A 72,089-nucleotide genomic window follows, 5' to 3' on the forward strand; every position below is an offset into this window, starting at 1 on the left:
GCTCTCATACCAACAAGATTAATTAAACACTGCGTTGATAAGATTTAGATAGCTCATGCAGATGCTTCAAAATTGATAAAGATTGAAGAAGACCGTAAATTTCTAGCAGATCAGCAAGACCAGCGAAAAATGGCTATGACTAAAGTTAACAAAAACTTAGTCAAAAAGCAGGAAAGAACTTTAAAGAGATTTAACGAAGATGAAGAGAGAAGACGAAAAGCCCAGTTCTTAGAAACAACACCTAGTACCTCCAAAGGGACATCTTTAATGTATGAGCCTTATTTCGAAATTGGACTGTCTAGTGACACTTCCTGTTCCTCTGAAGATGAAGAATATCCAGTTTCAACTTTTGTAAAGAAGAGCTCCCGGTACCAGATCACTGACCATCATGCTAATGAGCCGAGCAGTGACAAACCTGTGAAGGCTGCTAAGCAAAACTTGTTTTCTAAGCATGTGATAAGCTCTTTAGACCGCAATAAAGTGTCGGATAGAGAAGCCTTGAGGTTGATGGTCCCAATCGCAGCAGCACTGGGCCAAGACCCTAGCTCGTTGCCATTATCACGCAGCACTATTCAACGCCAAAGAAAACAAGGGCGAAAATGTATATTTAAGGAAATAAAGCAATCTGTTTCTTTTGATGATCCAGTTATAGTTCATTGGGATGGTAAGATTCTTCCCGATATTTTGAGCAATGAAAAAGTAGATCGTTTGCCAGTATTAGTTTCTGCAGACGGTAAGGAAAATTGCTTGGAGTACCAAAACTTGTAAGTGGAACTGGTCATAACTCGGCTAATGCAGTATAAGACGTACTAACAGAATGGCATTTGGAGAAAAATATAGTCGGCATGTGTTTTGACACTACAGCCGTCAATACAGGGTTGAAAAATGGAACTTGTGTTTTGCTGAAACATAAAACTAGCAAAAATCTATTATGGCTAGCATGCAGGCATCATATTTTACAGATTGTTCTCAGTAAGGTATTTACTTTTTGTTTTGGACCATCCAGCTCTCCTGACATTCCCTTGTTTGTTGAATTTTTCTTTGAGCAACGATAATAGTGGATGAATTTTGTATAATTTGTTCTAATTATTATCGCTTTTAGATGGCTGTTTCGACTTATCAGTAAAATTGATAAATTTCTTTATTTTCTCAAATTTATTTCTCGGCATCGAATCTGTTATTGCTGTTAATTTGAATTCCTGCACCATGCCATTCTAAAAACCGGCAACTAGACTACGCCCAAGTAAAACAAAACTCCAGAAATCGACAAATGTCATTATTTTAGCAATTGAGTTCACTGCCGGACTCTTGCAGGGAATACATATTGGTCTGTTCCACAATCAATTTGATTAAAGCATCATCAGAAAAAGTTTTGAAATATTTAATCGGCTTATTTACTAAGTTAATGTTTTCATCTGACCCTTTCCAAGTAACGTTTTGAAAGTCGATTGGTCTTTTTCTCCATTTCAATTGGAAAACATCAACATTTTCAATAATAGTCATCCATATTTTCTGATCTTTCAGAAATTTCTTGGTTGGCAGTATTTTTTAATACATCGATTTCTAATTCTTCACCATTTTCTAAAAGCTTTTTCAAATACTTCTCCAAAAACTCTTCACCGACTTCATCACACTCAGAAGATTTGTTCCAGTCTACTTGTCTAAGTCTGTCTTCAAAATCTGCTGTATTTCTTCATTAAACAACCCTTTTCGTGCTTTACTCATTTTAATATTTGTATGACCTAAACGACCAAAGTTGCTTATAAGCAACTTGCACAAACAAAAAAATCTAGCGGTACAATAGAAACATATTTTCTAATTGTTTCACTTGTATTTTTTTCTTTCACTATTTGTTCATAAAACAGTATAAATAATTTTTTCAAATTTATCTTTTAAGTATTTTAATTATTTTTTTTAATATGCTTAAAAACTTTCGCACGACCGCCACGCTCAACTTCGCCTCGAATAATGAGTCATAACATGATTGATCATGACATAACCGTCTTGTTATTTTGGTATTCCCCGAATTCAAATTGATCAATAAGATGTGTATTTTAAAGAGGTGTTTGTGTATTTGACTTTTTAAACGATGTCAAACATAGAAGTTGCTTATAAGCAACTTTGGGGCTGAAAGGGTTAAATTTTATTTTATATTATTATAATGAATTAATTGATTTTTGATGTAAAATTCTCAATACTGCTAGTATTAATCACAGCTAAAATTTTCATTTGAAAACTTCTTTATTTATTTAAAAAAGAACTTTATCTCATTCTTTAAAGAAATCATATTTCTTTTAAGCTTGAATATGAGCTAATTAAATACAATAATAATAACCCACAATAAAAATCAATTACACCATTTTTTGCTTCATTTAAATTCTGGGTTATGCCACTGCTATTATGTATGTATGTATATCGAACACAGTTGTATATACGCATTGTTATCATAACATAATCATTTGTGAAATGGCGTTGAGCAGGCAAGTACGAGCTAAAGAAGCGCTTATATTATTTTATGGGAGGAAGAACAGGATTTTAACAATTTTTGCATAATGATGTTATTTCGAAGGTAATATAACTAATTGTATTTTTAATTACTATTTGAAACTAAACCCTTTAAACTCATATATGTATATATGTACATAAGTATATGTAAGTACACATATAAAGTGGATTCAGCAGGAATACGAAAACAAAATACGATATGAGATGTGCCATTTCAACAAGAGTCCGCCTTGGTGTGACCCTGCGTCATATAAATTTTCTGCAAATTAAGATATTAAACTAAATAATATTTTTTTTTTCGAAAAATATTTTATATTATTTTGAAAATGTACTTACTTATTATTTCGTACTTTACTTTACTTTTACACGGCCATGCTACTAAATTTAAAATTACCGAAATGAAACAGCCTCCGATATATGTACATATGTATATGATTTTTCATTGCAAAACCTAAAAATCTTTAAGGGGCTATACCAGTGTGACACTTTCAAAAAAAATAATTTTATTTTATTTGCATTTTCGATAGAATATTTTTCCGTAAATATCCTGTAAAATCGGGAAGGTTGTATCTTGAATAGTTTTTGGATGGCAGCGTTCTAAAGACCGACCGCTCGGAGGTGCAAACATATACAGCCGTGGTCACGCAAATAGCACACTCATAAAAGCTAACGAAATTTGTTTGACTAAAAACAAAAAAAAACTACAACCACCGCGAAAGACAACAATTACTGAAGATAGAGCCATAGTCTGGAAGAGCAAGGCCGACCCTTTTAAGTCTTCAAGACAAATAATAGAGGAAATTAATAAAGAATATGGATTAAATATATCGCGGAAGACTGTTGGAAGACGTTTAAATGATGCACAACTTTTTGGCTGCCCGAATCGAAAAAAAACCACTTCTGTCAAAGCGGCACATCCAAAATCGGATACGTTTCGCGAAAACACATAGATATAAAGACCATATTTTTGGGAAAAATGTGCTATGAACAGATGAAACGAAAATTAATAGTATGGGTCTGACAGGAAAAGTATTGTTCATCGTTATAAAGGTCAATCGTTGAATCCCATGTACACAAAGAAGACGATAAAATACACAGGCGGAAATATCATGATGTGATGTGCCTTTTCCTGGCACGGCATGAGCCCAATTATTTCTATTTAGGGGAAAAAGGATTGGTATCAATATTTAGACATATCAAGGAACGAAATGGAATCATTTGCTTTCAGCTGTATGCCCCTTTGCTGGACTTTTATGCAGGATAACGACCCTAAGCGCACAGCGAAAATCACAAAGGATTGGCTTAAGAAAAAATAAATGTTTTGGATTAGCCAGCGTTAAGCCCTGATAGAAAACTTATGGAATCATGTTAATTTTAAAATAGCTGCTAAAAATTTTACAAATTTTGAGGATTTATGCGAAGGCATTAAGGAAGCTTGGTACTCCATCCCAAAGAAGATATGCGAGAGGTTTATAAATAATGTATTATAGAATGCGAATGTGATGCTATAATTGAAAATTTGGAATATAGAACCAAGTATTAGAAACGTAAACATATTATGGCACCAAATCGTTAATTAAATTTCACTAATTTCACATGATTTTTGCAGTTTTGGTAAAATGTGCTATTTGAGTGACCAAGCCATTTCGGAGGGAGTTGAAGTTTTTCAATTGGTACTATTTTTTTTGCATTTCTATTTGCTACTTTTTACTTAATTAGATAAATTAATAAACAAGTAATACTTTAAGCCCTTTTTACTCTTTTGAAGATTTTTGTCAATTGTATAAGCGCTTATTGCTTCTTACGACTAAGTGTGCTATTTGCGTGGCCATGGCTGTATAAAAGAAACTTTAAACGCGTTTTTCTCGCAACGACATTTCTCAAAATTGCTATCATCATAACTCAACCAGAAATTGACTGAACGACTTCAAATTAAAACTGAGTATTTTTGAATACATTTACTATACAATGAACTACGATCTTTTTGATTGATTAAAAATTGTCAATTTCGCATAAAAAAGACAATTTTTTCCTAAAAAAAAAAGGTTTTTTTTTAATTACGCAATTTTGTTAATTTTTGATATTTTTCAAAGATCGTAGTTCATTGTATAGGAAATATCTTTAAGTTTAATAAGTCTTTCAAATTTTTTTGTTTCAGCTACTCATTCGGCCGGAATCATGCCAGCAGTTGCACTTTTTTTGGCACCTCCGAAGACAGCCCATATCTCCGTTATTTTTCAACATTTTTGTAAAAAAAAAAATTATCAAAATATTGCTAAAAATATACCTTATTACGTTCAAAGAAGTTCAAAATCGCGTACTTTCTCTTGAAAAAATTCACGAAAATCTCATAATTTTTCATGCGTCACACTGGTATAGCCCCTTAATGCACAGACATTTTGTTATCAAAATTCATTTATTTCGTCTTGTACTTTCTGTTTTTTATATAAACAAAATATTATATATAAATTCATGTAATAGAAGTAAAAATTATAAACTGCTAAAATAATTTGCAGGAGAGGAAAACCAATTAAGTTCAAAGTAAATGAAACTCTTACGAATGAAACGTAAAAAAATTTCAATAATCAAGGAATCTTGCATGTTCAATGTGTCCTCTCTTAATCCCAATTTTCTTCTTCTTCCAATGGACCAGGACCAGCCGAAGTGATGAAATTGTCATCGGACTGAAAAAAAAAAATTATATTACAGCATCTACATACACATATACTATATATTTAACACAAATGTGTACATAATTTCTCGAAGAAAATCAAATAACATCTTCCTAACATCACCTTTAGAATATCCGAGGATAAACAAAAAAAAGGAAAAACAACCTAAATATTTCGCCAACCTTGAAGCTCAATCTTGAGTAAGATCCCTGAATTCTTAAAAAAAAGCCCCAATTTAACCCAGTAGTGGTTGCACGGGTTACATACGTACATACGTATGTATATAAATATAATGAGAAAATAAATGAGTTTTTTGTTAATAATTTTAGTGAAATGGAATATATTAATTTTGTAACTAGAACTGTATATGCTGCACAATTCGGCAGAACTTGAAACAAGCACTTTTGCCACTCTTATTGAGGTGTTTCCAAAACATGCGTTCTAAACGCATTACTGCATCTCTTTAGGTGCCGAAAAAGGATGACATCTTGTTTATTTCTTCCGCACGGGAATAAAAAGAAATCATTCGGTGCTAAGTCAGGACCATATTATAGGTCGATGTTTTGCTCATTCAAAATTGCAGTTGTTTCAGTCGGTGTGCGAGAGCTCGCAATGCCATAGTGAAGAGTGATTCATGTTTGACGGTGCGGTTGAGTACCACTCAAAATTTACCGTTTTGCGTTATTTAACGGTTTAGTTGAGTCATCTCCAGTTTTTTTTCTAACAAAAAACAAAGAAGCATTTGCTACTACTTCGTACGCGAACAACTTTTGTTGTTTAGCTCATCTAGAAACACTCATGAAGCCAATTAATGTAACTTTTGAGAGTCTTGAGAGCCGAGGTGCATGCTGCTTGAATCCCCCCTGCCATCTCAAAATGCTTGACTTTCATCTGCTTTTTCAGGCAAGGAAACAATAAAGTCCGGAGGGCCACATCTGGGCTGTAGGGCAGCTGCGGAAGCGTTGGGATGTCGTTGGGATTCACAAGAAAGGCGGTGTGAGCCGAGCCTTTGTCGTGGCGAAACTTCCAATCGGTTGTGATGTCTTGTCTGGCCTGATTCACCCTACGTTTAGAGTCCATGGAAATGGATGGCGAATTTATTTTTTTCACGATAACGACCCCAAGCATATCGTGCTCATATATCACTTTTAAAATAATTTCTAGCTGATTATTAAATTTTTAGGATACTGGATGCTTAGGTTAACGTGTAACTTTTCTAGCTCTTATAAAGGGTGATTTTTTAAGAGCTTGATAACTTTTTAAAAAAAAAAAACGCATAAAATTTGCAAAATCTCATCGGTTCTTTATTTGAAACGTTAGATTGGTTCATGACATTTACTTTTTGAAGATAATTTCATTTAAATGTTGACCGCGGCTGCGTTTTAGGTGGTCCATTCGGAAAGTCCAATTTTGGGCAACTTTTTCGAGCATTTCGGCCGGAATAGCCCGAATTTCTTCGGAAATGTTGTCTTCCAAAGCTGGAATAGTTGCTGGCTTATTTCTGTAGACTTTAGACTTGACGTAGCCCCACAAAAAATAGTCTAAAGGCGTTAAATCGCATGATCTTGGTGGCCAACTTACGGGTCCATTTCTTGAGATGAATTGTTGTCCGAAGTTTTCCCTCAAAATGGCCATAGAATCGCGAGCTGTGTGGCATGTAGCGCCATCTTGTTGAAACCACATGTCAACCAAGTTCAGTTCTTCCATTTTTGGCAACAAAAAGTTTGTTAGCATCGAACGATAGCGATCGCCATTCACCGTAACGTTGCGTCCAACAGCATCTTTGAAAAAATACGGTCCAATGATTCCACCAGCGTACAAACCACACCAAACAGTGCATTTTTCGGGATGCATGGGCAGTTCTTGAACGGCTTCTGGTTGCTCTTCACCCCAAATGCGGCAATTTTGCTTATTTACGTAGCCATTCAACCAGAAATGAGCCTCATCGCTGAACAAAATTTGTCGATAAAAAAGAAAAGAACCGAACACTGATTTTGGTAATAAAATTCAATGATTTGCAAGCGTTGCTCGTTAGTAAGTCTATTCATGATGAAATGTCAAAGCATACTGAGCATCTTTCTCTTTGACACCATGTCTGAAATCCCACGTGATCTGTCAAATACTAATGCATGAAAATCCTAACCTCAAAAAAATCACCCGTTATATGAAATATGAATTTTAAAATGAATTTATATTTTTTTAATTTTACTTGCATTCAAATCTGAGTGATTTGTTTATATTTAAAATGATAATTGCGAGAATAGGAGATGATAATATAGTACGGAATGAGTTCAATATGTTTTGTCCGGCACTGAATGTATATCGCGAGTAAGTCTATGCATACAGCTGTGAACATAAAAAAAGTAGTACCTATGCCAGTTTTGTGGAAATCAGTAAAAGTTTCTTAAATATCAAAATGTTAGTGTAAAATATGGTAGTAATAATAATAAATGAATTACAAAGATTAAAATTTTAACAAATTTTGTTATAATGGGCGTGGCAAGCAAGTATAAATTTCAAATCCATGCATTTAATCATGTCTTCACGCCCATGAGCACCTCCCCGACAATTTTCAGACTGGTATTTGCAATAATTCAGTGTGCAGAGATAAATCTCCAGCGTAACTTTCGGAATGCTATGATCAGCGAGAGTCAAGCAGCACTCAAATCGATCTCGTCATATAGACATTGCTGGTAATGAAAAGGCGGATGAACTTTCCCGATCTGCAGTGGCTATTACCGCAGGCATAAGAACAACTACCTATATAATAATTCTATAGTCGATTGTGTCGATTCAAGGAGCTGGATCGCGAAGCAATCTGTAAAGACAGAAATAAAGCCCCGGGAGTCCAAACAGGGAGCACACACAACGATTTTTGACTTTATAAAGGGGCAGGGCCTATGTAAGCCTTTGTGGTAGAAGAGAAAAAAATTAGTGTAAATTAAATTAAACATACCTGCTGCACATTTTTTCGTACGTCGCGACCGCCGAATTTGCTTTGTGTATTGCTAAATCCACCACCGCCCACACCCGAGCATGATCGAAGAAATTCGGGCACTTCTTGTGAGGCGCCTTCCAGTATTTTCACCAAATCGCTTGCTATGGCCGAGTCCTGATCTGGATCAAAGAAGCTAGTTGCGCGTCCGTTATTACCGACGCGACCTGTACGCCCGATGCGATGGACATATTCATCGACGGAATTCGGAAGATCGTAGTTGATGACGTGTTTAACATTTTTTATATCTAACGCAAAGAATGCAACTTATAAAAGCCGAAAACAAAATCTGCTAATCAAAGCTTGCGTGCTTACCGAGACCACGAGCGGCGACTGAAGTTGCTATTAGGACTTTCATTTTCCCGGACTTGAAGTCAGCCAAAGCCATTTCTCGTTGACGCTGCAATCTGTCGCCATGAATTGAAGTCGTAGGAAACTCAGTTTCGGAGAGTAAAGAAGCTAGAAAATCTGCACCGCGCTTTGTCTCAACAAAGACAATGGTTCCATCGCTGCTTTCACTCAGTAATTCCTAATCAAATGAATAATCATAGTTCATTTTACAAAATACAAACAGTAATACAATTTACCATTAGTTTGGAACGTTTTTGAAACTTTTTAACTTCAAAAATCTCTTGTGTAACATCAGAGCATGCACCTCCTACCACACCAATGGTGATGAATATATAGTTTGATAAATAAGCACCAGCTAAACGTTGTATTTCCTCAGGGAATGTTGCAGAAAACATTAAATTCTGACGTTCATCCATGGGGCGCATTGTAGGATGATTCATAAGGGTATTAACATTGTCTTTAAAACCCATATCCATCATACGATCGGCTTCGTCCAGCACAACGTAACGGGTCTCTTCAAATGTAATAAAACCCTTTTCGACAAAGTCTAACAAACGACCAGGAGTGCATATCAAGATATGGCAGCCTTTGGCAATGTTTTCCCCTTGATATTTGCTTGAGGTGCCACCATAGACTATGCTGATTTTCAAATAAGAACCTAATGCAAACTTTCGAGCTTCGGAAAAAATCTGGATCGCCAGTTCACGAGTTGGAGAAACAATAACCGCCTGCGGTTTTCCAATTGACAAATCAAAACTCTCTCCTAAGATGCCATTAATGATAGGAAGCAAAAATGCAGCCTGTGATTAGAAATAAAAAAATATATGTGAAAACCAAATAAATTAATAAATATATTGGAGACATGCAGTCTTGAAGAGTTCTATTTCTGCACACTTTAAAAACAAATTATTCTAATCAGTTTTTAGTTTTTTCGAATAAAGTCATGGCAATAATTTCCTACGTTAGTGAATGCCTGTTTTGACTTCCACAACTTATAACAGTAAATTGGTGCCGTTTCATGCTAAATAGTTCATTAAATTTTGTTAAAGGTGATCCTAACTTTCTGAAAAAAAAAAATCAGCAAAGCTTCTGCACTTAACAACATGCATGCTGGAAGAGCTATCATCAGAAAAAGCACGGATCGTGGAGGCATTGTACGCAGTTCCACTAAGTATGTGTCACATTAGTGTATAATTTGCCTCGACAATGTCAAGCAATTTCGAAAAATTGTAAAGAAAGAACAAAGTATTAACGTTCTGAGTGCTGAAAAGCTATAACACTTACAGGGTCTGTCCGGAAAGTAATAGGACTGATTTTCTTTCGACTGGATTCAGTAGTGCGCGTTCCTAGCTAACGAACAAGCAGTTTCTGTGAGTGGAACAAGCCGAAAATGCAGCGTTCGTTAGATCAGAGGTACACGATTAAATTCAGTGTGAAACTCGGTAAATCTGCGACAGAGACGTTTGATACGATTAAGCAGGCTTACCCAGATGCTGCTATAGCAAGAAATGTTGTGTTTCGGTGGTACCAGGTCTTTTTGAAGGACCGGTAAGATGTCGCCGATGAAGACCGTTTTGAAAGACCTGCGACTTCGATAAACACCGACAATCTGACTCGTGAACTCAATCCGTTGACTAAATATTCGTTTAATTGCCCAGATGTTAAATTTATCAAAATCTATGGTTTATGACATTGTGACGGAGCACTCGAACAAGGTGTGCGCGAAGATGGTCCCAAAAAAGCTCACTGACGACCAGAAATTGCGGGAAGTGGGAGTGTGTTAAGAAAATTTGAACATGTGTGAAAGTGACCCCCAATTTTTTAATCAACGTAATCACGGGTAACGAGTTATGTAAATCCCGTTGGCAGCGCTCCATCGACACAGAAGGAGCCTATTTTGAAAATTTTTAAAGAATTGTAACGATTGGTTCAATACATTTTTTTTTTTAAATCGACTCAGTCTTATTACTTTCCTGACAAACTCTAAAACAAATCTAATAATTTTTTTTCATTTCCGCAGAATCGGAAATGTCCAGCCCATACTACGCAATCGGAACTTCAATAACTTTTTTAAAAATAACTATTGAAAAAATTATATTATTATTAATTTTTTGTACATAACTTACCCATTCCTCAATTTTTTCTATTTTAATAATAAAGAGTACTATTTCTCTGACCATGACTGCATATGCAAATTGTACAATTCCATTTACACTCACCGTTTTTCCCGATCCTGTTTGGGCACATGCCATTAAATCTCGACCATCCATTATTACCGGTATAGCGGTTTTCTGAATAGGCGTCGGCACAGTATAACCCGACTTTCGCACGTTATTCATGATTATGTCTCGCAAGCCTGCATTTTCAAACGTCAGTAAAGGTGGTGGAGCGTTTTCGCCCGAAACCTAAGCAGAGAAGAAAATGTTCAAATGTCATTAATACAAGTATATTTAGTACTCAAACAAATTAGTTTGCTTACCCTAACTGGAATGTTGTCATATTTGGAGAAATTTATTCCCGATGAAATTCCACTATTAAATATTTCATCTTCATTGTCGGTGGGTTCCGGAGGTATGTAGAACTCTCGTTGTTTCTGCTCGCCTTCATTCTCTCCCTTATTATTATTGTTGAAACCAGTATCGTTGTAATCTCTATCGCCATTGAAACCATTACGATCGCCACCAAAACCATTTCGTCCACGGCCGCCCCGTCCACCGAAACCACGACCGCCGCGACCACCACGAAAACCGCCTCCAACGCGATTTCCATTTTCTTTAAACACGAGTGTTAGGTATTTTTAAATATAAAGTAAAACTAATGTCCTAAGGACAATAAATAAAACAAAAAATCGATTCTAAAAAGCTTGTTGGCTTTAAATATATGAATTATCGAACTAAAATTTTGCTTCGAAGTTAGAATAACCACCATTGAAATTCAGCAATTATATCATCAGACGTACAAAAAGAAAACCACCGTTTTCTCATAGGCGCCAGCGAGTCAAATTGATTGAATCAACAGTTACAAAACCTTGGGTCTTTATAATAACTGTGCTCATTGTTCGTGAGTGGCAAGGGTCATTTGCGGAAAGTGTTGCCTTTTGCTTTTCATCCGAAAAAAAAAGCTCAGGCTCGTCAAAGGATTGTAGAAACTTATGGTGAACGTTGTATTAGTCAAGGAACGTGTCGAGAATAGTTCACAAATGGCGAATATGACGTGGAAGGCAAGGAACGTGCGCACACGTAAAAAGTTTGATCGGTTCGGCGTAGTGGACTATGAACTCTTGCAACCAGTGGAAACCATTACAGGAGTCCTCTATCGGACACAATTAATAGGTTTGAGTCGAGCATTGAAGGGAAAACGTCTGCAATACTCGGAAAAACTCGACAAGACAACGCTCGGCTAGATGTTGCCAAGGTCTTTCTTAAGAAGAAGCCAAAAATTGGATCGCGTCAAAAGAAAAAAAATTCAGAAGCAGTCACAAATATGGGAAAAAATTGTGGCTAGCCATGGAAAATATTCCGAATCATATATAATATACACATTCACTTAGTACATATTTATTAAGACTTCAAAATAGTTAAATAAAATAAATAAGGGAAAAATTTAATAGTGGACGCATATTATTGAACGCATATTCAACTCTACTTGCGACACAGATACGTGTATACTGCGATATTTCATTAGTTCCTAAGTAATGAAGAGGTACATATATATTGTTATAAACTAACAACCCAATTAATTTAAACTTTTGTTATTAATAACGACATAACAATAGCGGAAAAGAAAATTATGTTGGCAATAATAAGAAAGCTAGTCATCCTAAAATACCCATACAGATGCTGCAATGAATTTTATCCAACTGCAGCAAAAATACAACGACCTAAAGAGTCAACAGTTCAAAAAGTTGGGATGGACATTTTATATTCGGAAATCGCATATTGATACCAATAATGCTTTCATTTATTGACCGAATATTGATTGTTTAATTGTACGAATATGAGTCAGCAGCGATATCTAAAATCGATTGAACTCGTAAGAGATCAAGTTAAAGCTAGTGGTGGATTCACTTAAGATAAAATATGACCCAGACCGATGGTTTTAAACTACGCACGTACACCGAATGAATAAAGAGATCTACAAACACTTGTTTATGTTCGTGTGAATTTGGATATTACCGCGCAAATAGGTTGTCTGGCGATTTTTATCTATTGCGTCAATGGACTCATGGTGCGTTCTTCAAAGAGGATTTTTCAGCTTCGCGGACAGAAAGACACATCAACGAAACATTCTCCTAGCCGTGATTCCATTGGAAACACAAGCACACAAGCAAACTCGTTGTTCATTTTTGTCGTAAACAATCAGTTGACAGGGCAGCAGTGCGGGACATATTTGATCTTAAGTGTACATATTCAACATTGATAGACGCACGCACAATTACAGATGTGTGTATTACATATAAACATAAAAAATGCGCACTATGAGCATAAAGTTAAATTAATTCCACCCAATGCCCATGCTCCTTTATTCGTATAATCCCGGCAGATTCGAGTTCTATTAAAAAATTGAATGCAACCGCAGCAAGGCTTCTGTTTTTCAATAAACGACTCTTCATCACATTAAACGACACATTGCGAATAATCGCTTGCAATAGATTCATTTTGAGCTGCAAGCGTGCTATGTCAGCTTTTAGAAGAGTCTCCACGTCGTAGGCATAATATGCGGGCAGTAATGCAGTTGATGTATTTGTTTCACTATTTCGATTGCAAGCTTTTAACACACTCTGCCATTCAACTAGGTTATCCATGATAGTCGAAATCGACTCGATGTGCTCATATACAAATTGTTCGTAAGATGGCTGCTCTACAACTGTAAATTGTGTTTCGTGAACATTATTCAAATTACGGATATGTGTGACGTCCGCAGTCGATTCTAATGGCACTGGTAACTGACTGGGCAATGGCGATAAAGCCTGAAGTATTTCAGTATTGTTGGTTTGATAACTCACACGAAAATCACATGCTTGTGTTAATTTTAAGTTCTGCGGGGCTCGGCGCTTATGGCATCTTTTGCGTTTTTTTGGTAAAATTCCAAATTTATTATATTGTAGATCCACTTGCCGTTCACGTAGTACTTCCAACCAATTCCGGGGTTCATTTAAAGTGTCTAACTCCTCAGGTATTTGGACATGTAACAATGATCCTGATGGCAAAATTGTCTTATCTGTTTTTCTTTCAACAACCTTTTGGTGTAGTGATGATTGAATTATAGACGTTTGTTCAACTGATTCAAAAGCTTTAGAGACCCCAATCGCAGATGTTTGCACATCTTGATTTACTATCGAGACAATACCAGCTTCTGTGCTTTGTATATTACCACCACTGATGAGTTCGGTGCTGCCCTCATTTGCATAACTTTGAAAATGCGGTATATCCCTCCCTTCCAAAGCTATACCGTCTAAGGGCCGTAACGGCGTCGAAGAGATATCGCTGTTTCGAACAGTCCTTCTTATTAATGTTCGTCGAAATTCTTCTTCTCGTATTGATGGTAAAGTTCCAGTTCTAGAGGTTGATGGTTCTGCGCGTTGGGGCAATAAAGGGCCTGAAATAAGCTTATTTTTTTTAACACTTTTTAACTGATCCTCATCTGAGCGTGACAATATTCCTGCGGAGATTGTTGTCGGATACGGGGTGAGAAATGTAATGTCTGTCGATGATTCAGGCAAAATGTCACCGTGTTTCTGTTGACTGGCGCAATTTGCAAAAATTAAAAAAAAAGCATTCATTAAATCCAAAAAACTGAAATATACTGCAATTACAAGCATGATACATGATTGCAAGTGAAGTGAATGCTAGTTTTGCACAGCTTGATTAATAAAGGAGAAATTTAAACAACTGAAGTAAGGCATATTATCAAAATAACTAGTGTAGTAACCGTAATGGTGGGCATTTAAGGGAAAAATTGTTCTATCTAGAATATGTCTCGATAAACTGAGTGAAGGAAGAGAGATATTTCTCCCGAGTACACCAGATCTTTGATAAGAACAGAGCTTTGTTAAGTCAGAAAGTGATTATAAAGTCAAATACTACTGAAACTTCATTCCGTAAAACCATAGCTAAAACCCATTAATCATGCTTTAGTTATGTTATGTGTATTCAGTAATATTGATTTATATTTTAAATATTGTATGTTTGTACCCGCTATTTTCTGTGTATCGTGGCAAAAAATCTGAAATCTCCTCCGGTGTATTGAATTGCTCATTCAGAATTTGCATTGATAGGCCGCCCGAGTGTGATCGCACCAATTGTATTGAAGGTAAACCCGAAATCGATGACGCCGTCACATGTTGGCGTGCAACATTGATGCTTGTCGATGTCCCAGCACTACCCTCTTCTAGTTGCGAATGATCTTCAAAAAATGGTACAATTTGATGCATACCAGGCGATGCGGCGTTTGCCAGTATGTCTTCCAATGGGAAGAAATTATACGTCATTTTACGCATAATATTGACGAGTGTGAGATCTTTCGGAACAATTTTTAAACAATTTCGCATCGGTAAAGGTTTTCTTAATGCATATTCCCTCTCCGTTATATGTCCTCGAATCTTATTTGGAATAATATCAATTCTTGCAATTCCAGCACCTAGATTATTATAGTTAACGTTACAATTAGTTTTTCTACGTTTAAAAGGGGTCATAGAAGTAGTCGACATTGGGGTCTCTTGATCCTGTGAGGTAGATATTACATCTTTGAATAAGTCTGGTAAATCGGATAACTTAGATTGATTTATTGTTGCTAAATCGATGTTTTTGGACAGTTGAATTTTGTAGTGTGCTTTTCTTTTTTCGTCTATCACATGTGAAATGTCTACATTTTCATTTGGTGTAGTGTCAACTCTAACATTTTCAATCACATTTGAATTTTCTTGATCAATATCAAATTTTTCTTGTTGCGTTTCGCGATTATTGCCATTCCTTACCACCATCTCCTCTGTGGATGCATTATCTGAAGAAGTATTATTCGTAATCATTTCTGTAGACAAGCATACTTTATACGCTTCCAACAGATATTTAACAATGCAATAGAGTTCATCAATATTGTTTGTCGCTTGTATACGGCCGGGCACTTCGGGTAAGAATTCTTGAATAGTAGCTCTCATAAAGTTATTGGGCACAAAATTCTGTGCTGTCGATTGGAATTCAGGTGGTTGGGCTAGAAAATATCGGTACGAATCAACGCGTTGTATAAAACGATGTAAAAAAAAGCTTATAACGAATAAGATAACTCAATTCTTTCTTTGTGTATGCGAAAGTATCTATGTGTAGCATAAAAACTAAAAAAATTGTTCGGTCAATGAAACTTAATAATTACTGAGTCGCTAAAATAATATGATTGCAAATTTCTAACCTCATTTTAATCTAAAGTGTCGAACAAAACATAATGGACTGATGACTATTACCATTACAATTTTGGATATAAAAAAAATTACTTTTACATTAAGATAATTTATTTATTTAGTGAAATAATAAGCTTAGTTTATAGCGATAGGCGACGAAAATCTCGTTTGTTTATGACGTTGTCCATTTCATAATTTTACATTTTTTATATTTTTACAAAAAGTTATGTCGCGATTAAAATTCTACTTATTTCAAGGAATCTAAAACAAATAGGGGCCATGGTTGGAGAGAAATGTATCGTTTCATTAAAAAATAATAATAATTATTATTATAGACTATATAGAAATGGTGCATCTCAAAATGACATTTTTAACGAGTTTTACGTCAATAAATGAACATCATTATAATAAAATTTAAGAAAAGTGTATCTCTGAGAACTCATTAACACGGAGAAAGACCTCAAATTACAACATGGCATGATTCAAAATGTTAGATAACTAAAACAGTTTCCAGATAATTCGTCTTCAGCGTGGTTTATGAATTAAATATGCAAGTTTGATGCCATACTGAAGAGGCAGGTGGGTGCAGGTGGGGTGAAAAGTTATAAAGCAGCCAAAAAGTCGTTTATATAAAAAAATCGGCTAAGACGATTACAATTTACTCGGAAACACCTCAAGTGGTCAGTAAAACGATGGAAAGCAATACTTTTCTCTGATGACTCAAAATTTAATTTAAAATTCTCAGGCGAAATGATAAAAGTTCGCCGACCAAAAATACCCAATTTTTGACTTCTGCGTAGGAATCGAAGTGCTGCTCAGCCAATGCATGTCCCATCGATGAAAACAAATGGTAATCGGAAAGGACCAAGGCATGTGGGTAACAGCTCCCAGTCTGTCTACTTTGATTGTACCTTGAACCGATTTCGCTTTTTATTCAGGTGCATTGTAACAAAATTATTTTGCCGTGTCGTCTGGCCTATTCCGGTCGTTTTTCGATCAATGCATGTTCACTTGAGCACTTGTTGTATATAGCGATGTTGGGGGAGCGGCAGAATTATATTGAGTTTTCATTGAGTTACGGATAAAAATCTGGGTCCGTTCTGGTTACGACTGTCATGGAACTGCTTACCGAATCGGTTGGTTTTTGCCTCGGATCAGCCCATGGATTTCAGTACAGGGATGGGCATATTAGCCCTCAGTGGCATTTTGCCCGTGCGGGCACGAGTGCACATTTTGAGGGCTAGGTGAGGGGATCATCGCGGGCAAACATGAAGAGGGAAGTGAGAGCAACGTATTTTACCACTCCATATTTACAAATGAGAGCAAAGTATTTTCCCACACCATGTTTACAAATGAGAGCGCACGCATATATGGGAAGTTGCACTGTGGGTAATAACTGTAAAATTGGCTAACAATTTTAAGTTTCTTTGTAACTACTATAAATTTATAAAAAGTAAGACAAGTAACAAAAGGTATAATAAATATTTGATTTTAGTAATCATTTTTTTTTAATATGTCTTTCTACCAGCATTTAATTTTGTTTATTTGAAATAATAAATTGTATGTTTGGTTTAATCTCATTTGCTATAGCCATTGTACCAAAATTTAAATCAGGTAACCTACTTCTTATTTTAGATATAATTTTCGAAGCAAAAAGTTTCAAACCAGTTTATTTCTTTAGACTTCCTTATAAACAGTAATTTCAAGAATAACTTCAGTTTATGAGCCACTGTTTCTTCAAACACATATGACCAAATGAATCTTATGAGAGCGCAATGTAAATAATTACCCAACAACCCTTCTACTACCCGCCAATCGTAGAATTTCCAACGACTCGGTGTACGTATAAAAGCCCACAACTTGAGAAAAGTTTGCCCAATTGTAACTAAAATGAATTTTTACAACTGGCATCACCACCATTAACTGATCTATCACATGTACAGTGGTGTGAACAAAACAGGAACAACTATAGGTGTTGTGACGTTTTAAAATGTGCTGTTTTCTTATTAAATAAAATTGTTTTTAGATACAAGTATAACTTATATATTTTTTCCTAACAGTGATTAGAGTTTCTCAACATGCATAAGTAAATAAAAACAAATTTTAATGCGAAACTCTAAACCCTGCAAATTATGTTTACCTCTTTTTGTTCACACAACTGTACAATTCCGATATGAAGTTAACTTCCGCTCTTTAATTTGTGTACAATGTCAGTATTGCCGCAACCACTCTGCGATGAACATTAAGTTACGGAGGAATGTAATTGATTTTTTTCGCAACTTTACGCAATTTGATATGCCCTTCTCTCCCTAAACTGATTTTCCCCTCATCTAGCGCCGGTGCGCACTTTGCTAACTTTGCGGGCTAAAAATGTGCCCATCCCTGCACTAATCAGTCCGTTCTAACTGCCGGTAGAAAGAGCAAAAAACAGCTGTTATTGTCATTCGAAATATTTTGAAATAAAAGCTGTCTTTTTTTTAAATATTTTGAATATAACAGAAATAATGAATGCATTTTTTCATTTGTTAAGCCGATTTTCAGGTGAAATTAGATTCATTGCTTTAAAAAAAATTGTTTGTTTACATTTTTTTCCCTTTGTAGTGTCTAAATCAGCTTTGATAATGTAACAGATTTCCAATGCTGACAAGTAGATGGCGCAAAATCAGAGTCGCACAGAGAGATTTAGCGTGGTTCAGTTTCAAATCATTTCAATGAAGTGATTTGGAACTGTCATTTTTCTATGGCGAAATCTTGATAAATTTATAAAAATTAGTGGGATAATCCACTCAACAGCCGAAATCGTGTGATTAAGTGTCGGTCTGAACATGGTATTAGAGTCACCTAGAAAGTAGAAAATCATTATAACATACGAGTTCTGTTCAAAAAATGAGACGAATTTTCAAATTTCGCGGCATACGTACATTCGATTATCGATTTTTTATTGTGTTATATTGATACGCTCGTCTCCCAACACATGTTCACAGTAACCTCTGTCAAATATTAAAATACACACGTTCTTATAGACACAGTTATGTAGTTTATATTTTAATATTTGACAGATGTCGCTTGAAGTCTGTCGCTCTCTATGTTTTTTGGAAATTTTGGGCATGAGGCAGTGACAGCGAAGTTCATTCCAAAATTGTTGAATGAAGTGTTAAGTAACGTTTTGATATATGACCGCTATTTCTATTGCCTACAGTAGCTTAAAATATGCATCTCGACCAAAAAATATAATTAAATCGTGAACATTTTTGCGAGATTATTATTTACAATTTCGACGTGAATTAACTCAGCAACAATGCATCGATGAACTTAATTGAGTTTTTGTCGATGAACCTCTGTTAAGGGTCAGTGTTTTTCTATGGTATTATGATAAATTATTATGGTATTATATTATTATTATGAAGGTCGCCCAACCTCAGTAGTTGTCCCGAAAACTATTCATACTGTTCACAAACTGATATTGCTAGATCGTCATATGACCTATCGTGATAGAGGCAACTATGAGATTAGGGATTACGAGGGACATAATAGAAATTTTGAATTTTTTACCCTTGTCCGGATTACAGTGGAATCCGGATTAGGCCGTGTCCGGATTAGCGGGCCTCTACTGTATTATGAAAAATATGATGAGATGGTATGAAAGGCCTTTATGGGAGCCGGTGTTAAATTTGAACGATAGACGTGGCATCACCCACTTTTTGAAATCACATACATATAACGGGATCCGACCGACCAATTTCGACGTGCATTTTTCTCATATTTCTATGTCGCTGTGTGAAAATAGGCGAAATCGGGCCACAACCACGCCTAATCCCTATATAACACAATTTTAAATTCCATTTGACTCTTTTACCTTCCAGTACACAAATCAAGAAGTAATATAATGGAATAAAGTTTTTCATTAATAATTCCTTTCAAGTATCCCACCTTATGACTAAAATACCCCCAGTATCTGTTTTGGAATTAAAATCGACTGACTTGCTCCATATGACTGTTAATTGTATGTGAGCAGGGAACTTTTTTTGAAAGCGCGTAGTTCTAGTTTTATTCGTCGCATCGGGTCATGCTATACCTTTTTGGAAAGCTCATTTCACGCGCTAACAAAAATGCATCTCAAGCCGCCAATAAAATTTGTGTAGTTTATGGACCCGTACAGTTTCCATTTCCACCGCACAACGATGGTTTCAACGTTTTCGTTCTGGTGTAGAGGTGGTCGAACATGCGCCACGCTCCGGAAGGCCTGTCGTCGAAAATTACGATAAAATCGCTGAATTGGTCGAAAGAGACCGGCATAGTAATCACCAAACCGTTATAAACCATTTGAAGAAGCTTGGAGTCACTAAGAAGCTCGATGTATGGGTGCCACACGAATTTTTTCAATAAAAATACCGCAAGACTTTTTTGACAACCTAATATATAAAATTGCTTGGATTACGATCCTCTGTTTGACGTTTTTCATATTAAGGGATTTTCCTGGCTTTGATACTTGCAAGTTGCACCCAGTTGCAGTGCACCCGATTTTAGACCTTTCTTACTTGTTTGTACTAAAAGTACACAGATTACGTGGAAAAAACGGGTATAACCCTGAATGGTCAAAAATTTACATAGCGGCGGTAGAGTATTGGGCTCCGATTATACAGACATACTATGCTCCAACAGAATAAAGATATAAAAAAAAGAAAATTATTGCCTCAAGTCCGAAATTTTCGGCCGTCGGTCGTACGATTTACTTTTGTATTGTCGTATTCAACGTCTCTTGGCTTTAATTCCTATGACACCAAATTTTCTTGCCTTTGAATTTATCTAGTTGCTTTTAAACGTTTTGCAATGGCTTGAGTGACTCCGAAAGGTTTTCCTATGTTTGTTACCAATTTTCATAGCGTAATGCTTCCAGTTCATTTTTAAATCTTGTGAACCACTTTGGCCTAGTCGTTCAGCTCAAACATGTTCATCATAAATATCCACCAAAATACGATAACTTTCTTCAAATTCAAGTAATGTTATCTAATGACTATATTCAGGAATTAAATTTATTGTCATATAAGGCTTATAAGACAAATTTTCTTCGAAAATTCTCGGAGTGTTCCTTCAATGCCTGTAGAGAAGTTTTTGAAATTTCCCAAGCGGGATTTTTCTATGGACTGTTTTCTTTTATAGCTCACTCAATTAAACAGTCAAGCCATGCAGACGTCGTGGTTCACGCCGTTCCCATGACAACTGGTCTACGTAACCGGAACGTACCCGAATTTTTATTCGGAATACAACACTAAGCATTTTAAACTTTTCAAATTTTAAGTAATTTAATTTTTTCTCCAAATATTTTCTGCAGCTACATCCTCAACAACAACGACATCCTCTAGCTGACTTTAAACTTTTTGTATTCTCGTGTGATATTTTAATAAAAATAAATGGACATCTTAAACAGAATTAAGATTAGAGCTATATTAAATCTGATACATCTCATTTAAGTTATTTATTCTGATCTTAACATACAGCTATGGACAGAGATTTAGCGCACTTGCATTCATAATTTGAAATATTAATGTTATTTTTAATAGAGCGATATTTCCATAAATTTGATATTAGGAGTTCAATACTGCTTCTCACGCCTCTTTAAACGCGTAGGAAAATAACCGTTATCATTTCCATTCAGATGTTGAAGAAAGAACTAATTTCAACAAAAGTTTTAAAAACACCGTTATGGACATTCTAAGGACTGCATTAAGCTTAACGTTACTGAGTGATTGGTGTGCCGTTATCTGTCTTGTGGCGCCACTTAGACGCTGTGAATTATTAGCCAGAAAGTACTCAAAACAGTTTATTCATCGTGTCATGTTGTTTTGGTTTTTGTTGCGTTTGGTCCATTTTTTTCAGTTATTTGTTTAAGCTGGACAGAAAACCACACATAGTCAAGTGTAAAACTATAAAAGTTTAGTGTATTTATTTGCCGAAATAAAAAAATGGGCCGCGATTCAAAAATTTCGCTCGAAGTAAGAAAACTAATATTAAAATTATATTTGGAAAATAAAACTCTACGGGAAATTGGCACAATAGTGGGGAAACGACATTCAAGTGTTTATAACATTATAAAGTCGTGTACATATAATGGAGATCTAAATATAAAACATAGGTCCGGCAGCACTAAAGTTTTAACGCCCTGCGAAGAACGCAATGCCATCACTGCTGTCAAACGAAATCCTCGTATTTCAGCAGTAAAGATTAAAAATAATATAAACGTCGAATTTCAAAAAAAATATAAATCCTCAAACTGTGAGAAATGTGCTGCACAAAACTGCGCGACGTAAACCATTCATATCAAAAGCAAATAAGAAAAAAAGATTAAAATTTGCTAAAGAACATCTTGATAAACCAGAATCGTTTTGGGAGAATGTTGTATTCACTGACGAGTCAAAATTCAACATTTTTGGGTCGGACGGTGTAATAAAAGTATGGAGGCGTGCCAATGCAGAGATGCCGGAAAATAACTTAATACCTACAGTGAAACATGGTGGGGGGAACATCATGGTATGGGGGTGAATGGGTCAAAATTACAAAGTCTGACATTAATGTGCTAGTAAAAAGCATGCATCGCCGTTCACAAGCAATAATTAAAGCTAAAGGAGGGCCCACAAAGTATTAAAATTATATTATCTTTTTTGTATAAATCATATTTTAATTCCTTTTCGTTTTTGTACCAAAACTTTATTGACGTTAAATCAATGGAATTTATGTTTTTGTTGTTATATTTTGTTGTGTTTATAGAAAAAAGTTACTGATTTTAAAATAATTGCATTAAAATATATGTTCGTTCTGGGAATTGAAACAAAATTTATTATTTTTTTCAAATTTTAATGAAGATTAGGGGTTTATTAGAGAAAATGCCTTTGTGCCTAAACTTAATTGATTCACTGTATGTTTTTGTTAAATTTCGTCATAAATTCATTGGACAATGATTTAGCACACTTATAGTTTTTGGTCATTAATTCTGTTTGCTTTAACAAATAGGCGCTCTCAGTTGTGAAGTTGTAATTAATAATACTCTTAATTTGAAAAAAAAAGAATTATTTGGGACCTTTACAAAAACGGTACAAACCAAGTAAAAATTTCTAATATAGTAAGTAACAATAGAGTTATTTTACAAAGTATTAACCTTGGTGAATATAATATAAATTAATATCAAGCCTTATATATCTTTGAAAGTGCGCTAAATCCCTCAGGGGTGTTGTCGAATGTGATAGTTATCAGAATAAGAATTGAAACCGATCGAAAAAAGCAGTAGGTGTCATGAATTCAGACATTATTGGTTTGATATTCGAAACAGAATTTGTATCGGTTTTGGGTGTCACGGAAACCAATTTTATCGGTTTTGCTGTCAGAAACAAAGCAAGAGGATAGTCGCACAAGAAATCAAGTTATTTTATTGTTACGAATTGATTTATCTCTATTTCTATAGGAAAAAACATAAGAATAAAACATGAAATGTCTTAATTATTAAGTTTTGGGGAAAAAATGCGGATATTTAAAGAGGGAGCCTGCTTTAGAGGATTAAAAAATGTGTTTTTTGTGATGTTTTTTTGGGAGGGAATGAAGGAAATAATAGATTAAAGCGAAATTTCTAGGGTTTATAGTTATACAGTAGAACTCCAATTATCCGAACTCCGACTATCCGAATCGCCGATTATCCGAATCACAATGTAGGAGAGTGGATGGCTTGTGACACGTCTGACCCTGGTTTTCAAATTCTCAATGACGATGAAGTTGTTGTAAGTGTGAGAGAAGATGTTGAAGTGGAAGTAGAAGAAGAACTTTCTGCTGATGTTGAAGTCGACGCTGGACCATCAGCTAGTGAAGCATTTGCCGGCCTCGAGACTGCTTTGAAGTGGATGGAGCGTCAGCCCGAGTGTGACCACTTGCAACAGCTCACCGTCAAGCGAATGCGTGACCTGGCTGCCCGAAAACGGTTGAAGACCGCAAAACAGCTTACATTGACGGAGATGTTTAAAAAACTATGATTTTTATTTCTAAACTTGTACATAAGTACATTTTATTTATATTTAAAACATGTGACAATTTCATGTTTCTTTCATTTAATTTAATAAAAAAATAGTGCAATATCAAAACGTAGCTTTTATTCTCTCCAATGGCAATTTAAAAAAAAAAATTCCGATTATCCGAATGGGTCCCGGTCCCCATTAATTCGGATAATTGGAGTTCTACTGTATATTTAAGCATCACCCGAAAATTTTTTGGATACGAAATCTTTGATATTCTGCCTTAGGGAAGCAATTGCCCGATGCATCTCGCGTGTGCATTTGTCCGACGGCGGGCAGTATGCAGGTCGCAATTTCCATCGGAAACAAAAAAGTCAAAGAGATTCATATTTGTTAATAACTTATGTTAAAGTTGAACTAGGCAAATTTTTTTTTTTTTTTTAAATTGTAAAATTCTAAAAAATTTTAAAATTAAAAAAAAAAAGTGGTTTTTGACTAAAAAAATGTGTATTTTATGTTGTTTAAAAATATTTTCAAACTACGATTTTCTTAGTTTTATTAGTTTAAATAGAAGATGATTTAATGCCAAAGATAAAAAAAAACGTTTCCCCAATTTATACGTTCAGTTTTTTTCAATCCTGCCTGCCAATTAAGAAAAATCGTAAAAATGAAAAACCGAGTCAAAGTTTTCGCTTTCAGCCCAAGCGCTCATATACATAAATATGTACATATGTATCTGCCAGACCTTCGGACACTATTTCCCTTCTAGCTTCGACACTATTTCGAATTCCCATCTATAACTTTAGGGACATATTCTTAGATAATTTTTAAAGAGATTTAAGTAAAAAAAAAATCAATTCTTTGAAGCTTCTAAAGCAGTCTCCCCCTTAAAGAAGATTTCTTTAATTCGGAACTCATTAAAAACTTTAATAATACCATGTTCAGACCGAAAATTTAAAGGGATAAGATTACATTTAATTACATTCACTAATCAGCCAGTTCTCACTGCAGTTAGAAAGATCAAAAAACAGCTGTTATTGTCATTCAAGATTTCACATCGCTTAATATTTATCAAAAGAAAAGACTGTCATATAGTATTTTGAAATAAAAGCCGTATTTTTTTAAATATTTTCCATATAATAGAAATAATGGATGCATTTTTTCATTTGTTAACTCGATTTTCAGATGAAATTAGATTCATTGCTTTAAAAAAAAATTGTTTGTTTACATATTTTTCCCTTTGTAATGTCTAAATCAGCTGTGATAATATAATATGTAACAGATTGCCAATGCTGACAAGTAGATGGCGCATAATCAGAGTCGCACAGAGAGATTTAGCGATTTGGAACTGTCATTTTTGTATGGCGAAATCTTGATAAATTTATAAGATTAGTGGGATAAACCACTAAACAGCCGAAATAGTGTGATTAAGTGTCGGTCTGAACATGGTATAAAATTGCTTCCAAATGTATTAATTTGCAAGTTTTGTCACGTTAGGAAACAACTGGTTCGAATATTGGTTTTGCGTATGTTCGAAAAGACGAAAATCCAATCAGATTCTGTGACACCATTGATAATCAGAATTGGTTTGCAATTCTGACGGCTAAACAATTCTGTCTTGGATTCCACAACACCCCTGTCTGTTCATAGCTGTAAATATTGCGGACACGAAACGATAGTAACGAAACTAACCAGCCTAAGTTAATAACATACCAACTACGATTGTAACCCAGTTCGGTTCCATCGAAAAATAAATGATGGAATTTTGACGCAAAAAAAATTAATTTACATTTTTACCAACATCTGAAAGTATTTTCCCAGCATTGATTCTTCCAATTCGTGAAAGTATAAAATGTTCGGCTACAACCGAACTTACCCTTCTTTACTTATTTCCTATAATTTTATTCCAATCCAAGAGCTAAACACTGCTTACTAAATCGTAAACTCGATACTTCGTCGTCCAAAACTAAAAAAGTATGGGCAAATTGCTCGGCAATGCCACTAGCTTGGAAGTGTTCTGAACAGCAAATTTACAAATCCGAAGCTAAGCTACCAAGTTACTTAACCAAGAAATTTTGAAAATGGCGTCGCTAAGAATTTGCAACTAGCCTCGGCATGAACTCAGAAGGGTGGACTCGCCCCCCGCCTGGACCATGACGATGACAGGTGAAAGGAGACGGGGCCAATTCTGGTCCAATACACTAACCGTGCGTTGCAACCCGCTGTCGCAGCAACGGAAGGCCAGCAGCTTACTTCCTGCGTCAGCCAGCAAATTACTGAGAGGAAATAGAGTGTGACGTCAGCCACTGAGCAGATCTGCTAATTAAACACTAGCGATTCAATGTTCAATGTGCCAATGTTCACAAACAGAAGACACACACCTCCAATAGTTTGAAATATTATAATAATTTTATATAAGCGGTTACCGAAAATGCTCCTAAGAATTATACAACAAAACTTTAGGCTAACTAAACGTGCAAGCGATGTTTCGCCAAAAAGCATTCATATTTGGAGAGCGACTAGTACGTGGTGAAAGCACAACTTTTTGAAAGCTCTCAACCTCTCTCATATTCGCAAAAATGTTAAGCAAGCTTCTTAGTGCTTTCCTAAGGAAAACCTTTAATAAGGTAAATGTGTGCGTTTATTATTTATTATACTCTTGCAACTAGTACGGTTGTACTTATCACCTAAAACTAAACGTGTGAAACTCCCCGTATATGGGCGTGGCACCGCTCACTTTTTGGTTAAATCTCATATCTCGGGACTCGGCACGATTCCAATTACTTTAGCGGAGGGGTAAAAAAAAAAATCAAATTTCCGTATTAATGGGGTATGTACGGATAGGGGAGATCCTCCAGAGGAGGAATATCCAAAAATAATATAAAAATAACTAATATTTTTTTTTAATATTCACATTTAAAAATTCAAAAATTTGCTCTAAGAACACATGTTATTTCTCTTTGCTTTGTATATTTAAATATACACTCTAAGCATTGAAATAAGCTCACATTTCACATTTATTTTGTAATTTTTCAGCAAAATTTAGTAATTTAAAGATCACTTATCAAATTTATGGCTGAAAAGTTTAGAGTGTTTATATTTACGAGGAAAACCAGCTTTGCCACACCTTAAAAACCAAAAGTGAAGGGGTTTTCAGGGTTTCACAGCGTTTTCTTTGTTTGTACTTTCAAGTGATTTTTTTTCTTTACTAACTATAAAAAAAACTAAAAAAAAGATTTTTCAAGCTAAAATTGAATATATGAACACTTTTCCATATACAGTGTCGGACAAAACATATTGGACTGATGGCTATGAATGCTAAAAACATGTAGTATACCACAAAAATTACAATTTTGGATATCAAAAAAGTAATTATAAAGGCATATTGTTTATTTAGTGAAACAATGAAAACCCATACATTTTTTTTTTAATAATTTACATTTTATACGAAAGAAATTACAAGTACCCAATATTCACTGCGACAAAACATATTGGACTAATCGGGTTTTTTCGTCATAACGGTCGAAAATCCCGTTATTTTCTGACGATTTTGCATTCTCTCCGCAATTTGAACAACGACATCAAAAATCAGCATCATTTTAGTGTAACCAATTTTCTTCATATAAAAAGTTGTGACGTGATTAAAATTCTACTTATTTCGAGGAAATTAATAACAAAAAGTGACCATGGCTAGAAACAAACATTCAATTCTATTAAAACAATTAATTAATAAAGACTACATGAATGAATTATCACAAAAAGACATTTGTAACAAATTTTATATCAACAAATCCACAGTGACCTTTATTATAAAGAAAGTTAGGGACAGTGAAAATAGTTTCCTTATATGTCGGCAGCGAGCGGGGTTAAAGCTTTCAATGTGAAAGTTCAAGCCATACTGTACAAAGAAGAGCGTGTGCAGGTGGGCTAACAAGTTATGGGACAACTGAAAAGCGTTTTATATCAAGAAAAAATCGACAAAGAAGATTACAATTTACTCGGGAACACATCAACTGACCAGTGAAACAATGGAAAACAATACTTTTCTCTGATGAATCAAAATTTAATTTGAAAAGTTCAGACGGAATGATCGATTGATATACAAGAATATTTTTGAGAACGTGATGCTTCCCCATGCCAAGTGGTATGTGCCATTTTCATGGTTGTTCCAACACGACACGACCCAAAGCCGACGCCGATACCAGTGGCAAATCGGTTCGTTGCCAAAAATATTAATGTCCTAAAGTGGCAAGCTCAATCGCCGGATCTCAATCCTTTTGAGAATTCTTGGTATATAACAAATAGAAGGATAGACAGAGAAGGAGTGAATGGAGATAAAAACAAATTGTTCGAAGCTGAGAAACAAGCCTGGTTAAGCATTCCACAAGTAGTTATTTACAATATTATAGCTTCTATGCCAAATAGATGCAGTGAAGTATTAAAAAATTATGGTTATGCTATAAAATATTAAATAACAATCATTATTCCAATATGTTTTGTCGCACTGAATATTGAATATATTTAATTTTTTTTCGTATAAAATAGCAAGGAATCAAATAATTTCAACGGTTTTGTATGTTTTCATAAAATAAATAGTTATTCTTTAAATTTAAGTCATTTGTTCATATATAAAATGATAATTGCGAGAATAGGAGATGATAATGTAATTCGTTGATATGAGTCCAATATGTTTTGTCCGACACTGTACATACATACATATGTATGTATATGAATATATGAATGATATGTGATTTATATTTAATAAACACAGATAAGTAAAATCGTGAATAACCCTGGTCGAGCGAATACCCGGGGTGACTGAAGTACTTTCGCGTAGTACTCTTTTCTTTTTCTAAAAAAATATTTTGAGTTTTTGTTATAAAGTGGTTATATTTTTTGGTTATCATGCACTCATATTGAAACAAAATTTGAGTTTTCGTTATAAAATGGATAAATTTAAGGTATTATATCTGTCAGCGATTTCCATTTATTTTTGATGATACATTGTTTTGTATTTCATATGTATACATATGTATATCATACTAATATTATAAATGCGAATGTAAGTTTGTTTGTTACGCTTTCACGCAAAATGTACTTAACCGATCATCATGAAACTTTATACATATACTCCTTAAGGTACAGTGGTAGACATTCGTATAAGCGCACACATACGTTTTGGGTTTTTAATAAATAAAAGCTTTAATTGTTGCATTTAAATATTGAAAGTTATTCATTCTATTGTCTTAAATATTGTTAATTTAAAATTTTTATCAATTCAACAGTAATTAGTAAAAACTTAACATAATTTTAAAGAAATCTGGATTTTTAAGGAGACATTCGTTTAAGCGCACTCCACATCTTATGGAAAATAAAATAAAACTCGATACTTTAACTTAATCTTAGTACTTGGTATGGCCACCCCGGTTTTCAATAACAGCAAAAATGCGACTTGGCATAGACTCAACAAGATTTTTGAGCAAATCTCCGCTCAAATTAAGCCAACATTACTGAATTGAAGTTTTAAGCTCATTGACGTTGTTGTATTGACGGCCATTGCCGTAAACTTTCCCTGCCATTACTCCCCACAGATTTTCTATGGGGTTACAATCCGGACTGCATGCCGGCCAATCAAGTAAAGGCACTTCTTGGCTCTCCAACCACGCCTTTGTTTGCCGAGAAGTATGTATCGAGGCATTGTCCTGTTTGAATACATATTCGAATTCCGTTGCTTGCCTTACAAATGGAATGAGGTTTTGTTGGAGTAGATCTATGTAAGCTGTGGAGTTCATGCGGCATGTTATGGGTACCAGGTTAAGCCTAGAATCATAGCAAAATGCTCCCCAAACCATGACGCTCCCGCCTCCGAAATTTCGCTTCGATCGCACCACATTTTCTTTGGTTAGATTGTGCCAGTAACAACTGCAGCAATCTGGTCCGTCTAAATTGAAGTTTTTCTCATCCGAAAAAATAACCCTCTGCCACTCCTTTTTCCAGGACATGTATTTTTTGGCGAATCTTAACCGTTCTTGCTGTGCTGTGTTGTTAAACGTGGCTTGTTCTTCAATTTCGTCCATTTAACGTTCGGGGAAGTGTTGAGCACCCTGGCGATTTGACGAGGTGTTACGTCGATCTCTAATTTTGCTTTAATTTGGCTGCAATTTAGTTTATTTTTTGTTGCTTCATGGAGTATTTGCCCTTTTTGACGGAGTGTCAGTTTTTGGTTACCCTTTGTTGGCGGTTTTATTCCATACTTACTTCCTTTTTTTAAAAAATTACGGATTACGTTCTCAGACCTCCCTATTCTCCCTGCAATCGCACGATTTGATTACTTCTCTTCCTTTAACAATTTAACTGACACACGTTCTTCTTGCGTCAAATAAGATCCTTTAGGCATGATCTAAATTATCAATAAAATACACGTAAATACAAAATTTTACACTAAAAAACCCACTTTACCTTTTATTTATTATCTACCGTTTAATGAAAAGCAAAAAAAATTTACGCTGCAGCTCCTTTTTTGAAAAATATGTATTTTTCTAACATGCGCTTATACGAATATCCGCGTTACTACTGCGATGCTTCTTTTATTGTGATTGGCCTACTTAAACAAGTACCGTTACATGCCGACTTACTGGCGCCAGTCATTGCTATACAATATAGCATTACAATAATTGACATATCAAAATCTTTTTTTCGAAATAATCTGCTTTAAATATGTTTTTCGAAAAATTCCATTGTGCGCTTATACGAATGTCTACCACTGTATTAGAAGTAAAATAGGATACTTTATATTAAAAACAAAAAAATTTTAAGAAAGATAAAAAAATTGTTTGTCAAAAAATCGTCAAATTTAGCTACTTCAATGCCATCTAGCATAACAGTAATGAAGTCCAGCATCACCTTGCATGCAAAATGGAAAGTGTACAAAAATCCATCCTCGAGAAATGATTAAAGAAACAGTTCACAGTGATAAGGGTTACCCGTTATACAGACGTAGGGCGCCTGCTGTAGTAAACAAGTTAACATTCGTACTCGCAGTGGGGAAATAAAGAGCTTTAATTTTATTTTGTGTAAATTATTCAACACCCACATTAATGTTGAAGCTTGCAATTCTGTGTGTGCAATTAAATATATTTGGAAGTACATATATCAATAAAGGAAGCGATCAGACGATCTTCAATCTGCGTAATGAAGGTGCTGTACAGGCCCTCAATGATATACAAACTTATCAAGCAGGAAGATATGTCAGTAGCAATAAAGCAGCATGGCGGCTTCTTGGCTTTCCATTACAAGAAATATGTATATCCCACTGTTACACATCTTGCAGTACACTTAGAAAACGGACAGCGTGTCTTTTTTGATGAAAATACCTTTCAAGAAAGGATTTTATCTCCTGAACATGGCTGAAGATATTTTACATCAACTGCAGCAAGTACACACAGATATTACTTTCAATGAACATGTCTACAATAATCGAAAACAAGGTTTTTACGATGGTTGGAAAAAAATTAGATGATTTTGGAATGTCGAGCCGTCGACGAGACAATATGGATGATTTTGATAATTCAATTGTACGAGAGCTAGATTATGATTTCATAGCACTGTAACATCAGCGACAGAATTAGTCCCTCAATTACTTCCAGAGCAAAATCATGTTTTCAATCAAGTTTTACGTAAAATAGACTCCGGCAGTGGTGGACTCTTCTTTCTCGACGCACCAGGAGGAACTGGAAAAACGTTTTTGCTTAACTTATTATTAATGTCCGTCAGAAAAGACCAAAAAATAGCAGTTGCTGTAGCTTCGTCAGGTATTGCCGCGACGCTATTAAACGGCGGTCGTACGGCACATTACGTTTTAAAATTACCATTGAATTTGGCACAGGAAGATTCGCCCATCTGCAATTTTAGTAAAAATAGTTCACGAGGTAGGATGCTGCGAGAATGCAAGCTTTTAGCGTGGGATGAAAGTACCATGTCTCACAAGAAGGCTATAGAAACATTAAACCGGACTCTCCAGGACTTGCGAGATAGTACAGATATAATGGGAGGCATGGTAGTTTTATTGGCTGGTGATTCCGTCAAATCCTCCCAGTGATTCAGGGGACACCAGCAGATGAAATTCAAGCGTGCATTAAATCATCACGCTTATGGTCGATAGTTGAAAAACTCCGCCTGCATCTTCATTGTGACGTGGATTCAGGACTTTACGCAGAAATGTTGTTGAAAATTGGTGATGGTTGTTTAGATGTTGACGTTGAAGGCTATATATTACTATAAAGAGAATTTTCTAATTTAGTAGAAAGTGTTGTGGATCTCATTGCTAATGTTTTTCCGAAATTGCAACAAAATTTGTATAGTGATCAGTGGTTGTATGCAAGAGCAATATTAGCACCAAGAAATGAAATTGTTAATAGGATCAACACTGACATTTTAAACAAGGTTCAAGGAGAAATGAAGGAATATTTGTAAATGGATACAATTATAGATGCAGAACTAAGTACTTCATCTCCTGCGGAGTTTTTAAATTCACTTGAACTATCGGGTGTACCGTCACATAAACTTCAATGGAAACTAAATGTACCAGTAATGCTTATGCGAAATTTAGATGCTCCTCGGCTATGTAATGGAACAAAGCTGCGGATAACAAAATTGGAACAGAACATACTTAGGTATTCCCACTGACCTTCCATTCCAATTTAAAAGGGTTCAGTTTCCCGTCAAGCTTAGCTTTGCTCTTACTATAAACAAGGCACAAGGACAAACATTACAGGTAGCAGGAGTGCATTTAGAAAACCCATGCTCTCTCATGGTCAACTTTATGTAGCCTGTTCACGTGAATCTAATGCCCAGAATTTACACATATTTGCACCCGACGGGAAAACTTATAACTCTGTCTAATACTTTGTATTTTATTTTTTTTTAAATTGTTAGAATTCAGAATTATTTATTTTTGTTACGGTGAAATATATTTTAACATTTGTTGTTGCATTTCAATACGCATATTTTAAGGTGTTGAAACTTCATTGTCTGTAGTAATTTTTAAAAATTGTTGATCTCAGCCAAGCAATAAAATTTAGTTATTTTGACTCATTTCTATTATTACACCCTTACCCTTCATCTCTCATACTTATTTAATGGATCCACTGCGGGCGAAGCCGCGGGTAAAAAGCTAGTATTTTTATATTTAAGATTTGAGTTTTGGACACTCATATTGAAAAAAAAAATTCAGTTTTCGTACTGTACTTGACACTTCATTACGTAATATTATAATATAATATTACCTATAGATATGTATATATAATATTACTAATGCATGTACAGCCATGGTCACGCAAATAGCACACTTAGGCGTAAGAAGCAATAAGAGCTTATACAATTGACAAAAATCGTCAAAAGAGTAAAAAAAGCCTAAAATATTATTACTTGTTTATTAATTTATCTAATTAAGTAAAAAGTAGCAAATAGAAATGCACGAAAAAATAGTATCAATTAGAAAACTTCATCTCCCTCCCAAATGGCTTGGTCACTCAAATAGCACATTTTACTAAAACTGCAAAAATCATGTGAAATTAGTGAAATTTAATTAACGATTTGGTGCCATAATATGTTTAGGTTTCTAAAACTTGGTTCTATATTCCAAATTTTCAATTATAGCATCACATTCGCATTCCACATTATTTACAAACCTCTCGCATATCTTCTTTGGGATGGAGTACCAAGCTTCCTTAATACCTTCCCATAATTGTAAAATTTTAAGCAGCAATTTTAAAATTAACATGATTCCATAAGTTTCCTTTTGGATTAAGGTCAGTGCTTAACGCTGGCTAATCCAAAACATTTATTTTTTCTTTCTTAAGCCAATCCTTTGTGATTTTCGCTGTGCGCTTAGGATCGTTATCCTGCATAAAATTCCAGTGAAGGGGCATACAGCTGAAAGCAAATGATTCCATTTCGTTCCTTGATATGTCTAAATATTGATACCAGTCCTTTTTCCCTTAAATAGAAGTAATTGGGCTCATGCCATGCCAGGAAAAGGCATATCACATCATGATATTTCCGCCTGGGTATTTTATCGTCTTCTTTGTGTACCTGGGATTCAACGATTGACCTTTAGAACGATGAACAACACTTTTCCGGTTAAAACCATACTATTAATTTTCGTTTCATCTGTTCATAGCACATTTTTCCCAAAAATAAGGCTTTATCTCTATGTGTTTTCGCGAAACGTATCCGATTTTGGATGTGCCGCTTTGACAGAAGTGGTCTTTTTCGATTCGGGCAGCAAAAAGTTGTGCATCATTTATACTCTTCCAACAGTCTTCCGCGATATATTTAATCCATATTCTTTATTAATTTCCTGTATTATTTGTTTTGAAGACTTAAAAGGGTCGGCCTTGCTCTTCCAGACTATGGCTCTATGTTCAGTAATTGTTGTCTTTCGCGGTGGTTGTAGTTTTTTTTTTTTTTTAGTCAAACAAATTTCATTAGATTTTATGAGTTTAAGGCCATTATAAACCATTTCCCGGGAACAATTCAATAAAACAGCAATTTCTACAACAGTTTTCCCGAATTTCACCATATTGTGCATAATACGTCTTTTTTCAGGACTACAGTGCTTACCACGGCCTTTTCTACTTGAAATAAATCACTATATCGTAGACAACCTTAATTAATAATAAAAATTCAGTCTTTATAATTTTTTTGCAAACAAATCTTTACTTTTTGAAAAATGTGCTATTTGGATGACCAAGCCATTTCAGAGGGAGTTCAAGTTTTTCAATTAATGCTAATTATTCGTGAATTCCTATTTGCTTTATTCTACTTTACTTAAATAGATAAATTAGTAAACAAGTAATAATATTTTATGCTCTGTTTACTCTTTTAAAGACTTTTGTCAATTTTATAAGTGCTTATTCTTCTTACGACTAAGTGTGCTATTTGCGTGACCACGGCTGTATATAATATTACTTATTTGTTTAATAAATTTAAAACGAATTAGCGAAAAAGAGGAATTTCAGCGAATTACCTTATCATCACATGGCAGCGCTCCATTTCGTCGTAATTTTCGGTAAACAAATGAAGTTCAAACGAGTGTAAAATGTAATTTTTAAAATAAAGATTTTTTAGGTAAAAAAACATGTTTAAAATGTAAAATGTGGATTTATCTTAAAGAAATTTTTGAACTTTAAGGTCGAATATCTCGTACACTAAGCGTTTGCGGTACCTATAACCCTATATATTTTTAATCAGGAGGACTTCCTCTTTCCAATGGTACCTTCAAATCGCGGCGCCAAAGAAATCGGAATTGTGCCCGGGACTCGACCAAACGATTTCGACAAAATTTAGTACGTGGCATTCCTCCTACATTCTTATGTCACATTGTGAAAATTTAAATTGCTCTTGATTCGTTCAAGAAGCAATTAATATAACGGAATAAAAATTTACACGAATAATGTCTATAATTAATTATACTCTTGCAACCAGTTGCTACAGAGTATTATAGTTTTTTCACCTAGAGGTTGTACGTATCACCTAAAACTAATCGAGATACTTAGATATATGTATGTAGGTTTATATATATGTATGTATGTATATATAAATGACCAGGATGACGAGAATAGTTGAAATCTGGGTGACTGTGTGTCTGTCCTTCCGCCCGTTCAAGCTGTAACTTGAGTTAAAATTTAGATATCTTAATGAAACTTGGTGTGCGGGTTTCTCAGTACAAAAAAAAATTGTCGGGTTCGTAATCACTGCCAATGGCCAAGTAAGCATTAAATGAAGATATAAAATTGTAATTTGGTATAGGCCAGGGATGGGCACATTATTAGCCCGCAAAGTTAGCAAAGTGCGCCCGGGGCTAGATGAGGGGAATATCAGTTTTGCGAAAAAAATGAATTACATTCCTCCGTAACTTGATGTTCATCGCATAGTGGTTGCGGCAATACTGATGCTCTAAACAATATTTACAGAACATATTTTACTCATAACAGTATATCTCTCTGCCTAAAATAGATACAATTGGACGAAAACTATTACCACGATTTTGAAACACCCGGCTGACTTCTCTCCATATGATTGGAGATTGCGTTGTGAGATACCTTAATGAAAATCAGGGAATATTGTTAAGTATGTGGCATGATAATAGTTAAAGGATGAAATCGGGTCGATACCCCCAACACCCTTATTCCACATATGATTTTCGTTTTTCTGGCAAACCTTATGTCGAATTTGTCAGTTAGGGTAGGAGTATAAATATGTATATGTAAAGTTGCTTAGATTCCGATCCTCTGGTTGATGTTTTGCATCTTAAGGTATTTTCCTGGCGATGATTCTTTCAAGTTGCAAGAGTATAAAATGTTCGGTTACACCCGAACTTAGCCCTTTCCTACTTGTTTTAATTTAAAATTTTGCCAGCACCTGAAGCAATTTCGCTGGCTTTGATTCCTGCAAGTTGCATGAGTATAAAACATTGGGTGACCCTTGAATAACTTAGTTCTGAATATTACATAAATACTATGCTCGGACCGACATTGAAAACATTTTGAAAACACATTTGTATTTGTATGTTGTAGAATGAAAGTCGTTCGGACCGACAATGTGTGTTTTCGATAAGTTTTCACAGGCAACTATCAATATGGGGATTCTCTTGAAAGATGACACAAAATGCAAAAATCCTATACCGAGATATGCACGGCCAAGAGAGCACCCATTGCAGAATCTAGTGATATATGACGGCACGAAAATAAACATGGGTTTTGGTCTGACATATTTTACAGCCATTGCAAATAAATTTTTGCGTGTGTTTGTTGTGCCGTTGCACCAAAAAGAAAATTCTGCAATTGGTGCACAGTGCAAGGGTTTTGTAAGAACAAGAGAATCCCCTTAACAGTGAGCAGCTGTATTTGTATATGGAATGTAAACAAATATCAAGTGACAATTTAGGGCCGACAAAATATGTCTTCAAAAAAAATCGATAAAACTAGAGCAGGCACCGATTATAATGAGTGAAATGTAAGTTTTCAAGTAGTTTTTAGCAAAAACTGTGTTTTCGTTTGACAGATTTTACATGGACGAAAACACAAGTTTTCGTGCGAAAACCAGTTTTTCCCACGAAAACATGTTTTCAATGTCGGTCCGAACATAGTATAAGCTAAATTCCTAATTATGCTGAATCGAGTACTTATACTACTACTAAACATACAGTGTCGTACAAAACACATTGGACTGATGGCTATGAATGATAAAAACATGTGGTACTGGATATCAAAAAAGTACTTAAATATAAAGGCACAATGAAAATCCAGATAATTTTTTAATAGTTTACAAAAGAAATTACAAGTAGCCAATATTCACCGTGACAAAACATATTGAACTAGTCCGAGTTTTTCGTGATGAGGTCAATAATCCCGTTACTTTCTGACGATTTTACATTCTCTCCGCAATTCGACCGAGTTTCTTTACATAAAAAGTTGTGACGCGATTAAAATTCTACTGATTTCGAAGAAATTAGTAACAAAAAGTGACCATAACTAGAAACAAAAATTCGATTATATTAAAATAATTAATTAGTAATGCAGGTGCTCTCTAGTAATTAATTACTAACTTTACTTTGGCTAACAAGTTATAGGGCAGCTGAAAAGCCTTTTATATCAAAAAAAAATATCGACCAAGACGAGAACAATTTGCTCGGGAAAACATCAACTGGTCAGTGAAACGATGGAAAATAATACTTTTCTCTGATAAATCAAAATTGAATTTGAAATATTCAGACGGAATGAGAAGAGTTCGCCAAACAAAAAATAAGAGGTAAGATTGGGCTTGGCGTTAATCCTCTTCATCGAATCAATGGCAATTTGAATCGATTCATATCCAAGATCCACGTTCATGGTCGTTATGATTATGCTATAAAATATTAAATAGCAATCATTATTCGAATATGTTCTGTCGGACTGAATATTGAATATATTTAATTATTTTCATATAAAATTACATGCGAGTCAAATAATTTCTATGGTTTTTTTGTATGTTTTCATAAAATAAATCGTTATTCTTCAAATCTGAGTGATTTGTTTATATTTAAAATGATTATTGCGAGAATAGGAGATGATAATGTAATTCGTTGCTATGAGTCCAATATGTTTTGCCCGACACTGTATGTCATGATAAAGAATCTCAACCAACTAAACTAACCACATCCTTGCAAGCCCAATCTAACACCCTTTTCAACTATCTCCGTTCCCACGGAAGTCGGGTTTAAATACTATAACAGACCCAGATTTTTATTGGGCCAAGAACTGTCATAATCCGTTCCCACGAGTGTCGGGTTTAAATACGACGGACCCAGATTTTTATGCGGCCAAGAACTGTCAACTCAGCAACATTCCTGGAAATTGGTTCGGAAAAGTTTTCTACCGCTATAACAACCATCCTTTTTTCCATGGTCCGAACTCGTAGAAACAACACAACACAGAAGATGGAAGTAGAAAAATTATATTTGACTCAGCTTCAAGAACTAGGTAAAATTTTACAAACTCACATTCACATAGAAACGAATGTAAAGAGATCTGCTGCATATATAAAATATATTATTAATACGTAATCATACATTCTTATTTATTGCGTTCAATATAGAAATAATAGGTTTAATAAATTATATCTCCAACATTGGACGCTCAAAACCGAGCCTAGCACAAGGTTGATGAAAGCGAGAAATCAGCTTCAAAACTGTGTGCGTACATTTTCATGAGACACCAGCTTTGTGGCGTTTTTTGATGCTTGCTCGCGTGTTGCATAGTTATTTTGTATGTTGGAATTACCATGAAAGTGGTTGAATTTATTAAATACCAGCTATTAATATAGTCAAAGCCAAATATGTTACGCCCAAAACCTTCATTAATTAATTATATTTCTTGTTTAACACGTTCTATCTGGCGCATTTTATCTATGTTTCTTTACATTTGTTTTAGAAAGAACTCTAAAAAAATGTTTTTCGCTATCTAATTTTTTTTAGCAATGTGTCTTTTTGTAGTATGGTTTTTAAATTAAAAGTATTCATATTTGTGGACCACCAGTGGCCCACCTGGGTAGAACGTGTTAAATGAAATGAAATTCAAACTAAATTCTTTACGATTAAAAGAAACAGAATAAAATCGTATAATCAGGGGTGTTGTGGAATCTGATAGTTGTGGGAATCAGAATTGAAACCGATCAAAAAAAAAAGTAGGTGTCGTGAATTCAGATATTAATGATTTGATATTCGAAACAAAATTTTTATCGGTTTTGAGTGGCACGGAAACAAATTTTATCGGTTTTGTTATCAGAAACAAAGCAAGAAGATATTCGCACACAGATTTGAAATGTAAGTTAAGAAATCAAGTTATTTTATTACTTCGAATTAATTTATCTTTATTTCTATTGGTTTTGCGTACGCTCGAAAAGACGAAAATCCCACTGCAATTTGCATCCACTCTACGGTACATAAAATCGATCAAGCCTGATGGAAATCAGCTTTGCGCCCATCTAGCCTTGAGCGTCCACTCTATGGCCACCCTAAGGATTAGATATTCCGCTAATTTCAGTGAAGTCCGCTTTAAAACAGCTACAGCCATGGACATATAAATAGCACAAATCCGAATCCCATATGACTTATATTTTCCATAATCGTAAAGTTGCTGAACAATCAAAATGTGGTATGCATATACTTGTTTCCGTTATGAAGCTCATTTCGCTGCTCAAAATACCGTTTTTTTAATTTTTTGTGAAGTTTTCGCGTGTTTTTAATTATTATTTCGTCGATATTTCATTAACATGGAATAGGAAAACATTGCACACAAAAAGGATAAAAGCAAAAAAAAAATGAAAAGCTCCTGCCGAAATAAAAAAGGCGCATCTTCTGTCAACAACAAAATACCAAGAAAACTACGACCACGTAAAACCGATAGTGTTGACAAAACCATAGCTAACCTTTAACAACAACAACAAGAACAACAACAAAACCATAGTCCGTTCCCAAAACAGCCGGGTCTACGTAACCGGAACGGACCCAGATTTTTATCCGGCCAAGGACTGTCCACTCGGCAGAATTCTGCCGCTACAACAAAAATAACAAAACCATAGTATGGAAGAACAAAGCTGATCCTTTTAGGAAGACTCAACTTTTTGGACGTATTAGCATGAAGGGACCACTCCTTTCAAACGCCACATCAAAATTCGATTGGCATTTGCAAAGGCCCACTGAGACAAACCTGCACAATTTTGGAGGAACGTGCTTTGGAGCGACAAAATCAAGATAAATATGTTGGGTCTAGATGGAAAAACATTTGTACGTCGTCCACAAGATCAAGCCCTTAACTCTTGGTATAGCAAAAAACCATTAAGGACGGCGGTAGAATTAGCATGGCCTGGAGTGTGTTTCATGGCATGCCGTCAATACAATTGATCAAATTAATGGTAAAATGGAACGGTTTCAGTATTTGGACATACTGAAAAATAAAATGGAGCTATTTGTATTTAAATCCAAGCACATAATCCGTACATTTATGCAAGACAAAGATCCAAAGTACTAAAAGAGTATCCTTAGAATTTGCAAATCTCAGATGAATATAAACAGTATCCTCAAAAGATTTGTTCCACTATTAATGTGATATAAGTATGAACGTATTACATTGACTGAAAAAGGCGTTACATTGCATTTGTCAACAAAATGTAACATTCATCAAAGATAACCGAAAGCAAAATATTTATTGATGCCTAAGGTTTTCAAATAAATAATTGATTTAACCCAGCCATGCGTGCTGGTCATGATTATATATACAATTTTACTATATAATTATATAAAAAAAAGTCTTTAAAATACTGATGAATATATCACAGTATTTTCATGTTGGTTATTGTACTTTAAAACAATATCAAGTGACAATATTAATTTAAGTCGACTAACTACACTGTTTCTGCTTTAAATCGATAGTATATAATTTTCACATTGTTCACTCCCAGTACACTACCATATGTCTATATAAAAAAAGATCAACTCACCATTGTCTTCATTATCTTCAAAGTTACGACGACCCCCGCCATAACTACCACCATTTCTGTCATCTCGTCCACCACGACCTTATATTATTAACAAAATGTATTTAAAATTTCTGTATTTTAATGTATAAAAATTAATTATTTTACCTCGTCCGCCGCCTCTGCCACGTCTGCTACCAAAATCTTTATTCCCGTCGTCTGTGTTTTGAAGCTCCGTATAGTCAGCTTCGCCATTATCTACATACTCATCATCGCCATTTTCTTTATATTGGGAGCATCCATTACCAAAACCACGACCATCATCCTGCTTCAAAAGATACGGTTTAATGTATTTTAAACTCTAAAAAATGAGTAGCTTACTTCATCACCCCAATCTGACATTTTCAGCGATTTATCTGTAAATGAATTTAAAACTTGATTAGATTTCTGACGAAAATCATTTTTTAAATTGCGAATTTCCCGATAACGTCGCATTTTGTCTTTGCGATCCTATTGTAATAAGAAACCGCATTTTTAAGCCGCCAAATTGACCATTTCTTTTTCTTTAATTTGTAAACAAAAGCCAAAAGCTACTCTACCTACTATGACGAAACGTCATGATTGGAACATATGAGCATACAGTAGTGGGCACAAATGCGGCACCAATCCAAGTATTTATCATAGCAAATATTTAAAGGTGATCCACCTTATAAAAAATTACTAAGAAAAACCTATGAACACATGTAAGTGTGATTATACCAATGTGCACGCCTATAACCCTTATCGAACACAAAATTTCTAAATTGTTCTGTAGCGACTATTTTATTATTTATTTATATCACCTTCTGTTCCGAAGATTATTAACTTTATTTATAAGTTGGCGAAGAAATATTCTGCAAAATCTATTTCGCAAATTTTAAATGTAAATTTTTCTGACTGATACACTGACAGTAAAAAATAACTTTATACAACTTGTTCTATAAAATTAATCGCTATCTATATCAGCATAAAACGACTTTTTGATTATACTAGGAAATACTATATTATATTTATGCCTTATTTTACTAACTTACAATTGAATGGTTCACTTTTTAGACTTCACCTAAAAAATATGCTGGCGTTCTAAAGAGACGACGCTACAGATCAAACGGTACATCGAATGTTCGAATAGCGGTTCTTGAAAAAAGCGTCGGCGACATCTATTTCTTATATTTTTATGTTAGAATTTACCTTCCGCTGCTAACCTCTGACCATTTAACCGACTTTGTACTTGTCAAATATTTCAGCACTCTTCTTCTTCCTTTATGTATACCATGCTTTTTCAATGCTGGGCATGTGTTCTTAGTCTTGAATATCGTGTAGCAGAAAGCAGAAATTAAGGTTAGTTCAAATTTGTAAGAAATTGGCAAAGAAAAAGCAAGAGGCAAGTATACAAATAATTCACAAAACGCCAATTATGGATGGCTCTGGAAATAATCGTTATGAACTTTTGTTCATGGACGATGATGTTAGCGATCCATTAGATAATGCTGCGAGCAAGTCGAAAAAGCAGGTTAAGACTGCTGGTGGCAGTGGGGGTAGTGCACCCTCCACAAAGTCATCGAATAAACAAAATGTCGACGGTCTTACAAGGGCACAATCGAATAAAAAACCCAACCAAGCTGAAAAAGAGAATAAGCCATCAGCCTTGAACAAAAATGAACTGAATAAGAAGTCACCGACTGGTAATGCTGTGGATAGAACTAGCAAGCAAGGTGGGTCAGCTACTAACACCAATCGCAAACGGACTGGTCCCACTACCGATGGTGGTCAAGGTGGTCAACAGCAACAAGGCACGAGAAACTTAAATTTTAGGCAGCAAAACGATGAATCTCGTGAACAACGTAATAACCGTCGAAATGCTCGAGAAAATGGATACAATGGGAATTTTGGAAATCAGATTGACGGATCACAGCAGCAACCACGACAATTTCGGGACCGCGATAATCGGGGACCACCACGCAACCGCAATTTCGAAGGTGGCAATCGTGGGGGAAAACGTGAATTCGATCGCCAATCGGGATCTGATAAAACTGGTAAGTGTAAAAATATCATACTCCCTTATAAATATATTTCCGAACATATGAATTTATACATTTATATGTATTAGTGTGAAAGCATGTGTGGAAATGTGACATTAAAAATATGTTCGCATACTAGCGCAATGGAATAAGCAATGGCAAAACGTGCTAAATATCAATGTTTTTACGAAGTAGGTTATGGAGATTCTTAAACTTATAAAAAGTACATTTATCCGCCATCATTATTTTTCGTAAAAACTGTTAATCTTAATATTTTATATTACAAAACGCAGACAATAGAACCTTAGAAAATAAATATTATTTGCAGGTGTAAAAGCAATTGACAAACGTGACGGTGCTGGTGCACATAATTGGGGATCTGTCAAGGAAGCTATTGATGATGTCAATAAGAGCGATGTCGAGGGTGGCAATGTTACTGATAAGGCTGAAGAATCTGGTAACGAACAAGCTGACCAAACGCCGGTCGAAGAAGAAACCAAAGAATTAACGCTAGATGAATGGAAGGCGCAAAAACAACAACGAGTCAAACCAACTTTCAACATTCGTAAAGCTGGAGAAGGTAAGTGTAAAAAATAAGTGACTGTTAACTGAACTCCAAAAAAGGGAAATCAATTTTATGAACTGTGTATTCACTTTAGGTGAAGACACAACTCAATGGAAGAAAATGATAGTTCTAAATAATAATAAGAAAAAGGAGAATGAAAGTGAAGAGGAACTTGAATACGATCCTGCCATGTACCCTCAGCGAGTTGGACGTCAACAACGTGTACTTGACATACAATTTAATTTCAATGATGGCCGCCGAGGTGCTGGTTTTGGTGGGCGTGGGCGTGGCCGTGGACCTCGTCCAGGAGGTAACGCTCCTAATCCCAATGCCAACACCACAACCAATTTCAATGCTACCGAACGACCACCAATTGGTGGTGGACGCGGCGTTAATGCAGGCAGAGGCGGAAAGCGTAATTTTGGCGGTTTTAGACAACAAAATGTTGCTCCAAAAGTCAACGACGAACGTCAATTCCCAACTTTGGCTTAAAAGTTCTGCATTTTTGTTGCGCAGACGCAATATCAAAAACAAAAAAGAACAACTATTAAAACATAATGAAATTAAAGAAGCAAATAAAATGTGAGGATCAAGAATTAAAATAAGTTTGGAGCTTCATCAAATTTAATGAACATATAGTGAAGAAAGAAACAGAAACTGCTGACAAATATTAAAATCCAGTTCAATGAATTATCACAAGCTACATATTACACTTCTGTTTTCAGTAACATTCTATTGAATTGATACATTCAAATATATACATATATATATTGTCCTATAATACTAAGGAAAAGACCAAGACAAAAATAAATAAACCGCCCAATAACAACAGCGTCAAAGCGTACGAACAAGCAAAAAGAGAAGCAATTGATTTCAGGTCAAAACGTTTAAACCAATAACTTCAAGAGCCACACTAGCATAGCCAATGCAACAGCACTTGTCGTATATATAAAGTCTAGTAGTCCCACTGCTAAGTAATGTGTATATTTTTGTTGTTTGATTAAATTAATTTTTTTTTTACAAAATGATAGCGAAAGTTGAGGAAACAGTCACTTTCCGTTATTTTTAAAACTATTTCCAGTTTTGCAAAATTGTAGCAGTTAAAATTTAAATAATATGAAATAACAAAAACAACCCCCGAACTACGTTAAGAAGTTCGTATAAGCAAAATTATTTGATGTCATCACATGAATAAAATCCATGAAGTGAAGCAAATAAACTATCATCTCATTATCACCCTCATGCAAAGCAAATATCATTTTATTGTAACTTTCTTAATTGTATTAACAATAATAATTTAAAGGAAAATAAAAGTTCACACTATATTAAAAAATAACAAGCAAACTTAATAAACTACAAGATTATAGGTATGCCATGTTGATTAATAATTGTTTCTTTTAAGTAAAAAGTTACAAAATATTAAAGAAAATACATTTTCAATATAGTTGGTGCATGATACACAAAACAGGTTTTAATTGCATTCTGTAACTTAAAAAAATCACCCAAGTGAAAATTTGCTTACAATTAGAAATTGTATGAAAATACATACATACATAAGGTATATAAATTTTTGAAATGTATTTTGACCCAAAGAAGTTCGAAAACTCGTTTAAATAAAAACTTATTTGATAAAATTAATGAAAGTAGCGTTTTCTTCACCTCTAAAGGAGCATCAGTAATAAATTATATTAAAGGCCAAGTCGAGTATAACAAAGTTCGTATTTCTTTTAAAACAAAAGCTAGACATTAAACTTCAAATTATTGTGTACCATTTACATACGTACATATGTATGTATATGCAAACATTTAAAAACACGTAGTCGTGCTGCTAACAAATGCATCACACACAATAATAAGTGAATAAAACGAGACAATCTGAAACACCATATGTGAAAACATAATCGATTTTTTCGGTTTAAGTTTAAAGTTGAAATAAAAGGAAACTTCAGAGACTCTATAAAGTATACAGTATTGGACAAAACTAAAGCATTTTGGGTTTAAAGCCCAAATGACAGTAAAACATTTGACGAATAGATTAGTGGTGTTGCGGTTAGTACAGAAATTTTAACTGTTATTTACTACTATTTATTCTCAGACGAATCAAAGTTTAATATAAATATTGGAATGGTATAAGACGTGTAAGAAGGCTAAAGGGAAAAACTCAATAATATGTACTGTGACTATAAACTATAGCGGTGGTAATTATATGGTCTAGGGCTGTTTCTCTGGAATAATGGATTGTAAACACCAATATTTAAAAAAAGAAACAGGATAGTACCGTGTGCTGGCGGAAATTCATCTAAAATGGTAATTCCAGCAGGACAATAATCAAAAGTATACCTCTAGCAAAATTTGGTTGCGAAGAAATAGAGTTTATGCTTTAGACTGACCGGTGCAATCACCCGATGTCAACCCTATTCAGAACCTATGATGGAATTTTAATAAAAATTACTACTTTTTAATAAAAATTAATGAGCAATTAAAAAAAAGTAAAAATTTTACTTTCTTTAAACTTTACTATTATTTTCCATTATTTTTTTTATTTTTATTTAAAATCAAACAAACCAAAGTCGATGGTGCTTTAGTTTTGTACTATACTGTATATGTATAGCTGAGTCGATTTAGCCATGTCCGTCAGTATATACGCGACTATGTAGTACCCCAATTTTTGAGATTTTTCTTCTCAGAAGAAGTTATAGAATATAACTACTATGCAAACTGACCGTTTAAAATCAAAATAAATTTCTTTTTAAAAGATTTTTTTTTTTATACTTTGCAACATTTTGCCATAGAGTATAGAAGTTTTGTTCACTTAACTATTACTTATCTAACTAAACCAACACTAATTCAGATAGATATAAAAGTATAATATACATATACATACATACATATACCAAAACTAATCGAGATAGTCATAGAGTTATAATATTCATATACACATGTACATAATTAATCAGGATGACTAGTTTGAATCCGAATATCTTTATGTCCGTTCGCCCGTGCAACTTGTAACTTGAGCAAAAATTGAGATGTCGTCGTGAAATTTAGTATGTATAGTTCAGCATCATTTGCAAAGCACGGCGCGCCCTATATTTTATTAAATTATCAATATTTTATTATTTTCAAATTTATTAGTTAATGAGATATAGCATCTTTGTGAAGCAGCTTGTGTAAGTTTACAAAAAAATGGATCATAAAGCATTTCGTGTGTTAATAAAGCATTGCGTTTTGCGTAAGTTCATAATCCAAGAAAAATAAGGAATAGCTGATTTTGACAAGTATTTGAGTTCTCTTTAATCGTAATAAAATCGAATTTTTGCATAGATGTGTAACAATTGTATGCATACTCTTCATCGTTTCCGCTTAAATATTCCTCGCTAGAGAGCTCCTATCATAAACTCGTCCGATCGCTGCTAAATTAAAACTGCTATAGGGAAATCGCGGCTTCCGACGCCACGGCCGGCCAATACCGCCGCAAGCGCTACGTCTCGCAATTTTTAAAAACCTGGTATCTTTAAAAATGTTTATTTAAATAAGTATTAATGTTGTATTGGTTAAAATCACTTGGAAAACTAAAAAGTAAATGAAAAAAAGTTATTGTGGGACATCCATAGTAGACATATATACATATTTAAGTATGTATACCATCTCGGAGTTTTCTCTAGTCCTTTTCTATGTGTACAAAACTTAGTACATTATTTTGACAAATCTCGTAGGGTTCAGCCTGCGTTTCTAATGTAATCGGAAAAAATGTAATTGTTTACGACATCACATTAGAATCTTAAAAAATATCAGTATTTCTCCACTATTTAATGGATTTTATTATACATACATATAAACCTACCTCTTCAATCACTCAATCTATTAAAAAAACCGCATCAAAATCCGTAGCGTATTTTTAAAGATTTAAGCATACATAGGGATATAGGGACAGAAAAAGCGACTTTGTTTTATATTATACAGTAATTAACATATCCATTTGAGAACAAAACATTTTATTTTACTAGTTAAACAAATTTGCAGTGAGTGTCTCCATTATTTCTGCCAGTTCAAACTCTGTCAACTTAAACCAATAACCTCACTGGCGCCCGGCAAAATACTGGAACTATTCAGGCTGCTAGGTCTCTGGGAGGTCATGTGATATAGGAGAGGGCACAATAGACCCTAGGTCGCGGTGCATAACCTCACTTAACTATTCATTCATTCATTCAAACCAAATACTACTTATGCCTATATTCTAGAAATAATTGACGGAAAACGAAATAAACAGATCATCCCTTATCAAGCATCGTTGCGTAGTGACAAATAATTCAAACCTACATACATATATACACATGTACATACATATGTACATATATTGACAAAAAGCTATTTACTTTGAAATAAACTTCAGAAGTTAAGAATTAATAATTTGATAAGTAAGGAATGGCAAAGTTCCATTGTAACCGTACATTTTATACTCCCCTGCTTACAAGGATCAAAGCAGAGGAAATACTTTCAGATGTTACAAAACGTATATTTACAAGTAAGGAAGGTTCGGGTGCAGAAGAGTTCGACGCAAAGGAACAATGGACGTCACGGTGTTGGATCGACCATAATAATTTTTAGTGCATATTTATTATAAAAATATATTTTTTGTGTGTTTAGAAAAGATTAAAACTAAAAACAATATAATTATTGGGAAAAAAAATTTACTTTCCCCCTCTCGGATATGTTATCTCCCCGCAAAATAACTCGGGTGGTTGACCTAAATTATATACATACATATGTATGTATGTGTCAAAAACAGTTTCCTTACAAATTTCAATATATAAACCAATATTTTCTTTAATATATATGGCATAATTCCGATTTTTTGGCGCCGGGATCCGAAGATTTGATTAAAAAATATATGGGGTTATAGGTAAAGCAAACGCTTAGTTTATAAGATATTTGACTTTAAAGTTTAAAAATTCCCAAAAGTCGAGCATTTTAACACGCTATTTTATTTCACTACATTTAACACATTTTATGCACTTTTTTACTTCAAATTCATTTAAATAATCTAAACATTTAAATAAATTCACAATTTACACTTTTTGCTGGTTTTATAAGTAAGAAACCTACATATATTTCAAAAATTATTTTTTGCACTGTATCATTTATGTGCTAATAATTATGAGGAAATGGACCTCTGCCATATAATAATAATCAAATATGAGCAATTCGCTGAAAATTCTCTTTTTCGCTATAATTTCTCTTTCTTTATTTAGCAATTTTAGTTCTAATAGTGTGTAAATTATATTTCAAATTAAAAATAGTATAAACAATCTTTCCATGCATATGGATATTTACTTATTTAAATTTAATAAACAAATAAGTAATATGAGCTACATTTCGTAATATTATCATGAGTTTTATTTACATATGTGTCGTTGAAATTCCTTTATATTTGGTGTTTAAGATGTGGCAACGCTCTTTCACTCGTTTTTTTGATAATTGTAAACAATATAACCTCTTCAACGATAAATGTGCTAAGTAATTTTTAAATTAATAAATTTATCTAAAAAATAACAAAATAAAAGTGAAATGTGAACTTATTTCAATGTTTAGAGTGTAAATTTAAATATACAAAATTAAAATTTTTTTGAAATATTGAGAAATGATATGTGTTATTAATACACAATTTTTAAATTTTTAATAGGGAATATTTTAAAAATATAAGTGCTAGCAACATTATTTTTGCAAATTCCTCTTCAGAAATTCCCTTTTAGCACATACTCCATTACAACCGAAATTCGTTTTTTACCCAACCGCTAATTAAAAATTAGAATTAGTTTAGATTAAAAATTAATTTAATTCCTCATGGTTGCAAAAGAACCGAATATTAGGAAGTACTTTATACCGTTTCCACGACGGTCACATTTAGGGAACCGGAACAAGCCCGAATTATTAGTCGGACAAGTACTGTCAACTGGTCAGAAGTCTGCCGCTACAACCACAACATGTACTTGCATATTAATATAACCAAAAAATGTTATTTGGAAATCAAACATCTTTAAAATTGTCAAGAACCTAGGTGTTATTTTTTTAAATGTCGTGCTTCCATTTTGTAAAACCACTATTAATCTAATTTTATGACAGGAACTAATACTTCACGAATAAAAATGTTTCTTGTTCCTAAAAAAACGCCAATGAGTAACCTTAAATATACTTTTTACTCACCAGGAAATATATCAATTAAATTCTTAAAAATCTTGAATCAATCTAAAAGAATTGTACACTTTTCGAATAAGTACTGACAATTTCCTCACTACGACTTCAACGGTTAAATATAGAATGGACGAATGTTCGAAATACATTTTCTTAAAAAAGCTTCTAAAAATGCTTTTCGCACATTTTGCTCACGGTTGCCATTCTCTCAAATATTTACATGATATGGAATTAGCTTTCATCCTATATTTCATCCTATATTAATCTTATTTACTTTGAAAAGGTAATATTTTTATAAACCTTCAATTCAATTTAAGAGCTATTCGTCATTGCTTCGATCATAAAATTATAAACGAGTTATTTAATGGAAATGTGGAGTTATTTTAACCGTGCGATTCTGTAACGTGAGACAGTCTCAAGTCTCTAAATTTGAGATTTTGAGTTAGAGACAATTTTTGAGACTTGAGACGATTTTGCTATTCTGTAAGTGACAGTCACAAAATCTATTACATTTCATTATTCCGAGATGTTTTTGCTTTTTTTGTACTTGAATGAAAATAAATATGTCGATAACAAATATTAAATTTTCACTTACTTTGTTTCATAATATTAAAATTTATGTAAAACTGATTTATTTTTAACCTTTTCGTGTTTGAGTTGCTTACAAAGTATAAAAAAACGACAATCGATTAATATCTATGATGATCTCTATTCAGTATATTCAAAATGGCAGACAAGAATTCTTTTTAGTTTAGTGACCTGCTATCTACCAGGTCTCAATATTTTGAGACTAACGCTAGAGACTGTTTAGTGAATAGTAACTAGTCTCAAATTGAGATTTTACCTCAAATTGTCTCAAATAGAGACTAGTTACAGAATCCCGCTAATAAAAACATTAAAAACACATTTGCAAAATCTTTACTCATATTTTATCGACCATGGTATTCGTAATTTCGAATTGTAAGGCTGCCACACGTTTCATTAATTAGTTTGAAAAATTAAAGTTTCGATTACATTCATCCGCTGTGCATCGTCGGGTTAATTCATTGGATTGTTATACATACGACACATAGATGGCGTCAAGCGACAAGCAGTATCTGTCAAAAATTAAATTACAGAGAACATTTATCCAGGGAACATAAAACTAGAGAAGGTGCAAATTGAATTCTGTATGATGTTCGATTGGACGGCTAACAGAGCTTATATGATTGTGACACGGAATTTCACCATTTCGCTGCTATTTAGCAGAAATGAGCATGTCTCTAGCAGAAATATACATAAGTATGTAAAACGACTGCTTTGAAGAAAAATATACAAAGTCACACAAAGAATGTAAAGAAACATTCTCTGAGTCACATACATATGTATGCGTGATTATCGTTTATCATATGACCCGTCGCGAAAAGACGTTTGTAGGCAAAGGCATGCTCGAGAAGATGTTACGGCGTCTGTTTTTATGAATGAAGCGAGATCGCTTGTGGAATTTGCGCCTGCGTTTATGAATGAAAATTGCTTAACATAATTTTATACCTAAATTCCGTCTAGCCTGCATTGTGGTGGCGTGATGCACTTCCAGGAATTGGCTTGTGAAGGTGCATAAGCATTTCGGGTGCGCGTGCCGGAAGTCAAATCGTTGTTACTGAAACTGCTGCGGCGATTTGCTTAAGTCAGTAAGTTATGTAGTAGTTGCGCAAGTTATGTTGTCGAATTGCTGATAGGTGTTGTATTAACTCTTCCCCTCTTAGTTCGATCGTCCGCGATCGGTGTTATTGTTGGGCTGCGATGTTGTAATTTGCAGGAACGGGCCTTTCTGCACGTTTGCAATAAATTCTGCTTCTGGGCTAGGCGAAATGTACATTTTTTGTTTTTCTTTGATAATAAAAAATAAAATTGCAGTAGTGACTACTATAATTAAAACAATTGAAATAACAGAACTTAAGCTAATTATTGAGGATACACTGTTTCCATTCTTTAGTAATTTAAAATTATTTTCATGCTGAAGCTGTTTTATGTACAATGCTTCCATCTTTATTTCTTTATTAATTTCGTTTGTATCATTTATTTTTGTTATTACATTTGGTAATACAAATGTTTCAAATATCCTCAAGTTTACATTGATATATGTTCTATTAGAAATCTTTATCTCACAATTTTCGAACCTTAATAAAAATGTGCCTTTTTGGCTTATCTTTTGTTTATTACAATTTTGGGTTATATTTGAATTAAAATTCTTAAATACAAGGGTGCCTGATAGCACTTCTATTACATCAGTTTTATTAAAATTTTCAAGCTTACAGCTCGCTTCTTTAAACATTAATATATTGCCTATACATGTGTCTTCAATTCTTTTAATATTCTTTTCTAAATTATCCTTAATTTCTACATTTTATTGTTCTCGTCCACAAGGATTTCTAAATGGCTTAGTATTACTGATTTATTATTAATGTTTGGGATGGGTTCAAACTTTATTTTGGATAATGTATTCTGGGAATATTGAGGTATGAGGAGGGATAGGATGATTGTATTTTCCTGATATAGTACGGCTGTTCTAATGTGGCTGTAACTTTCAAAATTGCTAATATGATTCAGTTCAGTAGGGGTTAGAATGTCCGTTGGCAAGATACCTAATTTAGTTGAAAAAATGATTTGTCCGATGTCATCTACGTGATTGCGTAAAAGCGATATGTCGTTGCTAATTTGGTAAGTATGCATGATGAATTGAATTTTGTACTCTATTGTCTTTATTTTATTTTGTGCTAATTCAGTAAATTCGTTTATGTAACTACTAATAACAGTTTGTTGTTTGTTTATGTGGTCTGTAATGTTCGTTATCTGGCCAGAAAGAAAGTCGCTAATTTGCATTAAATTGTTAACATTATTCGTGGTAATTTCTTCGTTATTATGAATTTGTGTGAGAGCGTCCCTAATTTCTTTTTCATCGTCACTGTCCATGGAGCCTGCTATAAATTTTAGTCCTTTTCCTACGATATTGAGTAAGCCTCGTTTGACTTTAAAGTGTGGATGCAAACCGTCTAACTTCTTCTTCTTTACTGGCGTGGACACCGCTTACGCGATTATAGCCGAGCCAACAATATCGCGCCAGTCGTTTCTTCTCTTCGCTACGTGGCGCCAATTGGATATTCCAAGCGAAGCCAGGTCCTTCTCCACTTGGTCCTTCCAACGGAGTGGAGGTCTTCCTCTTCCTCTGTTTCCCGTCGAATACTTTCAGAGCTGGAGTGTTTTCATCCATCCGGACAACATGACCTAGCCAGCGTAGCCGCTGTCTTTTAATTCGCTGAACTATGTCAATGTCGTCGTATATCTCGTACAGCTCATCGTTCCATCGAATGCGATATTCGCCGTGGCCAACGCGCAAAGGACCATAAATCTTTCGCAGGACTTTTCTCTCGAAAACTCGCAACGTCGACTCATCGGTTGTTGTCATCGTCCAAGCCTCTGCACCATATAGCAGGACGGGAATTATGAGCGACTTATAGAGTTTATTTTTGTTCGTCGAGAGAGGACTTTACTATTCAATTGCCTACTCAGTCCGAAGTAGCACCTGTTGGCAAGAGTAATCCTGCGTTGGATTTCCAAGATGACATTATTGGTGGTGTTTACGCTGGTTCCAAGATAGACGAAATTATCTACAACTTCAAAGTTATGGCTGTCAACAGTGACGTGTGTGCCAAGTCGCGAGTGCGACGACTGTTTGTTTGATGACAGGAGATATTTCGTCTTGCCCTCGTTCACTGCCAGACCCATTTCTTTTGCTTCCTTGTCCAGTCTGGAGAAAGCAGAACTAACGGCGCGGGTGTTGAGACCGATGATATCAATATCATCGGCATACGCCAGCTTTAATCTTTCACACAATACGCTCGATAGAACCTTGTACGCGATGTTGAGGAGGCTTATCCCACGGTAGTTGGCGCAGATTGTGGGGTCTCCTTTTTTATGGATTGGGCATAGCACACTTAAATTCCAATCGTTGGGCATGCTTTCATCCGACCATATTTTGCAAAGAAGCTGATGCATGCTCCTTATCAGTTCTTCGCCGCCGTGTTTGAATAGCTCGGCCGGCAATCCGTCGGCCCCTGCCGCTTTGTTGTTCTTCAGGCGAGCAACTGCTATTCGAACTTCTTCATGGCCGGGTAATGAAACGTCTGCTCCATCGTCATCGATTGGGGAATCGGGTTCGCCTTCTCCTGGTGTTATGTGTTCACTGCCATTCAGCAGTCTGGAGAAGTGTTCCCTCCATAATCTAAGTATGCTCTGGGCATCGGTGGCTAGATCACCTTTGGGGGTTCTACAGGAGTATGCTCCGGTCAAGAAACCTTCTGTAAGCCGCCGCATTTTTTCGTAGAATTTTCGAGCATTACCCCTGTCGGCCAGCTTATCAAGCTGTTCATACTCACGCATTTCGGCCTCTTTCTTCTTCTGTCTGCAAATGCGTCTCGCTTCTCTCTTCAACTCTCGGTATCTATCCCATCCCGCACGAGTTGTGGTCGATCGTAACGTTGCGAGGTAGGCAGCCTGTTTTCTCTCCGCTGCGACACGGCACTCCTCGTCGTACCAGCTGTTCTTTTGCACTTTCCGAAAACCAATGGTTTCGGTTGCAGCTGTACGTAAGGAGTTTGAAATGCCGTCCCACAGTTCCCTTATACCGAGTTGTTGACGAGTGCTCTCAGAGAGCAGGAGTGCAAGACGAGTAGAAAATCTTTCGGCTGTCTGTTGTGATTGCAGCTTCTCGACGTCGAACCTTCCTTGTGTTTGTTGGCGTGCGTTTTTTGCTGCACAGAGGCGGGTGCGAATTTTGGCTGCAACAATATAGTGGTCCGAGTCGATGTTAGGACCTCGGAGCGCACGCACATCTAAAACACTGGAGACGTGTCTTCCGTCTATCACAACATGATCGATCTGGTTGGTGGTTTTTCGATCCGGAGACAGCCAGGTAGCTTGATGTATCTTCTTATGCTGGAATCTAGTACTACAGATAACCATATTTCGGGCCCCGGCGAAGTCGATCAGCCTCAACCCATTTGGGGATGTTTCCTCGTGGAGGCTGAATTTACCGACCGTAGTGCCAAAGATACCTTCTTTACCCACCCTGGCGTTGAAGTCGCCAAGCACGATTTTGACATCGTGGCGGGGGCATCTCTCATAAGTGCGCTCCAAGCACTCATAAAAAGCACCTTTGATCACATCGTCCTTCTCTTCCGTCGGGGCGTGGGCGCAAATCAGCGATATGTTGAAGAACCTCGCTTTGATGCGGATTGTGGCTAGACGTTCATTCACCGATGTGAAAGATAGTACTTGGGACGGAGTCTCTCTCCCACCACGAATCCCACACCAAACTTGCGCTCCTTTATATGGCCACGGTAGTAATTGCCACAAGGACATACTCGTCTCAGTCCTTGCCCCGCTCATCGCATTTCTTGGACGGCGGTGATGTCAGCCTTTATCTTTACGAGGACATCTAGCAGCTGGGCAGCGGCACCTTCCCAATTAAGGGACGGGACATTCCAGGTGCATGCCCTCAAATCATAGTCCTTATTTCGTTTGCCATGGTCGTCATCAAAAGGGGGGTCTCTCATCCGAGGCTGTTTGTTGTTTTTCATTGGGGGTGTTTTTTTACGTGGCGGGTCCCAAACCCAGCGCACAACCCTATGCAGGGGATGTTTCGCCTTCTCACTTTAGCTCGCCTTCAAACGGATGGTCTTAGGCTACCCAGAGGATACTTGGTCAAAGACCGGAAGTCGTGAGCTGCTTGAGTCATATGTAAAAGAATCGTTTCTGGCCACTCCCAAGTGAATGGCGATCAGAGAACTTTCCTCACTTGCGTGAACTTCTACACATGACTCCATTCTCCGTCTAACTTAGCTTCTAATAAAACAAAATTTTTATGGATTGAGTCAAGAAATTGTCTGTCCTCAAAAGTGATTGCTTTTAGAGTGTTAATGTTGCCTGAAATAAGCGATAGCGTTTCTTCATATTTCGTTAAATTGATGAAATGTAAAATTTTGTCGTAATGGTTGATTGTCCTTACTTCTCCTGTCTTAATGTTGTTGTTGGTAAGATCCTGTATGTCGATTTGTTGTGTGATCACGGTCAATGTCATCGTTAGTTGAATCAGAAAGGTACTTATAGTAGCGGGTTATTATGACTAACTGGAAAAATAATTTTAACATTGTTTAATATTTTTTTTGTGAACGATTTTACTTGACTTAGTTTTAATTGTGGAATTGTAGTTCTGCTCTACAATTTCCTTTCTGTATTTAGAAGATAACTTTGTTCCTATTCTCTAGTCTATTTTTACGAAAATCTCGTCTCCTCTGACGTATTGTTTTAACGGGGTTCGATCTTTATTATGGTACAAAAGGTCGATATTCTGTTTAGTTAATAATTTCCTAGCAGTTTCCTCTCTATCCTTATCTAATAATTTTGGGTCACTACAAGCTCTTCTGCCAAAGAAAGCTTCTACCGTGGAATTGGAGTGGCCTGCCTGTTCGTATTTATTAACTTTGCATGTTTCGCATTTTTTCATAATTTTTTTAATTTTATTTGCCATTGCAGGAAAATAATATTTTTCTAGGATCTGCATTCTATTTTCCCTGCAATTCCTATGTGCTCTATTATGGGTGCTAACTATTATTTCTAACTTTATATTTGTTAAAGTGTAAGGGATATAATAACTGAATTTTTCCCATAATACGGTCATCCGTTTTTATGCAATTTATGACGGACGGATTGAGGTATCTTTTTAAAATATCTATCAAATTTTCATCAGTATATTCGGGTTCGGTGATTAGATGGCGATGATACGTTGGAAATATAATTTTGAATTGGTAACTCGAGATTACGTCTTTATTTAAGAATATTTGATTTTTGAATGCATTAATAGGTGCTTCAACGCTATATATTAAATTGTGGGATGAACTTCCATCCGAATGAGTTGCTGTAGAGAGCGAATTCAATGGTGTATCATGAGGTATTCTAGACAAGGCGTCAGCTACGACGTTACCCTTGCCAGACCTGTAGTATAACTCATAGTTATATTCTTCAAGGATCGCCTACCACCGCTTCATTTTTTTTTTTTCTATTCTTGTTGCTTAGCAGATAGGTTAAAGGTTGGTGGTCGGTCGTGATTTTTACCTTGCGTGAACCGTATAGGTAATTTCTGAAGGAGTTTAATGCCCATATTATTGCAAGCATCTCCTTTTCGTTTGTTGCGTAGTGCTCTTCGGCTCTACTCAACGTTCGCGATATAAAAGCTATCGGCGTATCGTTTTGCGACAAAACTGCGCCTATGGCGAAGTTTGAGGCATCAGTAGCCAGTTCAAATTCCTTTTCGAAATCTGGGAAAGCAAGGATAATGTCCTTGGATGTTAGGGAATTTTTAATTTTGATAAAAGACTCGATTGCATTTTTATCGAGGTCAATCTTAATGTTGGCCGATTTGTTTTTAGACGTTCGGCCCCCTTCCCCTCTTAAAAGGGATGTCAAGGGTTTGGTGATTTTTGCGTAATCTCTAACAAATCGCCTGTAATATCCTGACATTCCTAGAAAGCTACGGAGTTCTTTTAAATTTTTGGGCTGTGGAAAATTGGAAATCGCCTCCACTTTTGGCGGATTGGTTTGGCTTGGGGAAATGAGCCAGTTGGGGATAACATTGTTGTGTTTGCTGCTGCACAAAGTTTCTCCTTGGTGACAGCTGAGGGGGTTGTCCCTTCCTTGCGTTAGTTGCATGATTTGTGCGAAAAGTTTGGTTCTCTAGTTTCATACACAGATGAAGAGCCTGTGGCAAGTCCGTCGGTTTCCGTATTCCTAAGAGTCTGGGTAAGTCCCCACTTAGTCGTCTTATAAATGTGTCTAACGTTTTGTCCCTGTATGCCTGTGTCAGGAGGCACAAGGATTCCTTACCCATTTCGAGGCATCCTAACTTGTTTAAAATCAGCGAAAGGTGTGTATACACCTGCTGGTAGAATTCAGGGACGGGTCTCTTCCCTTGTATCAATGTCGTCATTTGGTACTCGAGAGCGGACAAGTCTCTCTTGTCACCATAATGCATCGTTAGACATTTTGATATGGCCTGCCAATCAAGCGGCATGTTGTAAGATTCTAAGGCGATGTCGGCGTTGCCGACTATTTTATTTCTTATCACACTTAATATGCCAAAATACTTTGGTTGTCCTTTCAATGGCTCGTATATGGCCAAAATTCGATCAACACCTTTCTTCCAGGAGTTGTATTCTCTTGGCTGTCCCGAAAAATCCTTAAGGGATTTAACTATGTCAGGAATTTTATCTAATTCCCCTAAATTGTTCCTATGTCTATCCTCGATTTGTTGGTCTACTACTTGCGACGGAGGGGGGTTAAGTACTGACTGTACTACCTGTGGTCCTTGTTGTCTAAGTATGTCTGTGGCAATTGTCGATATTAGCCTAGTTAAATCATCTACTGATAACTGAGCAGATTGTGGGGGGGCGACAGAAGTTTGGGATGAGGAAAGAATTGGTGGTCGAACTAGGTTATTGGGATTTGCCATTTTTACAAAATACTATGTATATAATTATAAATATATTTAGAAATAATAAAAAATATAGCACCGACTCACTGCTTGTAGCGCTGGTTTTGTGCTTGTATTTTCTTCCTTCGTTACGGATTCTGTAGTTAAAGCTGTTGATGCTGTTGTAACTTCTGTTGATGGAGTTGATAGTGTGATTATAATGCTCAATAGGATTTGGTAGCAGGACTACTTCGATATAGAATTTCACGCTGCTCACAGAACTAGTTTTATAGTTCACTTTTAGATTTTTCTCTTCTATTAACTTGTTTCACAGTTTTTTTCTTTCGCACATTCAATGCTCAATAGGATTTGGTAGCAGCACTATTTTGATGTAGAATTTCACGCTGCTCACAGAACTTGCTTTATAGTTCACTTTTTATTGAAAGTCAAATATTTTTACTATCCTTTGTTCGTTTAAGGATAGATTTTTCTCACAGTTTTTTTTGCACATTCACTTCTTATTTTATTCTTGATCGTTTAGGGATATTGTTTATATAGATTTTTCTTCCTTATTGTCCAACACTTTATTACAGTATTTTTTTGTTAGTATTCTAGTTTAAAATTTTTTGTATCCGCGATCATAGGCCGACACGTAATGTCTCCTTTTTGCCTAAGCTACTAAGGAACCGACCGATCGACGCTTTTTGTTTTTAGCAAAGTAGTTTTACGCCTAACTTTTTAGCTGAGTTGTTACACTTTTACACAGCGCGTGATACAGGTGGCTTTACGCTCCTTTGCATCTAAGTTGTCCTTGCACTTTACGTGACTTTTAGTACAAACAGCTTTACGCTCGCTTCGCTCGGGCGCCAGTTAAGCTTTCTCTCGTTGAGAAAGCTAAAAAAAAACAAAATTGTTTTCGCGTTTAACAACGGTGCTGCATGGATGGCAGCGCGACCGCGTTACTTTATTGATTGACATAAAATGTGACTAAAATTAGTGTTTAACATAATTTTATACCTAAATTCCGTCTAGCCTGCTGTGTGATGGCGTGATGCACTTCCAGGAATTGGCTTGTGAAGGTGCATAAGCATTTCGGGTGCGCGTGCCGGAAGTCAAGTCGTTGTTACTGAAACTGCTGCGGCGATTTGCTTAAGTCAGTAAGTTATGTAGTAGTTGCGCAAGTTATGTTGTCGAATTGTTGATAGGTGTTGTATTAGCTCGTATACATGCAATCGTATGAGCAGATAATAAAATTATGATATGAGCATGTGCAGAGACATAAGATAATATGATGTACATATGTACATATGTATATATTGTTGTGCAATGCAATTTCTATTACTAAAAAACATAATACAGTAAAACGTGTCTATGTTGGACGCCTGCGGTTCATCACTTTTTGTCCAACTTATGCGAGTGTCCATGTTATAAAGAAATGATTCTTTTCTTATTTTATTGACTTTATTTTAAAAAATAGTTAAAAAAAACGTACATTGAATTCAATATATACATACATAAGTGTGTAATAGAAAAACAAAAATTATCACATTTTAGAATACGGATATACAACATGTACAACTTATGTTTTAGAAAAATATGCATCGTTTTTGATCTATATTTTGTTTTTACATTTTGAATAATTCCTTGGTCGAGAGGTTGTATTTCTGCCGTTAGGTTTGGTGGCAAAAATTTTACAAACACATTTGAATATTCATTTATTAAACTGTGGCTTTAAGATCTACATTCGCTCCTTCACCACTTAAAGCTGTAAATTTAATGTTATATATCAAGTGGAAAGATTATAACCACCCATTGCTTGCTTTAAAGTTCTCTATTTGTAACTCAGAAGCCAATAGCTTAGCCTTTTCTTGAATTATTGGGCCACTGATCGGAATATTCTTAGACCTGCATTTTTCAAAAAACGATTTCACTCCCTCATTTATTTTTTCAAAATCAGTAATACTTTTATAATACGTATATGTTCCCGTATATGTTTTTCCTTATAGATAGGCTTTTATTAGCCGGTTCATTCAATATCTCACTTTTAATTTTCAGAGATAACTCCAATGGGTGTTTTCTTTTTGACATGATTGCAACAACAGATCAAATATGCATAATTGTGTCAATAGCTAATCCATGAAATTTGATACATATCGTTTGAAAAATTTCATTGATGCCGAAATACAATTATGTACATTTGTGTGTAATATACATAGGTATAGTACATAAGTAAATAGCATACAAATATGCATACATATTAAATGTATTGTCCAAGATATAAAGGGATTTTAATGCTTTCTGGCTAGATGAGTTAGCTCTCCCCTTTATACATCCGACACTGAACAACCACACGACAACACACCACACTAACGCAATGAAGACACCACACATGCAGACATTCCACATGAAGACACCACGCACTACTACACATGAATATATATCACACATACGAACATCACACCACAACTCTACACTGCCCAACAATCAAAACCGACCGTTCGAGAGGACGACCTTCCCTTCTTTTCGTCGATCTCGAACCGAACGAACGTGCGTCAACTAGTCTTTTATACATCGATCCATTTTTTCGTTTATGATTATATCGAAGTGTCGACAAAGTGCAGTGGCAGTGAACAAGGAAAATAAAACTCAAAAAAAACCAAAAGAAAAAAACCCCAACCATACTGTGTTTTTTATTACATTTACTTACTAATTAATTTGTGCGGAAATACCTAGCGCCGAGGTAAGTGGTGGCTAAAAACAACGAGTTAAATATTGGTCCTTCGAGCCATAGTGAGAAGCACTATGGAAAAAAAAAAAAAGTACAAAATAAAAATTATTAACCAAAACAAAAAATTGTGCAGTGACATATAAGTGCATATTTTTTATAACGAGCGCCGAGATTTGGAAAAAACAAACAAAATTTTTATAACCAAAATTATACGAGTGCAAAATTATACAGTGAAAGAAAAAAAAAAAAAAAAGTAAAGTAAGACATTAACGATCAGTGACCACATAAGAGTGCAGTGCAGTGGCAAAGCATATGTACATATGTACATAAATATACATACATAAGTGTTAATAAAAGAAACGAAGGTGCAAACTACAAAACATATACATACATATAATAAAAAGAGCGGGCGCGAAATAATAAATAAATGACATAGCGGGCGCGAAGCCGGTTCAAACAACAAAAATATACATAGATTAATAACCACCAACAATCGGGTGCGAAGTAATAAAAAACTAACATAAAATTTTGACAACAATACCACCATCCCACCAAATTCACCACACCAAAGGAAAGGACTGGCAGAAGAGGCCACTAATGCACACACTGGGAGGAGAAGCCAAAAACGCACACACACTCTAGTCCACCTCTTCTTCTTAATTGGCGTAGACACCGCTTATGCGAATATAGCCGAGTCAACAACAGCGCGCCAGTCGTTTCTTCTTTTCGCTACGTGGCGCCAATTGGATATTCCAAGCGAGGCCAGGTCCTTCTCCACACAGCCGTATTAGTTTTGCGGGGATACCAAATTCAGACATCGCGGCATAAAGGCAGCTCCTTTTCGTGCTGTCGAAAGCAGCTTTGAAATCGACGAATAGGTGGTGAGTGTCGATTCTCCTTTCACGGGTCTTTTCCAAGATTTGGCGCATGGTGAATATCTGGTCGGTTGTTGATTTACCAGGTCTGAAGCCACACTGATAAGGTCCAATCAGTTTGTTGACGGTGGGCTTTAATCTTTCACACAATACGCTCGACAGAACCTTATATGCGATGTTGAGGAGGCTTATCCCACGGTAGTTGGCGCAGATTGTGGGGTCTCCTTTTTTATGGATTGGGCAGAGCACACTTAGATTCCAATCGTTGGGCATGCTTTCGTCCGACCATATTTTACAAAGAAGTTGATGCATGCTCCTTATCAGTTCTTCGCCGCCGTGTTTGAATAGCTCGGCCGGCAATCCATCGGCCCCTGCCGCTTTGTTGTTTTTCAGGCGGGCAATTGCTATTCGAACTTCTTCATGATCGGGCAATGGAACGTCTGCTCCATCGTCATCGATTGGGGAATCGGGTTCGCCTTCTCCCGGTGTTGTGCTATCACTGCCATTCAGCAGGTTGGAGAAGTGTTCCCTCCATAATTTAAGTATGCTCTGGGCATCGGTAACTAGATCACCTTGGGGGGTTCTACAGGAGTATGCTCCGGTCTTGAAACCTTCTGTAAGTCGCCGCATCTTTTCGTAGAATTTTCGAGCATTACCCCTGTCGGCCAGCTTATCGAGCTGTTCGTACTCACGCATTTCGGCCTCTTTCTTCTTCTGTCTGCAAATGCGTCTCGCTTCCCTCTTCAACTCTCGGTATCTATCCCATCCCGCACGTGTTGTGGTCGATCGTAACGTTGCGAGGTAGGCAGCCTGTTTTCTCTCCGCTGCGACACGGCACTCCTCGTCGTACCAGCTGTTCTTTTGCACTTTCCGAAAACCAATGGTTTCGGTTGCAGCTGTACGTAAAGAGTTTGAAATGCCGTCCCACAGTTCCCTTATACCGAGTTGTTGACGAGTGCTCTCAGAGAGCAGGAGTGCAAGCCGAGTAGCGAATCGTTCGGCCGTATGTTGTGATTGCAGCTTCTCGACGTCGAACCTTCCTTGTGTTTGTTGGCGTGCGTTTTTTGCTGCACAGAGGCGGGTGCGAATCTTGGCTGCAACAAGATAGTGGTCCGAGTCGATGTTAGGACCTCGGAGCGCACGCACATCTAAAACATTGGAGACGTGTCTTCCGTCTATCACAACATGATCGATCTGGTTGGTAGTTTTTCGATCCGGAGACAGCCAGGTAGCTTGATGTATTTTCTTATGCTGGAATCTAGTACTACAGATAACCATATTTCGGGCCCCGGCGAAGTCGATCAGCCTCAACCCATTTGGGGAAGTTTCGTCGTGGAGGCTGAATTTACCGACCGTAGTACCAAAGATACCTTCTTTGCCCACCCTGGCGTTGAAGTCGCCAAGCACGATTTTTACATCGTGACGGGGGCATCTCACATAAGTGCGCTCCAAGCACTCATAAAAGGCATCTTTGGTCACATCGTCCTTCTCTTCCGTCGGGGCGTGGGCGCAAATCAGCGATATGTTGAAGAACCTCGCTTTGATGCGGATTGTGGCTAGACGTTCATTCACCGCAGTGAATGATAGTACTCGGCGACGGAGTCTCTCTCCCACCACGAATCCCACACCAAACCTGCGCTCCTTTATATGGCCACTGTAGTAAATGTCACAAGGACCTACTCGTCTCTGTCCTTGTCCCGTCCATCGCATTTCTTGGACGGCGGTGATGTCAGCCTTTGTTTTCACGAGGACATCAACCAGCTGGGCAGCGGCACCTTCCCAATTAAGGGACCGGACATTCCAGGTGCATGCCCTCAATTCGTAGTCCTTATTTCGTTTGCCATGGTCGTCATCAAAAGGGGGGTCTCTCATCCGAGGCTGGTTATGACTATTCACTGGGGGTGTTTTTTTACGTGGCGGGTCCCAAACCCAGCGCACAACCCTATGCAGGGGATGCTTCGCCTTCTCACGTTAGCTCGCCTTCAAACGGGTGTTCTTAGGCTACCCAGAGGATACTTGGTCAAAGACCGGAAGTCGTGAGCTGCTTGAGTCACATGTAAAAGAATCGTTTCTGGCCACTCCCAAGTGAATGGCAATCAGAGAACTTTCCTCACTTGCGTGAACTTCTACACATGACTCCATCCTCCCTTGCCCCCCCCCCCCCTCCCTCTAGTCCACCATACACTCAAATTGTCCCCAAAAACCCCTGGCGGAAAGTCAACTGAGTTGTAACGTGCCTCTTAGTATTTATATAATATATGCATATGTATGGTTTTCAAATAAAAAGGAAAATAAATTGCAAAAACTGAGAATAAAGATAAATTTGCGGTTCTAACCATCCGTTAGAATAAAAGAAGAGAAAACCGTTGCCATACTGTTTCAGTATTCGGTTTATTTCCGGTTAAAACCGGAATACCAATAAGAAACAAAACAGTTTGGTAATACGTGTAATAAATAACTGATTGCCGATAAATGCTTTCCGTTGTGTGAAAACACAAAATTATTTCAACAACAAAAAATCCTTTTCAAGTATTTACTTGCACCAATTTCCAGCGGTATTCTTTATACTTAATCAAGTATAAGCAGGACTGCTTAAAATAAGCTAAAGGCAAGTCACAAGCAGGCAAAAGAGAGAAAATAGTTAAACTTAAGAACATACATACATACATATGCGTAACTAATATATTTTCTTATATTACATATCCATATATGTAACATATATTTATATATAACGAGCAAAGAGTAAAAACTTGCTCTTTTATGCATACATATATAACAGTGTAACAACATATAAGAGTAAACTCTGTTCATTTACTTACATATATACATGCACTTACAGTAGAAACTCGATTAACCGGACTAATTGTTGTCGATAGGCATTCGGATAATCGAAAATCCGGATAATCGAATGTATGAAGAAAAACAAATAGATATTCATATCCTGCAACGAAAATCAATGTTTATTAAGAAATGAACACTTACTTATGTATGTATGTACATATTTTCTTAGATTACACTACATACGTAATACTAAACTGCAGCATTAATCATGAAATACAATAAAATATATAGGTACGTATGTACGAATAATTTGTCTACAATATGTATTTGGTAATTTGCATTTGGTAATCATGAAATAAGTAGGTAGGTAATAAGTTTAATTTGGTTTAAAATGGTAATTGTCATTTAACGTAAGCAACTTTTTCTCTTCATTGCTGCTATATCACGAATTCGTTTCAGTTGTAGTAGACTCACAGTATTACTCTAGGGGTATTCTCTCGCTCTTGCAAACCCCTTGCAGGGTGCAAGAATTGCATATATTTCCTCTCGGTGCACCGGCACAACAACAAACACACGCAGAAACACGCGCGGGGCAGCGGCAGCGACCCCACACTGCGCGAGCGGAATATGCAAGTTTCGACACGTTCATGATTCCATAATTTCTACGTAGGTACATATAAATTGGTCGCGATTGGTGGTCCGGATAATCGCGAATCCGTATAACTGAGGGCCGGATAAACGAGTTTCTACTGTATATCGAAAATAAGTGGTCTGATAATTCTCTTTTCGCGGTTTATCCGTACGGCGAATATACATACATATATGCACGCGTACCTATGTACGAGTATATACGGTCGCATTATACATAAATACGTATATATATACATACGCTGAAACGCATATGGTAAAATTATACCCCGGGTACAACTTGAACAAAATACAATTTGTTTTTCATTTAAATCATCAACAATTAATAATGATCGCAACATCAGTACGTTTTTAAGCGGCGGAAAATTTATCATAATAATATAATCCAAAATTTGTACGATCGTGTATCGTTACATATCGCTCATTTGCTGCAAGACCGGCATAATTCAAAAAATGTGATTTTTGAGTTAATGCTGCAGAATTGTTCGTTATATCATACTTCATGTTGAGTGAAAAATTCATATGAATACCTCTTATATGCTCCGCTTGAGAAGAGGTGTAAGGTTGGAGTCACCGTGTAAGGTTGTAGTAAGTTGAAAACTTTAAACGCGTTTTCTGGAGAATCAATTTTTTTGACTTATGCCGGTCTTGCAGCAAATGAGCGATATGTAAATACGCATATTATTTCAAAGACCACATTGGCATATATCCCGCAATACCCCTTGGTTTTTGATTAACAAAACAAGCAGGATTGCGTATACAATATATTCAAAGACCACATTGGCACACATCACACAATACCCCTTGGTTTTTAATCAACAAAACAAGCAGGATTGTGAAAAACATAATAAAGCGTAATACATATGTACATACATGCATATGTACAAAGTACAGTGATCTCTAAAACGAGCTCTCATTTGCAGATAATAAAATAAAATAACCATAAATATATATACGTAAAAATTATTTGTTTTTGCGGTTAATATCAAATAATTAAATAAAATTAAATCGAAATTAAATAAAGTGCATAATTCGAAACAAAAAAAACTCTTATTTACCTTAAAAGAGTTGCCGGTTATACAAAATCGCGATTATACGCGGTTATTAAAAGCGTTTTGGTTTACTAGTTTAATTAAAAACTCTTATTTACGTAAAAGAGTTCTCGTCTGAACATACATACATACATATGTGTATACAATCTGTGGTGAAATTCATCAATAATTTCAGCATATAATTTATTTATCTGTTTTATCGATTTTCTGGGAAACTCTTACTTACAAAAGAGTCTTCCTTTCGAAATATTACATCAACACTTGTACATATACACAATCTGTGGTGAAATTCATCAATAATTTCAGCATATAATTTATTTATCTGTTTATCGATTTTCTTTGAAACTCTTACATACAAAAGAGTCTTCTATTGAACATTTTATATACGAAACCTTGTTAAACATCTACAAGTCTAGTTTTCGTTTTGATATACTATACATTTTTTAAATGAGCTCAGACTCAAAGGACTCTAAACCAAGTCAGTTACTAAAAGTCCCAAAGCTGATTTCTGACGAAAAAAGTCCATGTACACCTGCAGAAGCTACACGCTCGAAGGAAGGTGCTACGAAGCAAAAAAGGGGGAAAGACATATCATACTCTAAATTCATTTCTGAGAGTAACTGTCTAATAAAATATTGCAATCGATTTGCTTCTTCGCCGATTCAAGAAAATTCTGAATCTGCGCTAGAAATAAAAGGCCAAACAATTGAAAATTTTTGGACACGTCTCCAGGCTGCATATGACGCAATTGTAGATACTGACGATTCAGATCTACCAGAAAACTTTAAATCTTCTGCTTACGCCAAATTTGAAAACTGCTTAGACCAGTATGAAGACACAAAAATTATGATCGCAGATCAGCTAAAATTAATTAAAACAGTTGCACCTACTCCACCTCCGAGAGTAGAGCTGCCACAAATTCAAAATCAAGAGACAAGTTCGGGTATCCACCTCAAGGTGCCCGCATGTGATACTGAAATTTTCCATAGTGGTTATGAACAATGGCCGTCCTTCCGGGACATGTTCACAGCTGTTTACATAAACCATCCGAAATTATCAAACGCTCAAAAGTTGTATCACCTCAGATACAAAACAAAAGGTCAAGCAGGCGTCATCGTAAAACAGTTCGCATTAAATGACGACAATTTCCATTTGGCTTGGGAAGCTCTGAGATCAAGATACGAAAACAAGCGAATACTGGTAGATAAGCAAATAACGATATTAATGAACTTGCCCAAAATTCAAAAGGAAACAAGTGAAGAATATATGAAACTTCAATCCACTGTTTCCAACTGTTTGTCGGTTTTAGCGACACAAAATATTCCCACAGACAATTGGGACCCAATTCTGATAAATATATTGTAGTAATAAGTACTATGTGTATGATAATACATCCTAACTTTAAGTTATTCTAATTATACTTATGTTATATATAAAGAAGTAAACCATTGACGGGTTAATTTAAATATATCCCGTTAACTTAAGATTCGTTTTCAGTTATTGTTGATTCTCTTAAGAAGTTCATTTGTATTCATGTAAACCAGTGTTGTCCAACGTGACTGTGTGCACATTATGCTTGTGTTGGTTATTCTAGCGTCAACTGAGCGCTAAATTCTGCTTTGCTTGCCTACGAAGTTGAATACAGTTGCGCGATAGTGTTTTCACAGACACTTGTCGCGACATGTTGGTGCGAGGTGTCTGGCACTCTCCGTGCGCTGTTGTGCGCATAGGCCGTGGACAGCGCTGATGTAAACACATGCTTGGTTGTCATTGTGTTGACATACATATATTCATGTTGCACAAGTTCATGTGTCCATTTTAAAAGATATACATATAAGTAAATACATAGGTGTAAGCAGAGAAAATTGTATGTATGTTAGAATAAGTATGTGTAACCGTTCTTCGGTGACAAAGCGAAGCACAGTACAGTTTGAGAAATAAAAGCGTAAAGACGTGCCATCCTAAAATCTCAGAAGTGGGATTTGCCCAACTAAAATTTTTTTAAACAATTTATGTACTAGTGTGAAAAAACAAAAAGAAGCGAACAATTTTATGAGACAATTTATGTAAAGTGCGTGTACAATTTAAAGATTTAAACAAAAAATTGTGAAAAAACAAAAAGAAGCGAACAATTTTATGAGACAATTTATGTAAAGTGTGTGTACAATTTAAAGATTTAAACAAAAAAGTTAACAGTTTTAAGATGGATAATGTGGCAGACCATACAGTTGCACAATTGCGTGCTTGGCTCCGACGTCTTGAATTACCATCGAGTGGTAACAAAAGTTCTTTAGTGTTGCGGTTGACAGAGGTTCCTGCAAGTGAACGTGGCGAGTGTCCAAGTGGTGCAGAAGTTAACGAAATTTTGCTCCCAATATTTGAAGATCAACAGACTGTACCAGGTACGGACGACGTTGCTGCTGCGCAGATGGAAAATGGTAGCACCATACAACAAGTCGAAGAGCAGCCAGTGAAAATCGTAGCAGACGCAGGTCCGACAGACGTTGAATTGCTGAAGCGAGAGACAAATTTATTGAGACGTGAAAAAATTTTTGACTCAACGGCGAGAGTGTCTAGAAAGTTATTGCCAAAATTTAAGGGGCCGTATAAAATTTCAAAAATTTTATGTAACGACAGATATGTATTGGAGGATGTCGAAGGTTTTCAGCAGTCTAGAATTCCTTATAAGGGAGTTTGGGCTGTTGGAAACATACGACCTTGGTTTGGCTTATACACTAAGACATAAATGCGCTTGAGATCAGGAGATCTCATGGTCAGGACGGCCGAATTGTAGTAATAAGTACTATGTGTATGATAATACATCCTAACTTTAAGTTATTCTAATTATACTTATGTTATATATAAAGAAGTAAACCATTGACGGGTTAATTTAAATATACATAAACGAGTAAACCGTTGAAGGGTTAATGTAGATATATCCCGTTAACTTAAGATTCGTTTTCAGTTACTGTTGATTCTCTTAAGAAGTTCATTTGTATTCATGTAAACCAGTGTTGTCCAACGTGACTGTGTGCACATTATGCTTGTGTTGGTTATTCTAGCGTCAACTGAGCACTAAATTCTGCTTTCAGCCGAAAGCCTATGATGCTAGCGCTGCGTTCTTTAGTTTGTATAATAATTTGTTATTATGTAAGCTTTAATAAAATAAAAAAAATTCTGCTTTGCTTGCCTACGAAGTTGAATACAGTTGCGCGATAGTGTTTTCACAGACACTTGTCGCGACATGTTGGTGCGAGGTTTTTTTTTTTTTTTTTTTTTTTTTTTATGGATATGCCAAAGGTGGGTGTAAATCTTCAAAAGATATTGTTGGCCCGTACTAACAATTATGCCCGATTCGCATACAGCGCATACGTGCTAAAGCACCCCCTTGCCCACAGACCTGTGTTTCCCTGCGGAACTACCTATAGGCTTTCCTTCGCAGGGCAGGTATTGTTTAAATATATAACATCTCTTTTATATATAGCTCCTTATTTTGTCATACGTTTGCAGCTTCTCGGGACTGCACTCTCGGTCTTACCCTGATTTCCTCTTCACGCAGCCTTTGCATAATATATGCTATTATCCCACATACCATATCCCATGCTAAGTGGGATGTTAGCATAAATTTTACCACATCCCTTGAGCGTATGGGTAAGGGCTTTCCTACTTTATCTGAAAGTATTTTCCTTTCCTTTTGGAAGCGAACACATTCCACCTGTATGTGATCTGCCGTTTCAATGTCATTTTCACAGTGCATGCAGAGTGGTGATTCCACATGCTTATATTTATTTGTACAGATAGCTTCTGAAGCAGCCGTGGCCAGATAGAAATTGTGTGAGGTAGTAGTTCACCTCCCCATGATCTCGCGTAACCCATTCTCTAATATTGGGTATCAGAGAGTGGGTCCACCTTCCTTTCGTTGAAGTATTCCATCTCTCCTGCCATTTTCGGAGGCATTTTTCGTTAATTTCTTCCATTTCTTGCTTATATTGGCTAGGTGGCGTGCTAGCCCTCATGGCTCGAACTAATGAGCAGCGCTCTGCTGCTATATCTATGGGGAGTCTTCCAGATATAATATGGATTGCATCATCCGATACTGTTCTGAATGCACAGCAAGTTCTCAATGACGCCAGTCTGTGAACCGAAGCAATTCCTCTCATATATGAGCTATGTTTAATAGCAGATATCCAAATTGGCGCCGCGTAAAGAATGATGGAGCTACTGACACTTGTCAGCAGCTTCCTGACTAGTTGTCTGGGGCCTCGCATATTGGGCATTATTCTTGATATTGCCGACACGGACCTCGCCGCTTTGGTGTGTGTGGCCATTAAGTGCTGCTTAAACGAAAGTCTTTGATCTAGGGTTACTCCAAGATATTTTAAATGTGGACTTGACTTTATTGTATGCCCATCAACACATATCTCGATTGTTTCCATCTTTTTTCGACTACTCATCAAAACAACCTCCGTTTTGTGAGCTGCTAGTTGTAAGCCAGCGTTATCGAGCCATCTTTTAATATTACTGATGCTTTCGTTGCACTTGTTCCTCGCTTCATCCAGAGTTTTCGCCACTACTACGACCGCAATGTCGTCCGCATAACCTACTATGTTCACCGCATCTGGAATCGGGACTCTCAGAACCCCATTGTACATCACGTTCCAGAGTACAGGGCCGAGAACTGACCCTTGCGGAACACCGCCCGTAACTTTGTATGTTTCTTGTCCACATTCTGTATCGTATACCAATACTCTGTTGTCAAAGTAGCTGGCCACAATTCGTATAAGGTAGTCCGGAACCTTTAGATCTGTCAGGGCTCTAATGATTAGAGTCCAGTTCGCTGAGTTGAAGGCATTTTTGATATCCAGGGTAATCACAACACAGTATTTTTTGTCACCCCAGCGCCATCTACTCCCTTCCAATGCTTTTCCCGCAATTTTGGTAACTGCATTTATCGCATCCACTGTGCTTCGTCCCTTCCTGAAACCGAATTGCATTGTATTCAACCCAGCGTCTCCTTCCGTATATTTCTCGAGTCGCTTGCAGATAATTGTCTCGAAAACTTTTCCAGCTGTATCAAGCATACATAAGGGCCGGTATGACGAGGGTTCTTCTGGAGGTTTATTACCTTTGGGGAGAAGAACGAGGCGTTGACGTTTCCAACATTTGGGGAAGATCCCTTCCTTCAAGCAGCTTGTGTATGTGTGTTGGAACAGTGTTGGCTTCCTTTGGATGATACGCTTAGTTACGAAATTGGGTATTCCGTCCAGGCCGGGTGCTTTGCCTATCTTAATTCTTTTCACCGCATGTAGTATTTCTTCGTGGGACACCTCAGCGATTTCGTCCGGGTAAATATGAAGAATTGGCGCTTGCATGGGTTCGCATCTCGGAAATAAACTACGGACTATCTTACGTAGGATTGCGGGGGATATAGGCGGGCTTCTTGATCTACCTATTTTCTTCATTACTATTCGGTAGGCTTTTCCCCAAGGGTCGTTATCTACCTCTGCGATAAGCTGGTTAAAAGCGTTTCTTTTGCTTTTGGCTATAGCCTTATGGAGTTCCTTCCTTTTTTTCCGGAAGTTTATTAGGAGTTCCGTGAAATCCTCTCTTCCTCTAGCCCGTTGTTGCCTACGTCGGAACTTGAGGCATTCAGCTCTCAGTTGGGCTATTTCTTCGGACCACCAGTATAGTGGGGCTTTGTTTCCTCCGTCTTTGCTTCTTGGCATCGCGGCATCAGCTACCGTTACCAGTGATTT

At 35.9% G+C, this 72,089-nt stretch overlaps 3 protein-coding genes and 1 long non-coding RNA gene across 16 annotated transcripts in view; 3 read left to right on the forward strand and 1 right to left on the reverse strand.

Moving 5' to 3' along the window:
- Nucleotides 1–4,902: 4,902 nt before the first annotated feature.
- Nucleotides 4,903–49,943, reverse strand: LOC105226205 (ATP-dependent RNA helicase vasa). Of its 13 annotated transcripts, none has more exons than XM_011205035.4 (10): nt 42,000–42,107; nt 41,308–41,342; nt 41,095–41,251; nt 40,951–41,028; nt 11,003–11,295; nt 10,743–10,928; nt 8,760–9,323; nt 8,488–8,701; nt 8,134–8,420; nt 4,903–5,189 (listed from the first exon to the last, which is right to left on the reverse strand). In XM_011205035.4, exons 2-10 carry the CDS (start codon nt 41,326–41,328, stop codon nt 5,124–5,126), a joined length of 1,866 nt encoding a protein of 621 aa, XP_011203337.3. In that variant the 5' UTR covers nt 41,329–41,342; nt 42,000–42,107; the 3' UTR covers nt 4,903–5,123. The 13 variants fall into 13 exon arrangements, with proteins under 13 accessions (XP_011203337.3, XP_029406976.2, XP_029406978.2 ...); XM_029551116.2 differs by having other exon boundaries at nt 41,095–41,254; nt 42,000–42,097; XM_029551118.2 differs by having other exon boundaries at nt 41,095–41,254; nt 41,769–42,003.
- On the forward strand, nt 39,083–39,814 carry LOC125775714 (uncharacterized). Its single transcript, XR_007421321.1, has 3 exons — nt 39,083–39,274; nt 39,355–39,605; nt 39,680–39,814. It is a non-coding gene; the product is annotated as an uncharacterized LOC125775714 (long non-coding RNA).
- LOC105226247 (plasminogen activator inhibitor 1 RNA-binding protein) lies at nt 42,219–45,194 on the forward strand. Its single transcript, XM_029551132.2, has 3 exons — nt 42,219–43,001; nt 43,315–43,566; nt 43,646–45,194. The coding sequence occupies exons 1-3, from the start codon at nt 42,383–42,385 to the stop codon at nt 44,041–44,043; spliced, it is 1,269 nt and encodes a 422-aa protein (XP_029406992.1). The 5' UTR covers nt 42,219–42,382; the 3' UTR covers nt 44,044–45,194.
- Nucleotides 49,944–66,459: 16,516 nt separating the features above from the next.
- LOC125775451 (uncharacterized) overlaps nt 66,460–72,089 on the forward strand; it is an 8,743-nt gene continuing 3,113 nt past the window's right edge. Inside the window, exon 1 of the mRNA XM_049446095.1 lies at nt 66,460–68,027. Coding sequence (XP_049302052.1) covers nt 66,781–67,698 — 918 coding nt within the window. The 5' untranslated portion in view covers nt 66,460–66,780 and the 3' untranslated portion in view covers nt 67,699–68,027. The remainder of the gene's footprint in view (nt 68,028–72,089) is intronic.

Source organism: Bactrocera dorsalis, chromosome 1, assembly GCF_023373825.1.
Source record: "Bactrocera dorsalis isolate Fly_Bdor chromosome 1, ASM2337382v1, whole genome shotgun sequence".
Lineage (NCBI taxonomy): Eukaryota > Metazoa > Arthropoda > Insecta > Diptera > Tephritidae > Bactrocera > Bactrocera dorsalis.

What these genes read in the sequence shown, in the direction of transcription:
- LOC105226205 (XM_049462449.1), bottom strand. Translation starts at nt 41,421, where the DNA reads ATGCGACGTTATCGGGAAATTCGCAATTTAAAAAATGATTTTCGTCAG. An exon ending in TGGCAGAGGCGGCGGACGAG is followed by an intron (nt 41,029 to 41,094) that starts GTAAAATAATTA and finishes TAATAATATAAG; the next exon opens with GTCGTGGTGGACGAGATGAC. An exon ending in CGATACACAGAAAATAGCGG is followed by an intron (nt 14,268 to 14,717) that starts GTACAAACATAC and finishes AAATTGCGCCAG; the next exon opens with TCAACAGAAACACGGTGACA.
- LOC105226247 (XM_029551132.2), top strand. Translation starts at nt 42,383, where the DNA reads ATGGATGGCTCTGGAAATAATCGTTATGAACTTTTGTTCATGGACGAT. An exon ending in ATCGGGATCTGATAAAACTG is followed by an intron (nt 43,002 to 43,314) that starts GTAAGTGTAAAA and finishes TATTATTTGCAG; the next exon opens with GTGTAAAAGCAATTGACAAA. An exon ending in CATTCGTAAAGCTGGAGAAG is followed by an intron (nt 43,567 to 43,645) that starts GTAAGTGTAAAA and finishes TATTCACTTTAG; the next exon opens with GTGAAGACACAACTCAATGG.